The following is a 72,089-nucleotide window of genomic DNA, read 5'->3' on the forward strand; positions in this document are numbered from 1 at the left end:
ATTCTAAGATTCCCATGCTATTTTCATTTTAATCAAAACAAAATTTACCCTGGTACAGCACAGACCTCAGGCACCACTCCATTGTTCCACAGAGCAGATGTTTTGGAATTCACATAATGACAGACAGACTTCCTTTATGAAAGGTTTCTAGAATGAGGGCTTTGGTCAAACTGGTCATGCCTGTATTAAAACCTTTCACTCATCAGAACAATATTTGCATTTCTGCACTTATCTCATGGCAATCTCATCTTGATAGAAAGTCAAGTTTCTTTGAACTTAATTGCATACCCCTCCTCTTTTTTTTTTTTTTTTTCTTTTTTCAAATTACATTCCTAACATTTGGAATGTTGAATCATCAGGACTGCACTTAAAGCTTAGCTTTTTTTTTTTTTTTGAGCTATCATCTCAAATAATAGGCAAATGGGGAAATAATATCAGAAGAAATTCATTACAAAACTAAGACCTTTAAGTAACTGGCACCCCAGCTTCAAACAAGCAAGAGACACAAATGAGTAACCATTCCTAGCTTAAGCTCTAGATGTCCCCCGGAAGGCATCCATGGCATAAAAGGAATACCTATCTATTGGGTGCCCTTAAGAACGTAAGACAGACTATTCCCTCAGTATCTAGGACTGATACACAAGCACTTCCTCAAGAACCAGGCAGACCAGTGAGCCAATCCCTCCGAGAATTCTTAGCCTGGACTATTGATGAGATTGTGGAGAACTGGGTTATTTTTTAAAATCATCTGATATTGCTAATGTTTACTGGGCCTGGCCCATCCAGTCCCTGGGTGTGAGAAATTTTCAGGGGACACTGACTAAACACTAAAGTACCATTTCAAACCATTAAGCGCCACCTAGGTCTGTGCTTTTGAAGTAAACATCCCGTTTCCATCTTTGATTTCATTGACCCTAGGAAGGGGAAACACGTGGTCTTTACAATCAAAAGGTCTGTATTCAGTCTTCTTTGAAAGTTGAAATTCAAATTTTCCAAAGATTTCTACCTAACTTTAATTCCCATTACCCCAGGGGACGCAACAGATATCACCCTGATTTTACTTAATTCCAAAGAACAAATGTATGGGGCTATGTTCTTGGAGCTGAGTGTATGTATAAAAGGAACTAGGTATGCCAAAGGTAATTTGCTACTTTTAACTCTTCTCTGATCAGAATATAGCTACCTTTAAAACTTGCTTGAACAGGATTGGTATCCTCAAAGTTTTGCCATTTATCAGTCCAGAGAATGGGCTTTGGTTTGACTGCTGGGCTCTAGAGTTTTCTCCCAACAAATTTCTACAGATATGCATATTGTCATGTTTGCATATCTGAGTTGCAGATAATCAATGCAAAAAAGACACCCTCCCTGTTTCTTAAGGAGGTGACAATTTAATTGGAAACAATTTAATCCCATGTGACAGCTATTATCAGGGTGTCACTGAAGTCCAAAGGTTGCACTTTATGCAATCTCAGGGGACTTCAAGTGGGAAAGATTTTCAGAGGAATACTTCCCAACTAACTATCTTAAACAATGCTTAAGATAACTTTAACTGTATACAGCATGACCATAAGAAAAAGAGTATTTACATCACCCAGGCTTATTACTCAGATACTAGCCTCAGGCTTTATATGGAATTTCTAGTTCGATAAACTGTCCCTGGCAGCATATTTCCTATCAGAACCAAATTTAACCTTCACAAGAAAAGGGAAATTTTTAAATAATAAAAATTAATCTTGGAAAAAAATTAATCTTGGCTTTCTAATGTATATGCGTAAAGCATAAGGCAATAGAGAATATGGTAATAAGTAAAAGATGGGAATTCTGAGTTCTAGCCTGCCATGAATTATGACCCTGGGCAAGTTACTGGACTTCCTTTTCTTCAGTTTTCAAGGAAAAATTACAAAGGCTTTGAAAGCAGAAAAGCCTAAATTTGAATCTTATCTCTGCCTTAGATTAGCTGGGCAAACTTAAACAAGTTCAAAGTGTATCTGTTTGCTTTCTCATTTTTACCATGGAGATAACAGGGACTATCTCAAAGAGTTGTTTTGTGAATAAATGATATAACATATAATGCCCCCAATACCATTGGCACTCTAAACGTATGTTAATATATTTATACTGCTGAGAAAATCTAGATGAAAACAGTTTGAAGAATTTCTAAGCTCTATTCAAATGTAAGAGATGATTATTATTTACAGCCTCTGCTTAATAACTAAAAATTAATAGCAACAGAAAAGAATGTTCTTAGCTGAGAAGTATTAATAATGTTAAGGCTGGGAATATAGTTTCAATATCTATTGCTAATCTTATTCATTTTTGCTTTTAAATGAAATGTTCTACCTTGATTAGAACAGCCATGAGCAATTCCATATCAGTCTACATTTCAGAAACCATAATTCTACACTTCACAATTCTTTTTTTTAAGATTTTATTTATTTGAGATAGAGAACATGAGGGATGGTGGGTAGAGGGTAAGGGACAATCAGACTCCCCACTGAGCAGGGAGCCCAACGTAGGGCTAATCCCAGGACGCTGGGATCATGACCTAAGCCAAAGATGCTTAACCAACTGAGAACACAGGTGCCCATTTGTACCTATTTCTAATCATTGGTACATGTCTTGCTATAGACCACGATTGGTGTTGATCTTCAAGGATTACTTTCATAAGATCCTTACTATGCTTTTTGGTCTGAATAAATGTAATATGTATACTCTGAACGTATGTTTTATACACACACACACACACACACACACACGACCCTCTTGCTATTCCTGATAAGTGAATCACTTCATACTATAATATATAAGATATATAAAATGCTAGGTTATAGCCAAGCTTGCAGGATCCAGAAAACCTTATATAATTTTGATTCATCCCAGTCCTAATTACTTCTGTTCTTAGTGTTCCAACTCCATTCTTCTTATCTTCAGCCATTCCAGCCGCAAGAACTCTGAAAAGCTTTCTCTCACAAAAACTACAGGTGTGAAAGACAGCAGTATTTAACAAAGGTTTTCCCTCTTAGATGAACTGAAAGGAAACTCTTAAAGAAAGAAAAACCTCCACAATGAACACAGGCAGGATGCCAAAGCAGTTTGTGAAAGCCACTGAAGCATAACTAAGTCTCTAATTGTGGAGATCCCCATTATCAACTCTTCAATATACAGGACAGTATCCTAAGCGTGTCGTCTATTTGTAATCTATTTTATTAAAAAGAAAGTCATTGGTGAGGTTGGATGTGGCTCAATGAGTGGCCAGAGTGGAATAATATTCAAATCTCTATTGAGTTCCTATGAGCAAGTCTCTCTGGTAGGTGCTATGAGACACATATAGCTGAGTAAGTCAAGGAAAGCTAGACTTACCACAATTAACCATTGTACTGGGTACAAAAGGGCACTATCAATAAATGTTCTTTTAATGAATCCATTATTGCCAGTGTTCTGACAGAACTATAAGCAACACACTAAAGTACATAAGAAAAGTGAGATGCATGTCATGTCCTGGAAGATCAGGATGGAGGTAACATTTTGGACTGAGATTGGAGAACTAGTAGCCTGTTAACAAGGAAAGATGGAAGGGAGGGAAGACATGCCTAGGCAGGAAAGTGAGAGAGTGTGCCCACAGCACCCTTTAAATGGTAGCCTAACGCCATTGCTTTATTTCTCATGCTCCATGTGTCACTCAGGGAAAAAAATCTAATCTTGGCTCCTATTGTTAAAACTAAAGATGATTTGTCTTCTGATTCAATCAAACCTGTAAGTTCCAGCCTCCCCATGTATAAACTAGGGATTGTAACCCACCTCATGAGAGGGTGTCTGAAGATGGTACGCTTAAGACAGATAGTGCTAGGTACCTATCAGGCCCCCAGTAAGCGTAACAGTATCAAATCCAGAAGTAGCAGCTGCTGGCTGTCTGAAACGTTAGATTTGCTTCCAAAGAATAATTGTGGGAATGCCTAAACATAATCAAAGCAGCTATTTTTTTTCTTTGAATTCAGTTTAGCTGTACTCTCATGGTAATTTTATTTTATTTTTTTTAGCCTTCTTTTTTTTTAAGTCCTAGATGTCCTCTCAAGTTATAAAGGAAGCATAATGTTCAGCTTGTGCTCTCACAATCTCATGCATGTTTGAACTCAGATCAACTGATGACACATCTTAAAGATTAAAACTTAAAACTTGCCTTCATGATTCATGTAACACAAAGATGGCTTCATCTGATATTAGCCCATATTAGAATATTCATTCATCTGTGGTGTTATATTTCAGAGAACTTCGGAGAAAGGTTTTCTGTTACAAGTATTTGTGGTATATTTCATAGAATGACATAATATCTAAAATATATATATTTATAAATAAATTCATAAAATATCTAGACTCTAGGCTTGGCTAAAATGTTAAGGTATGAAATACATAATCTCAAAGCCATTCTCTGATTCATTGCTTAGGACAAAAGGGCACTTTCATAATTAAATGCTTACAAACATAACAGGCCTTATGTCAATTGTTTCACATGCATTTAAGTATATAAACGAAATGAACTGTTTTGAAAATTCCTACATTTATTTTTCAATCAAGGAGTCTTTAGAATTCAGCCTAGAAATTGGTAAATACAAATCAAATATAATTTCTAAGAGTGGGAAATTTAAATTTAAAACTTTAGTAGATGGGCAGCCCCAGTGGCACAGTGGTTTAGCGCTGCCTGCAGCCCAGGGTGTGATCCTGGAGTCCCGGGATTGAGTCCCACATCAGGCTCCTTGCATGAAGCCTGCTTGTGTCTCTGCCTCTCTTTCTCTCTCTCTCTCTCTCTCTCTCTCTGTCTCTCATGAATAAATAAAGTCTTAAAAAAAAAAAACTTTAATAGGTGACCATAATAAAAAAAAAATTCCTTCTTTTTTAAAAACATGCTTTAGGTTGAATGAAAGAAACAAAATTCACTTAGACATCCTCAAAATACAAAAAATAAAAGGGGACTGGGGTATATCCCCCTACCCTTTGGAATAATTTGCTGTCATTTGCAGATGACTTGACAGACACATTTACACAGTGGCAGAGAAAAAAAAAAAAGGAACAGTTAAGCATTTGAAATTATTACTTCACCCATAAATGAGAACAATAATACTTACTGTGGGTAAGACATCTTGACTAAATGTGGTGATTTTCTCCTTTTCCCCAAATCTTTAACTTCCCTAGATTGGAGATGTCACTTTCCCTGGAACTTTTGGCCAAAGGACAAGAGACTATAAAACAGGATACTGAGTGAGTCATAAGAAACAAAGGAAAAAGCTTATCAGGGTTTTTCTGAGATAACCTTTCATTATGAAAACAGAGGAGGGAAATCTTCAACCTGAAAAGCCTTAGTCAATAAAGAAAGGCATATATATTAAGATTTAGTTTTCAAAACAGGATTACTTTGTATAACTGCAGAGTCTAGCAACACACACAAAATTTCTGCAAATTAATATGAAAGCAAACTCTACCATGCTTAGAAGTTTAATTTCTTTTTTCAGAATTACTTTACAATAAAAAGTGTAGACAGAGTGGTTCCTGCCACTTGTTGCTGATGCTCACACTGAATTACTTTGGAAGAATTACAGATTATATTAATTAAAATCTCAATAGCAACTATCATCTGTATGGTGTCTTATAAATTGTTTGCTTCTACCTTATCTCACTTAGTCCCAGAAACCCTTCGAGATAGTTTCAATAGCATTCCAAAAGTACAGATGAACCAAAAATTTGGAGAGGTTAAGTGACTTTCCCAAGGTCACCGGCTCTGCTGGCACAGGTACTCAGGATCTATCTTCTTCTAAACCTCTAAAGAGCTTCTACATAAGAGTTCCATATAATCTCTCTCTCCTTATATATAGAACACAACCTTTGAAGGTTTCTGAAAAGTATTTGGAATATATGGATTATTCTTGGGAATGCCTTTTCTTTTTTCAGCAATTAAGTCATTGTACCCTCTCATAAAGCTTACCAAGATTTCAGGGGACCCAAGAATTACTGACAAGGTTATTCTCAAATGGAACACTTATGGATATGTGTTCTAATAAAACAAAATTAAGTTTACATCTTCTGTCTGTTATCAGTCAAAAATCAAATAGCCAGAGTAGTACAAGCCCCCATATTAAAATAATGAGAGCAGATGTTCTAAATCTGTTTTGTGCAATCTAGGAGCCACTAACCATGTATGGCTATTAAAATTTAAATTAATTTTAATAAGTTAAATAACATAAAAATGGCAGTTCATCAGTCATACTAACCACATTTCAAGGGCTCTATAGCCACAAGGGCTAGTGACTATTGTATTGGGCACCACGGATAAAGAACATTTCTATCATTGCAGAAAGTACTATTGGATGGTGCTGGTCTAAAGTGTAGCGGTTGTTATCCATGTCAGCCAGCTTCTTTCTAAAGCAACTCTAGCTCTACAAATCTGTCCTCAAGGGTCAGTGGCACAGTGTGTGTGTGTGTGTGTGTGTGTGTGTGTGTGTGTGTGTAAAACAAACCATGATTCTATTCTCCCCCCAAATGATAGGAAAACCAACAAGTCACAAACACAGACTATTTGTGTGGCTTCATTTGATGTGGGAAGAGACCCAAATCTCCATGTTAATATCAGTCAACCCTCAAGACAATTTTAGCAATGAATGATTAATATGAACGGAGCTCTGTAATAGAAAAAAAGGGGGGCTGGACAGAACATTTCTAGTTTGGTTGGGTTTGTGGATAGGGAGAACAAATAAGAGGAATTAGCCCTTGGAGATGGAGTAGTTGAGGCAGCAATGAGGAGATGAGCCTTCCCCAGGAGAGAAGCCATGCAAAAAAGCCAGGAGGGTCTAGAAAACACCCAGGGAAGATGTCCCCTCAGCTCCACCTTGTGATTTTCTTTAAGGAACCAGATGGTTGCCTTGGCTGAGAGAGTGAAAATAAGGAAAAAGATGAAAACCTCAGTAGAAAGGGCTGAATTTTGTTCTTATTGAATTGTCTGCCACAGATGGCCAGGCATTCCTGAACTTTTAAAGTAGGTTAATCTGAAGAGGCAGTGGTTTGGGGAACTGGAAAGCATTCAGGCCAGAATCCTCCATCTGCCGCTTTCTACCTCTCTAGCATTGGTCACATTTAACCTCAATGGGCCTTACTTTTCAATCATATTGTTCTACAGAGGGCTAACCATGCAGAAGGCACGGTGCTTGGGGAGAGTGACAAAGATAAATCAACCAAAAGAACTCACATGAGTAGATAATTATATATTTATATAATTCCATGAATTATGGAATAATAATAATAATTATTATTATATGTCTGTCACTACAGACGTATGCAGAGAGTAAGAATAGGCCTGGAGAGGTTTCCAAAGTCTTGAAAGACTCTGTAGTAAAAGTAGTGGTATCTGAGCTAAACCATTAAGGACAAAGAGTAGTTGGGGAGGGTATAGCTGGGGTTCATGGAGAAAAGGCAGCATAAATCAAAGAACAGAGGAAAAAAAATATATATATATATATTGATATTTATAGCATTTATATTAATATTTTGAAAATCAGAAACTGTCCCAGGGTGAAGGGAAAGAGACATTGATAAAACAAGAAAACACTCTATGCCTGACAGGCTGAGTTAAAGGGAGTAATGAAAAATTACTGATTAAAAAAGAAAAAAAAAATGAGTGGCTGGAGATACCAAATAAATCCTTTCCACCAAGAAGAACCTTTTCTTTCTTTTTCTTCTGCCTCTACCTTTGTGTTTTATTGCATCTGCACAAGACAGGTTAGCAACTGTAATGATAGAAACTTCCCTTTCTGGCCAGACAGGTTGCACCAGTGAATCTCTGATAGCAGACATACTAGGCTGGCTCTTTCAGATCTCACTAGCAACCAGCACTCCTGCATATCCAAGCTTTTCCTTTCACCAGCCCTGGGAATTCCTCTCCCATTACTCCTAAGGTTGAGGCTAGACAAGGACTCTCTCACATGACCTTTTCAAATTACAGAGAGAAAGTTCTTTTGATTTCCCTTAGATTTAAATACGAATCAGAACCTACAGACCCATTACTCACCTCCTTCTAATTCCAGATGTCTCATAAGGCTCCAGTTTATGGCGTCTAGATATCTCTTACTTGGAATCCCAGGGTCCCTGGGTGATGTTCAGAAAAGAACAACTCACTGCCCCAAGAGAGACAAGCATGTGAGGGTCATTGATCCATTCCCCCGAGGGACTGTCTTTTCTGGAAGCAAGGCACCAGATGAGGTCCCGATCTTGTCATCTCCATTTAAAGTTTTTTAACAACAACCAAAATAAAAACTAAAAAATACTCCTTTCTGACACTATCTGCTATTGGTTATTTTTGATACTTAAACAACACTTAAGGTTCCTTGAAACTGTTCACAAGTATGTGATTAAAAAGAAGATATGCATATTCTCCTGGGATTGTTGGTGGGTAGTGAGCTGTGAAGGGACAAGGTCTGTGATCATTATCACAGCTCTACTCTCCCCACCACCATTCACCCAGAAGCGGCAGAGATAGATCAGCCTCATATTCACATGTGGGGAGGGGGACTTGGATCTAAGGCAACAAATGTTAGTGAATGTTGACCCTTAGGCCAAATCAAGCCAATCACCTGTTTTTGTAAATGAAGCTTTATTGCAACACAGTCATACTCATTTGGTTGCATATCATCTGTGGCTGCTACCTTGCTGGGAAAGTTGAACAACTGCAACAGAGATCATGTGGTCCACAAAGTCTAAAATATTCACTATCTGGACTTGTAGAAAAATAAACAGTTGACTTGAACCAAGGTAAAGTAGAGATATGCATGGGAAACAGTGGCCTCAATATTCATCATGTTTTAGTTCATTTGACAAACACTCATGGTTCCAGGGTGCAGGGCTCTGAGATTACAACAGGGAACAGAGTCACTAGTCTTTTGTTTCAAAAGCTTACAATTTTCTCAGGTTTTATTGTAATGGTCCCTGTTCAATTTTTTTTTTTCCCTCTATTTGTTAGAGAGCACAGATAAGGATTATAAAGTAGTAACAGGCATAGAATAGGATATCAGCTAGGGTTACCAAACAAAATACAGGACTTCCAGTTAAACTCAGCAAACATGTAATAAGTTGAAGTAGGAACTATGAATAAAGCCAAATTCTGTAAAATTATTCTCTCCCTAAGTGGTGATCAAGAAAGGGCCAAAGAGACATGTCCAATGGATTTAGAGTGTTTTTTGTTTTTGTTTTTTTTTTAATCTTACTAACAAGGCAACATAAGGTAATGATGGATACAGGAGATGGACTTTAAATATTAGGACAAAACCATCTCTAGTGTGAGATGTATATATCATGCTATTTTAAAATGATGGGGCACCTGAGTGGCTCAGTTTAAGTATCCAACTCTTGATTTCAGCTCAGGCCATGATCTCAGGGTTGTGACACTGAGATCGGGCTCTGGGCCTAGCGTGGAGTCTGCTTAAGATTCTCTCTCACACCCTCTGTGCCCCTGCTCCATCCCCACCCTCACTGATTGTACTCTCTCCCTCCCTTACCCCCCTCTCGCTGCCTCTCTCAAAAAAATGTTAATATTCCACTTTTAAAAAATAATGATAAAAAGGAGTCATATTTTTTAAAAGGAAGAACAAGAAGATTCTTTCCTCCTTTCTGGTAGAAGGGAGAAAGAGAGAATCTGTACCTAGTGCATAGGAGAAAAAAACCAAGTTGAATAATTCATGAGTCTTGAGAAATGTAAGGAGTGCTCATGTGTACATGTATATATCTCCACTAAAAATGCCTGGCTTAACAAATTGGGGCTCTTAGTCTTGTGATAATAAGAAAAGGGAATGGGAGGGAGAAAATCTGGAGGTGGTTGTTGAACTTGTCACATATCTATAAAATCTAGGTCCAGAGTGTTCACATGGGCAGAATGGAAACCTAACAGCATAACAGGGAGTCCTGCACAGCCAGTCCTTAGAGAAAAGACACGTAAGAGGAAGCATGGTATTTGCTGTGTGAATAGATGATAGCATTAATCTTTTCATCAAACTTCACGGCAGTAGCAGATATTTAACACATACACAGAGATAATGTATAAAACTAAATACAGAGAAAGAGTTTGTTGTGGGCGTTTTAAAAATCAAACCTGGACCATATTAGCTAAATCTTATGCAATCCCCAAATTTAAAACATAAGTGAGAAGTGGCTTGTTTTCAGGTCACCCCTGAAGGGCCTTCATCGAGTCTTCAGTTTGTCACAGTAGCTGACTGCAGATTTCTCCTCCCAAGCATTTCCCGAGAAGGATTTTCTGATTTGTCACACATGTTCCCATTCATTGGTCCAATGCCCTGGCAGAACCAGAGATTCTAAACTTGTCCGGAAAAGGGTTTCATAATTCATCATGCATACCACTCTGCTTGGCGCCAAGAACAGTGGCCTGATCCAAGTGCATACTCTTGGACATTCACGGTTGACTAAAGGGACCAGATTTTTGATAAACTAATGTAGGACAAAGGGGAAGAGCCTGCTTAGCATAGTCCCTGTGGCTGGGACAGAGAAGGGAGTGAGGCTTTGGTAAGTGGAGGGCTCCCCAGGATGAGTGTCCCAAGAGACAGAAGTGTGAGTGCTGGCTGAGCAAGGTTGCAAGGGAGCAAGGGAGGGTGTGCGGAAGGGCTGAGGAGAGGCATAGAAGGTTGAGAGAGGGGAGGACAGGAAGAAGGGAAAAGGAGAGCCTGGTGAGAGAGCAAATGTTCCAGGACAGATCATTTTGGAAAACACAGTGCCTGCCAGCCAGCCCAGGAAGTTCATGTTGAGGGCCATCCTCAATCTAGGGCATCCATTAACCTTGGCTTTGACAAGGCTAGGGAAGGGGTAAGGGAAGAGATGGAAATGATAGATACACAGGGCCTACATCATGCTAATGTTCTCTGAAAGTGCCAATTTGTCTACAGAGGTAAAATATTCTGAAAAGTTTCCCATTTCTACTGTGTTCATAATGATTTCAGCAGTGAGCCATCTGAATTCAAAATTAAGATTTACTTTGTTTGAAATGTTTCACCTTAGAAAGATGGAGCAGAATCATAAGAAAGGAATATGTTTAACTATTGTTGTTAAATCTAAGTATTCAGTCAGCCTTCTTCTCCTGCTGAATATTCAAATTGGAGAGCCACAGAGGACAAAGAGAAAAATAAATGCATTTCTGATTAGAAAATGCAAATTAATGCCTGCATTCTGCCTAAATTCCTCCAATATATCCTTTTAGTTGTTTTCTTTCATTACCACCTAGCTAGGAAACTAATGTCATTTTTTTGTCAGTAGGTGAGTGGGAGTCTCTTTGGAAATTACCTTATTTTAAAAAATTGTACTGATAATTAAAGAAATGCAAAGTAAAGCTATAGAATAACAATTCACCTATAAAAATGGTAAAGATTCAAAACACAGATCATTCCCTGGGTTGGTATAGCTGTGAAAAACAAAAGCACCATACAATCTTGAGGGCCTTATTAATTGACATAAAAGTTTGGAAAGAAAAAATTTAGAGGGACACCTGGGTGGCTCAGCAGTTGAGCGTCTGTCTTTGGCTCAGGGTGTGATCCTGGAGCTCCAGGATCAAGTCCCGCATCGGGCTCCTGCAGGGAGCCTGCTTCTCCCTCTGACTCTCTCTCTATGTCTCTCATGAATAAATAAATAAATCTTAAAAAAAAAATTAGTAATTTACCTACACTCTAAATCCTTTTGTCCCAAGAATTTTCTATCATTGGATCTACTCCACAGGGATAGTTGCCCAACCGGTCAAAGATGTTCACTACTGAATATTTCTTAGGTGTAAAGAACTGGAAATGATTAAAATATCTATTGTGAGAGAACTGATTTGTGAGGTTATGGCACATCCTTTCAACAAAATCCTAAATAGTCATTAAAGGAACAAGCTACATTTACATAGTTTGGCATATATCATGGTATCTTACAACCTTTGACTATATTAGATGGGGGAGGGAAGCAGCATAATAATATGATGATACTTAACTTATTTTTAAAAACACACAATGGGTAAGTTTCATGAATATTTTATAGGATTGTTATCCAAAGCCAATATCTGGAAGAATTCATAATAAAATGTAAGCAGTGGCTACTTCTAGAAAGGGGCAGGTTTTGTTTCTCTTCTTACCTCACTATATCATTTTCTCCTTTTTTACAGGGTTGTATTCTTGCATAACTCAAAAAATGTCAATGTATTTTTTCAGATATTTTATTTAGCTTTCTTTTTTCAGGAAAATCCTAGGATTTACAGATTCCCCCAAGGTAGTATCATATCCGAATAGCATAAGGTTTATCATTCAGCTCTGATCTTGCCACTTTCTCTTAGTGATTGTTTTTTTTTTACTCCGGGTTCCCAAGAGTCCCTAGAATCCAAAACATCCTCTCAATTCAGCCCCCCCATCCCTGCTTCTTTCCTTCACTACAGGTCCCTTTACCAGCATCACATACAAGCTTCAGGGACTTATACAGAAACAGGGTGAAATTCCTGTCCTCACTTCCAAATTCTCACCAATGGCAAAACCCTACAAACGTCATCTCCAATGGTAAAGGGTGAAGATCTACCATTCCATGAAAAACACTGTTGGAATCTTAAAATAGTAGAATCAGAAGGTTAAAATCCAGTTAGGTGGTTCTCAACCTCTTCTACACAACAGAATAGCCCAAGGAGGTTAGAAAGCATAAACATGCTTGGGCTGTCCTCAGACCCACAGAAACCAAGTCTATTTTGGATACATAGCAACAACTGAGGCCCTTATCTAACCCTTATCAGAAAGATAAGGACACTGAGTAGCAGAGAGGATGAATGACTTGCCAAAGGTCGTCTGCACGCAGGTTAGATGATGTGTTATTGACAAGATTTTAATTGCTTATGTAGGATGCATGGTAATAAATAACCTAGAGGGTGAAATTAAGCACAAACTTGTTATTAAAATTTTAAAAAGCAAGGTTATTCTTCGATTCTAAGACATATATTGCTTAAAAAATAGCATTATTGATGATACTTGCTCATGTCGGTCCAACATTTAAAAAAATAGATCTCATGCTGCCTTCATAGTAAGTACATAATTTCTCAGAACACTGTGTCTTGAAGAATTTAATTGCCTTAATTGCTTGCATCATAACTCATCAGCCCCATCAAATGGATTGATAGGAAGGCTCAACAGCAGATTTAAATGTCTTAATAAAAGGACATTATAAAAACCTATCTCTGGTTATGGTGCAGCATAAATTAGGTCAGGAAGGAATTTTTAAAATCATCCCCTTGTGTTTAAATCCAGGAAACCACCAAAAATGTATTAAATTCCCACAGGGATTTATACACAAGACTTTAAGTTTTGAATTGTTCTGCAAACAAATTCCAGGACATTCCTAAGTATTATGAATATTTTTAAGAACCTATTTTCCATTCAGAAATGATATCTGTATCTCAACCTTTTAATCAATGAAGAATTTGAATTCACACTGTTAAGGTAAAGACATCCCTCCCCATCACCCATATATACATCATTGTTGCACAGCTAAAAAAAAAATCACAATTGTTCAGCTTTCCCTTTTTTTTTTAAATTTTTATTTATTTATGATAGTCACACTGAGAGAGAGAGAGAGAGGCAGAGACACAGGCAGAGGAAGAAGCAGGCTCCATGCACCGGGAGCCCAATGTGGGACTCGATCCCGGGTCTCCAGGATCACGCCCTGGGCCAAAGGCAGGCACTAAACCACTGTGCCACCCAGGGATCCCTCAGCTTTCCCTTTAAAGGAGTCTGAGAGGGATCCCTGGGTGGCGCAGCACTTTGGCGCCTGCCTTTGGCCCAGGGCGCGATCCTGGAGACCCAGGATCGGGTCCCACGTCAGGCTCCCAGTGCATGGAGCTTGCTTCTCCCTCTGCCTATGTCTCTACCTCTCTCTCTCTCTCTCTCTCTGTGACTATCATAAATAAATAAAAATTTAAAAAAAAAAAAAAAAAAAAAAAAGGAGTCTGAGAGCCAGAAGCTGCTATTGACTGTTTTCAGGCAAAATTCTACAACTTCCCCTGGAGTAGTCCCAGCTTCAAAATCCCAGATATCTGCTCCATGAAGCCTTTGCCATTGGCACACTCCTAGCTAACTAATGGGAAAAGTATAGAATTAAGAGGAAAGACTCTAACCCTAGTTCCTTGGGCTATATCTTCCATCAAATACGTCCTTGGGATGCCTAGGTGGCTCAGTTCTTGGTTTTGGCTCAGGTCATGCCCTCAGTTCCAGTCCTGGGATCAAGCCCTGGGTTGGGCTCCATGCTCAGAGCAGAGTCTACCTGAGATTCTCTCTCCCTCTTCCAGTGCCAAATAAACTAATAAATTCTTTAAAAAAATGTCCTTAATCCAAACATAGCTTGAGCTAGGACTAAGGGCCATAACACACGAAAGAATGAAAACTTCATGACACAAGCAAAGCACAATTAGATGTACATAGAGATCTGAAAGTCAGTCTCTAGTTAGTGCCTTAACGAATATGAATCAGCCATTCTAAAAGTACAGGAAATACCTTCATCTGCTGGTGCCTCTTGTTTTTTCAGAGAAAAGACTGGTCCTAATGAAATTTCCAAAATCCTCCATGAACAATGTAAATAAAGCTATATTCCATCTTTAAGCAGTAGGTACTTATAGTTTCCCCCTCTTTGAATGGAGAGACTTTAATCACCGCCCTGGAGAATCCATAATCTGGCTGTTATGTTATTTTCAAAATTCACTGTTTTTGTTAATCTTTGTCTTTGTTTACTGTTTTCTCACATGAGGAAATAGTTCATTTTAAAATGAGCTTCTATTGGTATATTTGGGGTGACCTCATTAAGTTTCCCGGACTTTAAATTCTCCATCTTTTATTTTTTCTTTCAATAATATGATAAATCCTGTGGGTCTTTGCCTGAGCTAGGCAATATGACATTTATTTATTGAAAAACATTTTGCAAGAATCACTTTAAAAAGTTTTTAAACTCCTTAATAATATTATCCTAATCCATCATGTTGCTTGCTATTTGCATAGTCATTTCATTGGATAGTTTATGATAAATGGAAGTGAAATGGTTTTCTTACACTGCCATTTTTCACAAGACTCGCTTTCTCACCAGAGAAACAGCATCAGTGATGGTTTCCTCCTGAGACTCCTTCAGTTGGCCCCAACTTTCTGAAGAGATGTGGAGCTGCCTCAGCAGACCACTGATTTTATATACTGGTCTCTGTCTTCCTCTGCTCAGCTGCTCTCACACTGACTCCCTGGAGACTTCTGGGGGAAAAAAAGTGGTCATGAGGCCTCACATTCAAGTCTGTGCATCCAAGAGCACAAGTGGGCAAGATTATGTCACACCCAAAGCTTCTAGAGTCACTGGGTTTGTACTTCTGTTACTTTTCCTCAAGTACCTTGTGACTCTAACATGACCTGTCCAAACTTCCCAGAGCATATTCATCAATAGGTCATTATTATTATGGGCTGAATTGTATTCCCTAAAAATTCCTATGTTGAAACCCTAATCCCCAGTATCTCAAAACATGACTGCACTTGGAGATAACATCTTTAAAATTAAGATAAATGAGGTCATGGGGATGGGCCTTAATTCAACATGGCTGGTGTCCTTATGAGAAGATGAGATTAGGACAGACATGGACAGAAGGAAGCCCATTTGAAGGCAGAGATAAGACAGCCATCTACAAGCCAAGGAGATAGGCCTGAGAATAAACCCTGCCAATACCTTGATCTCAGACTTCTAGCTTTCAGAACTGTGAAAAATAAATCCTTATTGTTTAACCTTCTCAGTCTATGATATTTTGTTATGGTAGCTCTAATAAACAATACAACCAATTTTCCCTAATTCAAGTTTGAGCAGCTATAAGAGGCTAATGGGGAAGAGTAGCAAAAAGTAAGACTAGAGAGAAAGGTTAGGCCAAGATCATATTTGGTCTTCAAGTTATGGGACAGAATTAGAATTTTACTCTAAATGAGTTGGTAGGAGGTGGTTATGGAATCCAACAATAAAAAAAGACTTCCACGGTTTTGATAGAGATGTAACAATGCAAGCTAGACATGCAGTGGATTAAAAACAAAATGAGTAGTAAGAACTTGGACTCAGAGAGTATAGGTGATGAAACTATTAATGTTTTCGCTCTAACAACAACCCACATGATGCTAGCTGATGTTTAATATGAGAAACTAAATACAAGTTTAATGTCTTGAACTAATACAACAATTTTGCTTCCTCAGGGGAAGGGGAATAGCAGTAGGCTGACAAATGACTTACATCCATTACCTAAATATGCACGATTCTTTTCTCTAGTAAAGTTGACTACTCATAGAACAAATGATAATTTCTCCACATCTTATATTTAGGATTATCTGAAAATATGTTTTCCCTGAAGACTGATATTTATGGACATGCACTATTTTAATATATAGACATAGAAAGTTAGGAATAAGTAGGTCAGGGTTGGTTTTTGTTTAGTTTTGCCATCAGGTATCAGGTATCCCTAGTCTTATATCCTAGTCAATGATATTTTATAAGTGAAAGCTAAAAATCATATTTGTGCTCTTTTCTCCATATCAAAATTCTCTGTTGATTATTATGTGATTATATGTCATAATAGTGGCCAGAGAGTATCATCTGCTAGCCATGGCAGTCTTGGAAGGTAATACTACATTTTATAGAAAGGAACTTTTATTTCAGCTCACTTAGCTGAGAGTAGTCATTATACAATTGGGATTTCACTTGAAAATTTACAATGATAACCAAAATCAAGTCTCCAAGTTTTCTGAGACATTGTCAGAGTCTACTAAATGCTCACCATTGTTTTTGCTATTTGGTTGGATGGTTGTGGTTTAGACTATAATTTAAAAATTTAGTGAGAGAATATGAAAAATGTTTAGCATAAGGTTGGCTAGACATTCAAAAAATGTATATGAATGACTTGCCAAATAAGTAAATAAATAGAGCAGAAATGTAGCTGGTTATCAAGGAGACTGGAATCATGTATTAGAAAGTTGCCAAGAACTCAAGCTATACCTTTGCTCTGCCTTTATTTCCACTTTATTTTTCTCCTCCATTAACTGGCTTTCTCTGCTGCTCTATTCTCTTGGGTGTCCCAGTGTTCCTGAGTTTAAATCTTCTTAACATATCAGTATGTTATAATTTATAATGTCTTGTTCCCAGTTCCAAATCTCTGGGATGATCTGATTCAGCTTAAATTAAGTGTCCACCTAAGATCCAATTGGCCTTGGCCAGGACAGGTTGACACTGGAAAAGCACGGTTCCTGAGTAAATTTCCTAGATAAATGGAGGGCTAGTTCCCACAGAAAAATGAATTGTGAATTGGGTAGATAACCAAAAGGTATCTTCTGACAACTGGGTCAGAGGGCAAGGGATGAGTAGGGAGTGAAACTTTACTGAACGATGAATAACTGAAAGGACATCAGGATAAGATGCAAAGGAAAGATGAGAAATGTTGACTTTCAATCAAATGGAAGAAAGATTTGAAGCCAATATCACAAAAGAATAATTCATAATTCAGTGGGTCATCTTTCTGCTCATGGTCCCAAATGAACTCTGATTAAGTTCTGCCAAATACACGTTTCAAATTAATTATATTTTGGAAATCCTATTATATTGAACTCATTAAGTTTTATAAGTAATTTGTTTTCAAAATATTTATACATATAGTATATAGTTACATGAGAATTAGGAAATATGTGAATTCAACCTATGAATATTTTCACATTTGTTACTTCTTATACATTTATAAATCAAGAGCAGCATAAAAACTCACTTCATAATACATTTTTTACTTTCTTCTTTCATCATTGAATGAAGAACACCTTTTTTTTTTTCTTTTTTTTTAATTAGCAAAACTTGAGTTTCTGCTGAAGCAGCTGAGGATCCAAGATGCTCTAGGCTACAAGCTGAAGTCTGGAAAAAATTCAACCTGCTGACTTTTATCCTCTCTTTTGGACAAGATGGCTGTGGGTAATTTGGGCCTCTGGCTATGAAACATGAACCTGTCTATCTGCATTATTAATGGATGCTTGATGGGATGAGCTAACGGTCACTCTGGTTTCTTTGCAAAAAGACCAACAGGAAATTTCTTGAGATGGAAAAAGTCAAACAGACAGAAATATGATGATAATAACTAACACTTATAGATTGCTTATGATGTGCTATGCATTACGTTGAGTGCTTTAAATGGTTTATTTGATTTAATACTTATATTGACCCATGGCATGAATACTATCATCAACCATTTTAAAGGTTAGAAAGTCAAGGCTTGAAGAAGTAACTACTCAAGGTCACAGGAGCTAGGAGTAGGGTGGAACTGAAATTTCATCCCATGTACCATGACTCTAATCATTCTTCTATAGATTTTAACTTATACTTTACTGTGTCCTTCATAGTGAGAATTAAGTTCGAGGCAGACCCAACAGATCATAAGAGCAATGGCCCTAAAATTCCTCTCCTTGAACTAACTCATTCCTAGATTCTTTTAAACATGAGATGTGGAAAAGGACATAGGAAAAATGATGCAGGATACAGATAGAATTAAAACCAGTTCACAAAATCCCCAAAACAAAACAGTGAAAAGGTTTTATGTGTGTCTATTTCCTGGTTAATATTATGCACAAACAGCCTTTAGATATTACTTGCATTTCAGCTGTGTCAATTGTTATAAGCTCTAACACTGGAATTTCTCATTCACAGATAGGGAGAAAAGCAGCAGGGAGAACCTGATAGAGAGTTATGCCAAGACTATAATTAATTCTCTGCAGGAAACACCAAGGAACTATTCCATAAGAAAGGAAGACATTTCTTGACCTCTCTTCCTCTCTTATTCCATAACAGGGGAAGAGTGTTCTAGATAGATTATAAACCCAGATGGAAATGTGCTTACAACCTCCAGCCACTTTACGGTAAAATCCAGTTATGACTTCCATCCATGGTGAAATCATATTACAACTTCCTTTTGCTTTATTTTGAATAGAAATGGGCATATTTCTCCTTAGTCTGTGTAATAAATATGGATATATAAACAAAAAAATATATAAAAAAATATCCTAAACAAAAAAGGAATTTAGATATTTTTCATACTTTCATCATTCCTAAATGAGACAGGCAGAGATATCTTACAGGTGAGATCTCAGTGAAATTATCATACTTTGTTTAAAATAATGATTATAATTTATTTTTCATCTATTTCTACAAAAAGAAATTAATAAATGGCTATTCCACGAATTTCAGGCCACTTGTTTACTTTCCCAGTGATACACTTCCTTCACAGAAGTTTCCAGATTTGTTCCTACTGTGTGAATAGGAATGAATGGGAGACAGAAACCTTCTCCCAGGGGCACATAAAATATGGGGAAAGGGAAAAAGGGTCAAGGAGATTTTCATGGGAAAGAGCAGATGGTTCGGGTTTTAGTAGTTAAAACCAAAATCTTGGACCACAAATGCTTTTAACTCTATCATAGAAGTCTTCATCAGGAATATTCTAGTCTTAAAATAAATAGCACTCATCCTCAGCCATGCTCACATGTGTATCTCTTTTTAGGCTGATGTATAGCTTCAGAACTAGAAAGCATAATTAAATTGTACTGCATCAAATATTTTCAAGTATTTGAGAACCCAAATTTGAAAAAAAAAAAAGAAAAAAAACTGAGCGAGTATATTTATTGGCTCTCTAGCTGTGCTTCTTCACAATATATTTTGGTGATTGCTTCTGAATTACAATAGGCAACTTAAACTTTTCAGTCTCTGTAGAGTTAATAAGTATCGTGCTATTCCACATAAAATTCAAGCATTGTCAACCAAATAGGCCCATTTACTGTTTTCCCCTGTCCCTTCTATGACAATTGTTATGTTCCTTACATCTTCATATGGTACAATATTATATATTTTCCTTTGAACAGTCATGTTTTTTCAAGAAATTAAGATTTAAAAAAAGTCTGTTTATGTACATCATTTCTAATGCTCTTAATTCCTGCTTAAGGACCTGAGTTTCTGCTATCATTCTGAAAAATTTCTTTTAGTATTTTTTCTGAAAAATTCAGAAAAATTCTAATTCTGAAAAATTTCTTTTAGTATTTTTTTTTTTTTTTTTTTTTTTGTAGCACAGGCCTGCTGGTAATTAGTTCTCTTCATTTTCTTTCATCTGCAAATGTCTTTATTTTGCTCTATTTCTTGAAGGATATTTGGATTGGGGGGGAGGGGAATATAGAATTCTGGGTTGAAATTTCCCTCTTATAGCACTGTAAGCAAATTGTTATACTGTCTTCTGGATTTTACAGTTTTTGTTGAGAACTTAGTAGAATTTGATCACTGTTCCACTATATATAATGTGGGGGGTTTTGTGGGTTTGTTTCTGTTTTTGTTTTTGTTTTCTGAGAATTTATTTATTTGACAGATAGCAGGGAGCTCTATCATAGGACCTTAGGATCATGACCTGAGCGGAAGGCAGATGCTTAACTGACTGAGCCACCAAGGCGCCCTATAATGTGTTCTTTAGCCACTTTCTTCTCAACTTGGATATTCTAGCAGATTACCTATGATGTGCACAAGTATGGTTTTCTTTACATTTGCCCTTTTTGGAATCACTGAGCTTCTTACATCTGAATTTTTCTGTTTTTCACCAAATTGGTGAAATTTTGGTCTTTAGTTCTTAGGATATGCTTACTGCCTAATTCTTTCTCCCTTCTTCTTCTATATATTCAATTACACATATGCTACACCTTTTGATATTGTTCCACAAGTCCCCGGGATGCTATTTTTTAAAATTATTCATCAGATCACATATATTAAACTTTACTAATTTATTTCTCTATCGTCTCTACTCTGTTAGCCTATCCAGTGTGTTAAATTTCACATTTGAAAAAAAAATTCACATTTGAAGGTTATAGTTATACAATTTACGTTTCTTTGATATTGTTTCAATTTCTCTGCTGAGTTTTCTATTTTCATTTCTTGTGAACGTATTTTCCTTTATTTTATTGTGTTTCGTTGTATTAGTTGTTTTAAACTCCTTAGTCTGCTAATTATTCCTTGGGTTAGTCTTAGTTGATTATCTTTTCTCACAATTTCCCAAATCCTTGTACATCAAGTAATTTTTAATTGTGTACTGAACATAGTGGATGATTTAAGAATAATCTGTTGCTCTTATTTTAGCAAGCAATTAATTTTGTTGCTCTCAAGCTAAAAAAAAAAAAAACCCTGTCTTTTGAGTGACGACTAAAATATAAGTTGTATTATTTTATCCTCAGTTGGATTGCTTTAACTCTGATCCACAAATATACAGTCCAGGAGTTGGGCTAAGACTTGGGCAGAACTTATATACAGAATTTGGAGCCTCTCATCTCTGACTCTCTCCTCTTCTGGATTCCTTCTTCATTTTCCCAGCAATTATGATCTCTCTCATCTCTGTCTTCTCATTTTTCTGGCCAGAAAGAGCAATGCCACCTAAAAAATAAGATATTCACAGATGCCATTTTATCCAGTCAAGTGTCAACTTTGACCCAGAATGGACAGAATTTTCTTCACTCACCAGTGCTGTTTTTTGGGGGTTTTGTTTTGTTTTGTTTACCTGGAGTTATAAGTTATAAGAGGTTACTTGGCCATACTAGAAGTCAATCTCGAGTTTATGAAATGTAGGCACTGATTGATTTTGTTATTTCTCTCTTCCTTTCCTTCTTTCCATTGCTTTGATTATAGAAATAAGCTTTGGGGGTGCCTGGCTGCCTCAGTCAGTTAAATGTCTTCACCTCAGGTCATGATCCTGGGGTCCTGGGATGGAGCCCTGAGTCAGGCTCCCTGCTCAGTGGGGAGTCTGCTTCTCCTTCTCCCTCTGCCCCTCTTGCTGGCTCTCTCTCTCTCACTCTCATAAATAAATAAAATCTTAAAAAAAAAAAAAGAAATAAGCTTTGAAGAACATAGTTTCTTTTTCTAATTTTTATTGTTACTTTAGCTTTCATTGTTTTTATTGTATTTTAGTTGTTTTCATTTATTTTTTATAAAGTGGATAGCTTCTCTTCTCAAACATTGGAGGCAAATTACTAAGAGAATTGAGTGTCTGGAGAGATTTTAATGAAAGAGAAGAAAATTTCACTTCAGTAAAGCAGGAGGTAGTTCTAAATACATTGATGACACACCAGATAACAGAGAGGTGATCAACGTAGGAAAAAAGAACCAAGAAGAATTTGGCCAGAACTCACACCCAGGTGTGAACTACTCTAAGGCTGATGCCCTTGACTCCCCCATGCTATACTGAGGAAGAATATTAAAAGAAAAATGAGAAAACATCATTTAGCATGGAGGGGAGAGAGGGAGCCAGTGCAGAATTTTTTCAAGAACATGAAGAAATCAGCAAAAAAGATTATTTTAGAAAATAGTGCTGTGTCATCTACTAACAGATGCCAACTTAGAAGGGGTTTTCTGAATTCTAAACTTGAAATGACAGTCTCTTTATATAGAATTAGGCAAGGTTCTTGAGTATCATAGAGAAGGAACAATGAGATGTATTAAATATATTTAAAGAAGAATTTTTTCTCTTGAATGTCATCTCTATTGCCCCTTATTATGATCTGCTATTATTGTGAAAAATAAGGTAAAGTACTCTGACCATCTACAAAAGCCTCAGGAATGAGTCCCATAGGTAACTGCAGTAACTTCTTTAGGAATATCTATTAGTTTACCAATAAAAAAAAAAAAAAAATTCTGACCACCTGTTTACACACATACTCTGCTGTTGAGTCACTGACACATTAAAGACCACACTGATGTAGGTTGACAGAAACAACTTACTGATCAACCTGAACAAGTGTTTGCATTAAATAATAATTTATACCATGCATACGCAAAGGTAGGTGCATTCACTGTGGGGTGGCGGATACAGAGACTAGCAATTTCTTGTTTAGACAGAAAGACCTGACAAGGAAGAGCTCATTAGGGTCTCTGGAGAGTGGCTGACAGCTGAGGAGCTGTCGGCTCTGTCAAAAGACCTTTGAAAATAATTCCTGTTTTTGAATCAGAATTTTCTGAATCACCAGCAGGGTGCCAGAAGCACATTGTTTGCTTCCTTGACTATTTCCTCATCCTTCAGTGTTATGAGAATTTGCCCAAAGCCTTCGCTGCCTTCAAAAACTTTTGTGCTTTGGCATGCCTGCCCACAAACTAGAATTTGTTTTCTCAAAAAATCCCTTTAGGTGTCCTTGCTTATATTCTTGCTAATTAATGTCAGGACTTGCTTTGAAATATATAGTTACTGAGAATATGTCATCCTGTGTGTGTGTGTGTGTGCGCGCATGTAAGAAAGACAAATACAGAGATAGACAGAACCAGGGAGAGACTGGTTGACTTTGACTTCATATCTCTAAGAGGTACATGAAGACATAAGTACTAGAGTGCTGGACTTGCAAAAGGAGAACTTATTCAAGTAACCATTGTTCAAAACCAAAAAAATCCCTGCAGATTGATTCAATGTACTTACACACTTTAATATTCTCCCTCTCAGATCTTCTAATTTGCCTAGCAGATTCTAATTTTCTAATCCAAAATCAGAATCTAATTCAAAATACGCACATGGCATCCTCACACCGGCATTCCCAGACTTCATGTATATTTAATACCTTCCCAAGCATCTCACTCCCTCCCTCCAACATACCCACTCTCAATCTTACCCTCACAACAGTGTTACCAGTAGCATCAACCTGTTATTGCAATCTTGTGTTTCCTGACAGATTATACCAGCATTTAGCTGGGGTATGAGTGACTATGTTCATAACTATGTGTACATATCTTTTTGTGGGAGGAAAGGATGCATTAATAACAGTTACCATAAAAGGTATAAGAATGATTCTCCCCATTTTACAGCGGACAGAACTAAGACATTTTAATCTCTAGATCAAGGGCACACAGTCAATAAGCGACAAAGTCTAGATTCATACTTGGAACCGACTCCCAAACCTTTGCCTTGTCTTAACCATTCTTCTATACTGCCACCGTTAAAGCAAGCCTCACTATCCTTAGATTTTTGTAGCCCCCGTGAAATTATAGAATATAGGAGACTATGCCTCCAAGATTCTGAGTAGTTCAAGAAGTCCTCCTAGGAAACCCTACCACTGCTAGGTGAATTCCTTTAATGAAATCACAAAACCTCTATCTCATCTTCAGTGTGTGGTTAGCTTGATTTTCCTTCACTAACTGACTACTTCAGAGGTGTGACAGTGATTGAACTACTAGTCAACCTAAAATAGGTATGATCATTATTTCCATATTATAGATGAAAAGAGAGAGAGAGAGAGAGAAGCTTAGTAGAGTCATGTGCAGCTAGGATCAAAGTCAAGGTCTACCTGTCAACAAAACTACTTGAGGATTGAAAACCACATCTGAAACTAATGATGTACTATATGTTGGCAAAGTGAATTTAAATTTTAAAAGTAAAATAAATTAAATAGTGAAAGGAAAAATTTATCAAAAACCAAAAAAAAAAAAAAAAAAAAAAGCACTTGAGGATAGGAAACTCATATTTATATTGCTCCAAATTCCAGTCCACATCCAGTATATTTGTTGACGTGAATTGCCCTAAACAACTACTTTCAGTCCAATCTCTTGCCTGTGCCAATTCTCTCATGCTGAGCAGAAAACCCTATGTGTTCCAACACACTCTGGTTTCTCTCAAAATGCCCTTTATTTCTTCCTGTATCATTCAAAATCTCTATGACAAAAATAGCATACTCAAAGGTTTTAGATTTCTATAGAATAATTATGTTTTCAGGGATGTGAGTAGGCCTAAAAGCACTATGTTAGATGGGGAAGTGCCCAGGAACTAGTACCAACAGGTATCTGTAATCACTTGCTGAGCCTAAGGAGAGGAAGAAGGATGGTGTTCATGGAACCAGGGCAAGTTAGAGCCTTAGAAGAGGGGCTGTCCAATTCTCTCTCCAACTCCCCTGTCTCCAATCAACTGCTGGGCTGTCCATTGACTGAATCTAACCAGGAACCACAGTATAAGGAAACTGGGAACTAGGATGATTCAGGGCACACAGTAGGACAGAGAACAACGGAAAATAGATCTAGAGAGGCAGAGAATTGCCAGTGCACCTCCCATCAAAACCACCCTCCCAGTAAACAGTTTGGGTATTTTCTACCAAAGCTAAAATATGCATACCCTATGGCACAGCAATTCCACTCCTTAGTATATATCTAAGAGAAATGAGTGTGTATGTCCACCAAGCTACATGTACAGGGGTGGTCACAGCAGCTTTGTTTATCATAATCAAAAACTAGAAGCAATCCAATTGTCTACGAACAGTAGAACAGATAAACTGTGGTATATCCATAGAAGAGTATAAGCAATGAAAAAGAACAAGCTCCTGATAAACACAATAACATGAATGATTTTCATCAATATAATGTGAAGCTGAAAAAGCCAGACACCAAAGGGTACATACTGAATGATTCTATTTATACAAGTTTCTAAAATAGGAAAAACCAAGATGTGGCGATAAAAGTCAGAATAGTGTTTGCCTTTTTGGTGTGTGTGGGAGGGAAGACAGAGCTGGTATTGACTCAGAAGGGACAGGAAGGAGCCCCTGGGTGGTGGTTACTTGGGTATAGACACATGTAAAAATTATTCATCCAAACACTGAACACTGTTTCACTTTACACAGGTTGTATCTCAATTCAAGCAACAATAGCAACCACCCCTGCCACTATGATTACTCTTTCATGTAGCAAAGTCACTCAGAATTACAGTTTGCTACATGTTAACAAGTGATACTTAACCAGAAAACACCCTTCTGCTTTTAACTTTTTTTTTTTTAATTTTTATTTATTTATGATAGTCACACACACACAGAGAGAGAGAGGCAGAGACACAGGCAGAGGGAGAAGCAGGCTCCATGCTCCGGCAGCCCGACGTGGGATTCGATCCTGGGTCTCCAGGATCGCGCCCTGGGCCAAAGGCAGGCACTAAACCGCTGTGCCACCCAGGGATCCCCACCCTTCTGCTTTTAAACTCCACATTCCTCACTGATAACAAGAAAGAATAGATTATTGAAAAGCAAACAACGACAAAAAAAAAAAAAAGGCTTCAATTCCATAAGATATTTGGGTCATGAATCCAACTTTCAGACAAAATAGGAAGACAGTAGGTAGAGTTTAGTATTTTGAGGTGGGCAGCCCTAGGGGCCCCTCACATCATGCCCGACTGGCTACTGCCTCACAGCACTGTACTAAAACGTTACTATGTCACATGGGGTTAAAGCTTCACAGAACTGTGACAGATAATCCATTTTTATGAAAAGTGGCCAGAAACCTTGCATGACTGATTTTCAAACATAATTTACTTTTTTGCCTGGTCAATTGGGTAGAACACAGAATTGAGTGAAATTATACAAACCCTCCTGGCTTGCTGTTTTCTCATTTACTACTAGGTTGGTTTTCAGTGCAATACTTACTAATATCTCTAAACAGGAGCTCCAATTACATGGCATTTTTTTTAATTTTTATTTATTTATGATAGTCAGAGAGAGAGAGAGGGAGAGGCAGAGACACAGGCAGAGGGAGAAGCAGGCTCCATGCACCGGGAGCCCGACGTCGGATTCGATCCCGGGTCTCCAGGATCGCGCCCTGGGCCAAAGGCAGGCGCCAACCCGCTGCGCCACCCAGGGTTCCCAATTACATGGCATTTTAATATCCTGACCCATAGGTAAGAATTTAACAGATATCTTTGCTATGTTGCTATCTCAATGGGTCTGATCCTATGATGAAAAAAAAAAAAAAAAAAAAAAAAACACACACCCTGGGAATAAATTGTTCCTCATAAGAGTGGAATTAAGGTTTCTAAGTACCATGGCTCCATTTTTCAAATTGCTTCTCCATGGTATGTTACTGGGCAACCAAAGAGAAGTATGTAAAATCGAAACACAAGGGAAAAGACAATTGGAGTCGACACTACATGAAAGCTAAGATTTTAAAGTTGCTCTCAAGACTAGAGGGGAATTGGAGCTCTTATTTACATGCAATTTGCATAACCCATGAACCCAGGGACACAGGAGACTGTAGACTCACAATATACAGTCTTTCTCTGACCTCTTCCCACTATATCTGTGAGAACTTCACCCCAAATTCTTCTCAAATTCATCTGGGAGTCCACAGGAGTCATAGAGAAGTACTCTATGAACAAACCCACAAGGCTACCATATGTCAATTTACCATTTCCCTCCCGTCTACCCAGCTCAATCTGGGCATGTCTTCTGTTGGGCCAGCGCTATTCTCTCAGCACTCGTGTCTGTGCTGAAGGGCACTGTTTTCAGTTGGTATAGACTTGTGCACAATTTTGCTGTTGGTATGTTAGTTCTCTCACAATGTCACAGAGATGTTTTAGTGAAAATTGCTATTGATTTGGGTTGTTTTTTTTTTTTTTAGCTTCTCATAAAATACATGATACATACAAAAATACATATTCTTAAATAATACTAATAAATTGAATAAATAAAGCAAGCCTCCTGTACCCACCACTCAGCTTAAAAAATAAAACTTAACCACAGGTTTGAGTCTCTTCTCCATCCCTAAGCCCGTTTTCTCTGGCCCCAGTGTTCACAACTAAACTTTATCCAGGAAATATTATTTCAGGTATTATTGATTTTCAATATGAAGGGAGATCTTTGTGACTTGCTTCAAAAAAGGTTAACTAGGACAGAATTAGATGGAAGCTCAGACTGGCACATCTGGGAGGCAAGTGAGGCAGCTTGCCCTAGGCATGGATCCTATAACACCACAAGTGGGACACTGAGCCTGAGGCCAGCACTGGTGGGGAAGCCAAGTATGAGCCTCTAATGCTGAGCCTAAAACCGTAAGTCAGAAATGGTCCCAAGTCAGTGGTGTTTCCTAGATACTTGTAAAAACAGAACTAGAAATAAAAGCAAATCCTCTATGGAGAAAGATGCCTTAATTTAAGTGCGTGGGCATCACACCTACTGAAATCAAACAGTTCAAAACCAAAGGACACCAAGTACCCAATAAACGAGAGTCAAGGACACCTGCCCCTTTAAGGGCTGTTAATACTAGAATTATTAGATAAAGAATATAAAACAGGTATGTATGAAATGTTTACAGATATAAAACACAAAAAAACAAAACAAGCAAACAAAGATTATTCTCTTTTCTTTAAGGGTCCAAACCGAGAGCTTGCTTTGAAGTCTTTTGTGTCTGAGAATATTTGTAACTACTATTTCAATTTCATTGATCTCTTAGGAGAACTCTTGTTTCTATATTGCTATGTGTCAGCTTAAATAATTATATTTTTCCATTATATACCTGTTAAAATTCTCTAAACTTATTGACATAGAGTTGATCATATTTTTATTAGTTATTTTTGCTACATCTTTAGTCACATGGTTTTCATTTATAGCAGTCTCTCCTTCCTCTTTTCTTAGTCAAACTTTAGCTAAAATTTTATTTTAGTTTTCTCAAAGAATCAAAATTTTGTTTTGTTGGTCCTCTCCATCAAATGTTCTGTCCTATTTAACATGTTTCTGCTCTTCCCTTTATTATCTTTGTCCTATACTTTCTTTTAGCTTATACTGTCTCCATTTTCCAAAATGTTCTCATTGTACAATGTGCAAGGTATTAAAAAAACTGATTGACATCTGTTTCACTTTGTTTCTACTCATTGACTTATTAACAGTGAAGGGATTTCTAAACGGCTATTGATCAGAATTGAAAGTCTACTGAATATCATAACTGTTTTGAGCACTTAGGATTCACACTAAATTATGAGTTGATTCTCCAAGATTAGACATACAAATTAAAATATGTAAGTAGACTCTTTACATATTAGCTTATGAACACTTTTAAGTAGTGGCTATAAACTGAGGCTGATCATCAGAATGACCACAGGATATTTTTAACACACACATTTCGGAGTCTTATTCCTAGATACACTCCCTGAAGGTGCATTCAGGTATCTATATAAAGTTCTTCAGGCGAATTTGGATAATCAGCCTTGTTTTGGAACCCCTGCTTTTTTAAGTAATCTTGTGATATTGTGCTCTTAAAATAAATCCCAAGTTTTTCTCCCTTAGTTCTTTTTCTCATTGGCCTCAATGTTGAAGCATATTTCACAAAGTCACTTGTAAGCTAGTGCTTTATGAGATAGCAGTTAAACAAAAACTCCTCCTACCTGACTTCATCCTCCATCCCTTATTTTGTACATGATGTCCCTGACTATGCTTATTTCAGAAAGAATGATAATGATAAGCTTGTGAAATCAACATGTTGGACCATGCATTTTTATTTTATAAATGCAGAGTAAGTCAGGAATGCCAAATGGCAATGTCATAATCCTTCTGTTCTCTGCCAACCTATTTGCTTATGGACTCAAATATGTTGCTCTAGAAACAGATGGCTCTCTCTACTCTGCAGGTTATTACATAAGAAGGTGAGATGCAGTGGATTTGGTATGATTTCCAGGAAGACCAGAAGAATGCCTCTGATAAGGTCCTAAGTGTAAGTGAAAGAACCGAACTTCTGGATTGAAACCCTGGCTCTGCCTGTATCTGATTATGAGAACTTCGGCAACTCTGCTCATTTGGTCTCAATTTTCTCTTCTTTAAAAATGGAGATAATAATACCTCCTTCGTGTGCTTGTGGGAGATTTGAGTAGTATGTATTTAAGGTAACTGGCAAATGGAAGGTGCACAATGAAAGATTTGCTTTTTAGAATTTCACTTTCATCCCTAAGGAAGAACTAGTAAAACTATGACAATAATGATTTTAAAAAATGCTGTCATTAGGGGCACCTGGGTGGCTCAGTTGGGTAAGTGTCTGCCTTCAGCTCAGGAGGGAGCCTTCAGCTTCAGCAGGGAGTCTGCTTCTCTCTCCCCTCTGCCTGCCACTCCCCCTGCTCCTGCGCTCATGCTCTGTCAAATAAATGAAAAAAAATCTTTAATAAATAAATAATGCTTCTATTATTAAAATGTCTCTTTGCATATTCTGCTTGTTATTTTGTATGCCCTGCATCCCTGTCCTATACAAGCAGGATGGTGTTTTCTTGACCTAAAGCTTCGGTATTGTTTTTCAATTTTTCCATGTTTGTTTAAGCAAATTTGTAAGATGCTATTTGTATCAAGTGCCTTTTGAACTGCACCTCAAATATTTTACTCTACCCATGGCTGCTACAACTTGCCCCTGCCTCAGCTCTACCCACTTCTCTTATTTCCTTCCGTGAGACTTCCCCAACACTTGACATCGGATGTCTCTGGAAACCTGATTGGTATCAACGCACATGTAAATTTGGAAGACTGGCATCCTGTGGGATGCTCTTTAGGTCAACGCAGAGTTGAAGACACTGGCTAAATGTCCGCTTTTCAGCCCCACTGACAAGTCAGCCATGTATCCTACATGCCCTCAGAGTGCCCCACTGGGACCAAGCCTCAGTTTCCCACAGCTATAACCAGCTCAAAGATGCATCCTTACTTTGGCAATCCTTCCCCATTTCTCTTTTCCCATTCAGTCATGGCCCCTGAGATGACATCTTTAGTAAACTCCCTTCATAAAAGACGAGTCTCAGACTCTGCTTTTTCGGGTTCAGGTAGACTCGCTGAGGCCAAACAATGCGTTAAGCAAAGCTGCTGAGTGCTTGGGCTTACACATTACAGCAAGAACAGCTAGGCTTTGCTAGAGTGTGCACTGCATCTCTCGAAGAAGCATGCTCTGGTTTTTCTCTCTAAGCTTTCTGCTCTTCTCAAGTAAGAGAAGCTGACATGCCCTGGGGGGGGGGGGGGTGGCAAATAGGGCTATTCCACTCCTACTGGAGCCTGAGACAGATTAGCCTCTGGGCCACATGTGGAGTCCCAATCCTCCCTACGTAAGACTCCACCGCTCTTCTAGCAGAGTTAGCTCTGCGGCTCTGGCTTTACCACTTCACCCATGCTATCACATAGCTTAAACATTTACTTGGAAAACTAAGGTCCCCAAATCTACTTCCCACCACATCCTCATTTGCTGCCCTCTGCAAAACGAGAATACTTCCTCCCCCCAAAGCTGTACTCAGTGTGGCTTTTATGTCAGGGGGACAATGGTACCAAGCAGTACATTCTTGGCAAAATGCTCCTTTATCCTTAAAGTTAGAGGACTTTCCAAAACACTTGCTCCCCTCTCTCTCTGCTCCAGTCCAGGGCGTGTGGCCTCCACTGGGTTCATCTGTTTACGTGTCATTCATTACAGGTGTTGTGCTTTTCCACTGGTGTATCCCTTAGGGGTGGGTGGGGAGCAGCACTCTGCAAAAGGGTAGAGCCACCCATATTCTGCATATTTAGATCTGGCCTTGAAGAGAGGACCACAGATGGGGCTTCCTTCGCTCTAAGCTCTATTATACCCCAAATATCTTCTGTTCTCTACCAAGGCCAGCTTTCTCCTTCAGGCAGCCGTATGCTTTGGCCGCATTTTGTTTTCATCACACTACAGGCAGTTTCTAACCCCCTCTCCCCTCTTCCAGAAGACTGAAGCATTAACCCCTGACAGTTTTTTTTTTTCTTTTCTTTCTTTTTGTAATCTTATTTCATCTCCCAAGACGAGCCTCCCTTATTCAATAGTCCTTTTCTTTATTCCAGCACACAGAGCCACAGAAAGAGAACCTCGGAAACAGAACCGGCTTGGGTCCTAGTGCAAGCTCTATCATCTATCTGCGCGATTTTTTTTTTTAATTTTTTTTTATCCATTCATGAGAGCTACGAAGAGAGGCAGAGGCAGAGGCACAGGCAGAGGGCGAGGCCCGATGTGGGACTCGATCCCGAGGCCCCGGGATCACGCCCTGCGCCAAAGGCAGATGCTCCACCGCTGAGCCACCCGGGCGCCCCCTGTCTGTGCGGTTCCGAGCAGGTGCTTCTCCTTTTGACCCTGACGGACTTCTGCTATAAAACAAAGCTGGCAGTCGACATCCCAGGACCACCGACTTTCTGCAAAGGATAAATAACACAGAGGCAATGTCCGGGAAGTGACATGTGACATTCCCCTCCCCCATCCTCCCATCCCCCGCACCCCCAGCCCCTGCTCTCTCGCTCTGGGGACCTGCATTTCACCTGGACGTACGCTCAGGCAGGCCTGACTCCGGCCGTCCGCGTCAGCTAAGGCTTCACTGTCCGGCCACCTCTGCTTCCTTCCCTCAGGTGCATGCTCACTCTGTTTTAAGATCCCCCCTCGGTCGCTCGTCGATGACTGGCCCTGGCCTTCCACATAAGTGTCTTTTGTCACAGGACCTGTTCATTACTGCGTGACCACAGACATTATCACCGCACGGAGCTTAGAGCTTCGGAGGCACAGGCCGCGGGGCACCAAGCTCGGCAGCTCCGACGCGAGCACCGCCACCACGCCACGACACCCGGGGCCCTGGAGCTCCGCCGGGCGCAAAGCGGCGCAGGCGTGTCGCGCTCTCCCAAAGCAGAGCGTTGCTAGGAAACCTTCCGGAAGCGGCCCTGTCGTAAAGCGCAGCGCGTCCTCCGGAAGCTCCCCGAGAGCGTGTCTCCCGCCTCTGCGCGTCCGTGAAGGGTCGCGCTGGTGCGTGCGTTCACCAACGGAAGGAAATCCGGAAATAAGCGGTTCCGGTGCCACCACCGCAGGTCGCTGGTGCCGGCGAGCTGTGCGGACCCCCAAGGTGACCGGTTGCTTATTTCCGGCCTAAACAGGAAATGCCTGGCGTCGGAGCGCCTCGCCCTTCGGTGGGGCCCTTGGCGGCGTGAGGCTCGCGGGGCCCGGCGGTGTTGGCGCCGGGGGGGAGCCCGCGGTGGCTCTGCGCGGACACGCCGAGCGGCAGAGCCGGGACTGCCCTCGAGGAGCCGCCGGAAATGCCCGGGAGGCCGTCGGGTTGACCAGGGCCGCGGGCTGGGCTTGCGGCGTTCCCACGGGGCCCTCCTGGGCTGTGGGCGGACTCGGGGCCCGGGGTGCTGGCCGCTGTCTGCTGGCTTTTCCAAATCCGCCCAAGTGCTCCTGTGGAGGGCAAGAAAAATCAAGGCCGTCCCACCTCAAGTTCAGCATTAGCGCAAGTACAGCCATCTAAGGCCCCTGTGAATAAGCTGAACTTTATGGGAAAAACTGCAGGGAATCCCATATCAGAAAGACAACAGAGCCCAGCGCCGTGGTAGAAAGTCCCATATTAGAATGAGAACGGAGCTCAATGCCCTTGAAAGCCCCACATCAGAATGTAGATATGTTTTTGTTTTTTTTAATTTTTATTTATGATAGTCACACAGAAAGAGAAGCAGAGACACAGGCAGAGGGAGAAGCAGGCTCCATGCACCGGGAGCCCGACGTGGGATTCGATCCCGGGTCTCCAGGATCGCGCCCTGGGCCAAAGGCAGGCGCCAAACCGCTGCGCCACCCAGGGATCCCCCCACGTCAGGATGTAAACAGAACTTGAGAAATTCCTCCACTCCTTCTGAAAATCCCCTAGATCAACCTATAAAAAACCCAGCTGTAACCCACTTTGAGGTCCAAGTCCCTGCTCCGCTGTGTCGGGTACACTTGGACCCAAGCTCGAGCTTGTAAATAAACCCTCGTGTGTTTGCATCGTGTCGGTTCCTTGGTGGTTTCTCGGATTGGCAATCTTGGGTACAACATTCCGTGCTCCACAAGACTGACCTGCATGTACTTGAGCGGCAGGCTCCCCTGACCTCGGCCTTCTCATAGGAGGTCTGGCCGAGTGGAGGCCCCAGGAAGGGGCCGAAGAGTGAAGCCAAGGTGCTGATCCAGATCCTGGCATCAGCTACGTCTAATGCCAGAGGGCCTCCCTTGCAGCTACCCACCCCAGGATCCCGGCCGTGCCCTCCCCTCCGCCCACAAGAGGTAGCTGCTCTCCCACATTTATCAACTCCATGCACTTGATTGTCATTTTTAACTTTTTTTTTTTTTTTAAAGATTTTATTCATTTATGCATGAGAGACACAGGCAGAGGGAGAAGCAGGCTCCATGCGAGAGCCCGACTTGGGACTCAATCCCGAGTCTCCAGGATCACGCCTTGAGCCAAAGGCAAGCACTCAACTGCTGGGCCACCTGGGGCTGCCCCGAGTGTCTGGTTTTAAACAGCTTAGGCTTCCTGCAGCTGTACATTAACCATATAGTCCTGAGCAATTAAAAATAATTGACTAATTGAATTACCTAGTTGTTATCAGAATGAAATTTAGTGACCAGCCACAGTTTTCATTTCTAGAAGATCTATTTGAATAATCATTCGTTGCCAAAAGCTACAAGACCTGAATATTAACGAATTGAGGGCCATTATTAAGCCCAGTAAAATGCTTGTGGTTTAATGTTTTTTTTTTTTTTTTAATTTATGATAGTCACACAGAGAGAGAGAGGCAGAGACACAGGCAGAGGGAGAAGCAGGCTCCATGCACCGGGAGCCCGACGTGGGACTCGATCCCAGGTCTCCAGGATCACGCCCTGGGCCAAAGGCAGGCACCAAACCGCTGCGCCACCCAGGGATCCCCTTGTGGTTTAAAAGAATAAGTGACTTGTATGAAGTGCTGTGTAACAAGCATTGCATCAGAAGATTTACATTTTTTAATTCCTACAAATCTACTTTTACAAAATTTAAATTATTTGAGTCCTCACAGTTATTGTGTGAGATCTATTTACTGTTTTGACAGGTGTGGAGACTGAGGCTTGAGGAGAAATGCTGTGCCCAGTTCCATGCAGGCAGCCACTGAGGGAGCTGGGATTCAAACCCAAGCTGTCACAGTCCAGAATCTACATGCTACTCAATTTCCTCCTTAGATGATGAGAAGATAATGAAGAAGAAATGACAAAGGTGTGTCTTTATTTAAATGAAAACTATTTGCTAATTTCTGTATGGCACAAATGGGCTCTTTGAATTATAAATTGTATATTAATTATAATTATAATTAATTATAAATTATAGCTTATAAGACTTCTATTTATTCCAAACCTGTTAGTTGGTTTTGTGCTATAAAGGGATCCAGAGCTATTGTGAATTTCAAGTGTGGGTCATAAGTACTAATAATTCTGAGTTTTCCAAATACGCGCAAACACACACACGAGTCTAACTACTAACTCTAGTACTCAGCAGTTCTTCAGCTGGGAAGCAGTTAGTCTTTTTATAAATCTCCTTATAAATAATGGTTGTGTTTACACAACCTGGAAATACTGGATTTTACCCTGAATGAGTCATTGCCTTGGAATAGTGTAAACAGAACCAGTGTTAAGGAAGATTTCTTTGTTAGTGAAGCTCTGAGCATTTAAACAGCTGTTTGATTTCACTCCAGAGGTGTTTGCATTTCATTGACAGATGGAGTAATTTTCAAATGGTTTTCAATCAATATATACTAGACAAGTGGTTGAGAATTATCTCTTTAGGGAAGAAAAAAAAATAACAAAAAAATGCAATTTAACCATGGTGTCTTATTTATTTTTTTAGCATCTGGTATTAAATAACTACCACAAAACCACATGTTGGGATGTGAAATTCTATGCAGTCGTCCATATTTAAAGATGTTTATTTTCATGTCATTTGGCAGTTTTTGTTTGTATATCCTTGGTTTTTTTATTTTTGTTTTCTTAAAGAGGAAGCACTATATGTGTCTAAAGCATGGTTTTTGCCTAAATTTATGCCCATGTTACTCTTGGTATCTAAGAAGTCAAATTATATTTCCAAGTGTTATATATACTTCATATATTAGCAATAATTCTAGAGGTTTTTAAATAAAACCCACAAGACATTATTATTTATATTTTATATAGCCAGTGTTCACTTGGATTTACCCACATATTAATCATATTCTTTGTTCTTCATTTCTTCTTACATGCATCTCAGACCATTTCCTTTTGCCAGAATACATTCTTTAGAATTAATTATCTCAATTGCTGGGGGAAATTCTCTTTTTTCTTTCTTTTTCTGCTTTTGCCTGAAAATGTTTTCATTTCACATTCGTTCATGAAACATAATGGATGGATACAGAATCATTTGCAATTATGTTTTCAGCACTTTTGTGCTATTATCCCACTGCTTCTGACTTCCATTGTGGCTATTGATAAATCAGCTGTTAGCCTCACTGATCTGAACAGTAGTGGACTCTGTTCTTTGCTGCCAAAATCCCTTTGGGGCTATAAGGGATTTTAGTCTCAGATGCTACCAGCTGACAGCTTGTGGCTCTCAACCTTACTGGAAATTGCTCTCATTGAGCAGACCCACTTCAATTAAGTTCACGTCCCACTTTTAGAAGCTGTCTATATCTGAATACTCCCCCGGCCTCTAAACAAGGTGACATGAAAGACTGCCAGAGTTGAATGAGGGCCACATCAGGAAGTGGCTGTGGGATAAGTGGTCCTGCCATTTGGGCCATTTGACTCAGCAGACCTCAAGTTAGTAGATGCATCAAAGGTTAGAAAAAAAAAAAGTACATTGTGAAGTTTAAGGTAAACCAAAATAGAAGAATCACCATAAGAGTTCTGAAACAAGGTAGAAAATTATACACCTTTCCAAACCTGCTTAAATGTTCTACTGGGCCCTGGCAAAGACTAAGTGCATGACAACAAAGTGACCACAAACCCAAAAGTTCCCAGAAGCCAGGTTCTGCCCAATACACCAAACTGGGCAGGCTAAGAAGTGATCAATCGCAACTAGAAGTGAAATACTGGGATCAAAGCCAAAGCACGGCCAGAAGTGCAAATGTGAGGCACAAAGAGGTGGACACATGTCACCCATCATGATCTTAGTGACAAGCTGATGGAAGAGAAAGGAAGTTAAGTTTGGTTCACAGGGCCATCTCATGACTTTGAATATGAGCCAGTACACGAGCAGAGACAAAAATGGACTTTGGCCACAATGCATTCCTATTCAGTGATAGTTCTGAAGGTGAGGTCTGTTAGGTGAAATTCGTCCAGTGGGACGATCTTTGAGAAACATACCGGATCCTCTTTATGAGGACTAAATGTGTATGGACTCAACAAATAGTTTAGCTGTTTAGTCAGAGGCATAGAAGAAAAAATATTAGAAGATCAGGGACAAAGGTCTAGAATTGAACTATGTGGATAGACTTTCAGGCTTGGATGAGAGATCTTTGTACCTGTATCATACATTACCACTACCATTTAGTATTTTCCAAGGAAGAGACACTAAGCAACAAACAGAATGATTTGGCCTGCTGACATTGGTCAGCCTCTGTCATCAGTGCTGGCACAATGGGTTTATATGTGTAGAGCATGGTGAGAGGGAAAGAGGTTATCTATGGGCCCACAGTCATGTGTTTCTACTCATCAGGGTTGCTGCTAAATATCCAACCTGCCACATTGATTAATGCTTATAAAAAAAAAAAAAAAAAAGGAAAATACTTCAAGGACACCAACAATTCATTAGTGTGTAAGTTGCCTCCATTGCACCCCTTCTTTCCTGGAAGGAACCAAGATTTATTTTGACTTCACAATGCATTTTAGGTGTGAGTCTGACTTATGAACTGGGCCTCAATCAGCACCATTATTTGAGGTCTTACAGAGTTTAGGCCACCCAAATGGATTTCTCACATGATATTGCATCAGAACAAGGAACCCACCCTATGAAAAATACTATGGTATGATGGACAAATATGGGACCCACTGGATTTATAACATATCACCCATAGGCTACCAGCCTAAGAGGGTGATATAAATGCTGAGTAAGTAATCCAGGGTGCTGGAGGAGGCCTAGGGTCTGAGAAAAGAATGTTCACTGGGTCCATATTATGTATCACAGGGTACAGGTAAGGCTGTGGATATCAGTAGAAAATTCTGGTACATCCCCAAGGCCTTGCCAGTGTAGTTCAGACATGTTATAAGGACAAAGTTCGTGCCAAAAGACCAAGCGGAGGTAGTAGGAAACTCAAAAGGATGTGTGGACCAACCACATCCCCCCCAGAGTCATGATGTTTGTAATTTCCTGAGATGGAGAGACACAGTGGGGAGAGCCAGGCCCAGAACAGTCCTAGCAGGCAGTGTGACCTTTGAATTAATGAGTTTAAATCCTGAGTGGAATTAGTAAGTTTTAATTACTTGTCACTTATATTTAAACCAGAAGAGACCATATTGCTTTTCAGTGGCAAGATTAGAAGGCTTTTAACATCAGCAGAAATGGGGACAGCAGAGCTAAGTTGAGCTCAGTAACAGAATAGGTGAGGTTGCACTTCTGCATGGCTAAATTGTGATGATTTCAAAGCACTATATGTGTAATCTTACATGTAGGTGCCCTGACAAGCAGCTTTCAGAACTTCCTGAGAACCAACTCTGGATTAGCCATCATGATCCATTCTCATCCCTAGGGGAGGGAGATTTTAAACAAGAAGAAAGAAATGCATCTCATTTTAAAAATATGAATCTGTTTTTTTGATTTTTGCCACCACCCAAATGTCATTTAACGATTCACTTATAGTCAGGCACCTTTACAAAACACTCCTAAAATTCATCAGAACTCATTCTCATATGTTTCCAGTGGGAATGCAAAACTGTTGAGCCACTGTAGAAGATAGTTTCACAGTTTCTCAGTAAGGTAAACATAGGATTGCCATATAATGCTGCATTTCCACTCTTAGGTATACCCAGAAGAATTAAAAACATGTATTCAAACAAATACTTTGTATGCAAATGTCATAGTAGCACCACTCACAATAGCCTAAAGCTGGGAACAAGCCACATGTCCATCAACAGAAGAATGGGTACATAAAATGAGGTATAACTGTACAATGGGATATTATTCAGCCACAAAAAATAAGTGCTAAAATACACACCACAACATTGTGAAAACACGCTAAGTGAAAAAAAAAAAAAAAAACAGGCACAAAAGGTCACATATTATATGATTTCCTTTATTTGAAATATCTACAATAGACAAATCCATAGAGACAGAAACAGAATTGTGGTTTCCAGGGGCTACAGGAGGGGAAAAATTAGGGTTGACTCCTGATGGGTATGGGATTTCTTCTAGGGAAATGAGAATATTCTGGAATTAGATAGTGGTGATGGTCACACAACATCATGGATACACTTAATACCCTTGAATTGTCCACTTTAAAATGATTTAAATGGTAAAATTTGTTATGTATACTTTACCACATTAAAAAAAAAAAAAACAACAAAAACAATCTCCAAAACTCAATCAATAGGCAATAGGTACTTTTCTTGTTTTCCCCAAACCATTTTAGGTCTCAAGGAAAGCTTTCTGCAGTACTGACTGAAATGGGTCACCAGTTTTTCCTTGTGGGAGGCAACCCAAGACTCTGACTGCACTAAGTGAAGTCGGTCAGCTGTTTTACAAGGAAAACACCTGGCACCAAATCCTGGGCTTTCTAAAGAACTGCTAGCTAAGCCTCTTCCCCAGGGTAAATTCAGGGAGAAGCACTAGGAGTCTGAGCTTGCCAGGTTCGTGTGGGCCACACCCAGCAGTTAATAAGTTGTTCAGAACTCTACATGCCCCATCTTAATAACTAGTTCTTTTCCCAGTTTGTAGGTTCCCATAATCATGTGGCCACTCAAATGAGAACAGAGAAAACCACTAACAATTTGGAGACGAGACAGAGTCCAGAAAAGGAAGAAAAGTCATGAAAATATAAATTTAGCTTGAGGTGTTCCACGAACACAAGGCAGAGACCTAGAATTAGGGCTTGTTCCGAATTTCAAAATTGACAAAATAGTGGCTTCTCTGAAAGCAGAGTCATTTGGGTAAGGAAATCTCTCAAGTAGCCATCTGTACAAGTGCCAGGGAATTGATTAAAGAATCCAAAACTTCTGGAATTCCAGACAAAAGATGCTGGTCCATCTGGTGACAACTGGCCAGGACAGTTTGCCATACATAAGCCTACAAAAACCGACCTGTGGGTAGCAAAGGAAACTGTAGCTTCCTCTACCCCAAAATGATGGTTAAGAGCACTAGTTTTTAAGTTAGAACCAGGCCAGCAGTCAGAAGGAAAAAAAACAAAACCAAACATATAAGTATTGGAGAGGTAGCCAGGAGCCAGATAATGTAAACTTTGAAGTCTGGGATTTCTTCTAAGCCCAATTAAAAAGATATTGCAGAGTTTTAAGCAGAATAATCGACATCATATAATTTATATTAATAAAAGTTCACTCTGTCTGGTTGTTGTGTGGAGGATGGGTGGATTGCAGGAATCTGAGAGCAGAGGCAAGAATAGTTGCCAGGACGGAAGATCAGATGTTGATGGCTTGGACCAAGGGAGTAACAGTGGAGGTCTAGACTGGTGAGTGGATTCAGAACGTCTTTGGGGGTAGCATCTATAAAACATGCTGGTAGAATAGAATGTATGGAAAGGGAACAGAAAGAGGGGAGTCAAGGGTGACTTCTACATCAAGAGAAAGGCTATAGCACATGGACATTTTGTTGCCCTAAGCAAAGACAGTGTCCACCCAATGAGAAATCTAGTGTGTATTTGCCTCTTCATTCCTACAAGGTTGGACAGCCCAATGGAGTCAATGTGATACATTTTTTTCTAAAACTTTGTAGTATGAGAAATGAAAATGAAAATGTATTTTCTAAATTAATAATGAGGTAAAACATTTGTTCTTGTAATTGTTCGTCATTTGTGTCTCATATTTATTAATCATCTGTTCTTTCTTTTCTTACTGGTTTGTGAGCTCTGACTACCAATCCTTTGGATGCCCTTTGTCTCCCTAACATTGCCCTCCTCTTACTTCCCTGACAATTCTGTTGCCTCTGTTTCTCCAATATTCTGCCCCGGCCTTACGCCCACTTTTCCAAACTTCTGTTCTCAGCCCTCTTCTCTTCTTTCTGTGGTGTTCCTGGATGATCTCTTTTATGTATATAATTCAGCAATTTCCTCTACATTAATCATTAAAATCTCTATAGCCAACCATGACCTCTTTCCAGATGTTCAAGCCAATGGTTCCCATTGTCTACTCTGCATTTTCATCTCTATGTCCAGCAGACACCTTCATTAAAACATGCCTAACATTAAATCACAGCCACTAATTTCCTCCAGCCAACTTTTCTTTATTTCCTATTTTTATTCGTAGTACCAAACTCAACTGAATTTCTCAGAAATTCCGTTTCTGTTGCTTTCCTCATTCATTTCTTCATTTTTTTCAACAAATATTTATAGAGCATCTACTATTTGCCAGGCACTGTCCTGGGCCCTAAAGTTTTTTACTCCCTGAATTCTTTCCCTGTAATTATTTCTGTTATTGAATCTTGTGAATTGTCTCTTTGTGATAACCTCTCAAAGTTATTACCTCCTTTCTTGTTTTTGTTCATTATGTTGCCCTCATAATGCCTACTCTCCCCAGCAGATATTTTACATCTCATCCATAGCATCACAACATTTCTTATTCTTCTCACCTGTGCAAGATGAATCACCCAAAAACACAGCTCTGATCATCTCATTTCCTCCCTTAAAAACCATCTTTGGTAGCACAATGGGAAGTAAAGAAAAATCCCAACACTTCATCCAACATTGATGACCCTCAGACCATACCTCTCATTAGTCACTGCTCTCCATCCAACTCTCTATGAAAGCCAACTTGCATATTTGGCTTTCCTCCAGCTTTTTGTGTCTTATCACTTTACTGAATATATCTTTTTTTATTAAGATATAATTTAGTTACATTAAGTTGGAAAAAAGCTTATGCATACAGTTTGATCAGTTTTGACAAATGTACACACTCATGAAACCAATACTACACAATTAAAATATAGAATATTTTCAGGACCCAAAATTTCCCTTGTGCTCCTTTCCAATCAACTCTAATCCCAGCCACAGGCAAATGCTGTTCTGATGTCTATCAACATAGATTAGTTTTGCCTTTTCTTGAATTCTCTATAAATAGAATCATATATAATATAATTTTTCTGGTCTGGTTTCTTTAGCTAAACATAATATCTATAGAATTCATCCCTGTTTTTTCATGTGCCAGTGGTCTGTTCCTTTTTTATTGCTGAGTAGAATACCATGATGTGAATATACCACAATTTGTTTATTCAGTTTCCTATTGATAAACATTTGGATGGTTTCCAGTTTGAAACTATTATGAATAAAGTTGCTATGAATATTCACATACAAGTCTCTCTGTGGAAACATGTTTTCATTTCTTTTGTATAAAAACTCAGGAATGGAATTTTGAGGTTCTATCATATTTATATGCTTAACTTTACAAGAGATTGTTACATAGTGTTCCCAAATGGTTTTGTCACTTTACACTCCTACCATTAATGTATGAGAGTTCTATTTTCTCCACATTCTCTCATATTTGCTTTTGTAAGTCTTTTGAATTTTAGGCATTCTAATTGTGTGAGGTTGTAACTCGGAGTGATTTAATATTCATTTCCCTGATGACTAATGATGTTTATGACATATGCTTATTACCAATTTGTAGATCTTAATTTGTGAATGTTCTTCAAATTTTTTTCTAGTTTTTATTGAGTTTATGTCTTTTTATTATTGATTTGTAGTGGCTCTTTATGTATTCTAGATACAAATCTTTTATAGGATGTATGTATTACAAATATTTTCTCTCAGTCTGAATTTTACCTTTTCATTTTCTAAGCACACCTTATGATTAGCAGAAATTTTTCACGAGACAAAGTCCAGTTTATCATATTTTTTCTTTTAATGGTAGTGCTTTGTGGAATATAAGAAATCTTTACCTACTTATATAAATTCTGATGTTTTTTATAGAAATTAATAAGCTGATTCTAAAAGTTACATGAAAATAGAAAGGATTTAGAATATCAAAAAATTATCTAAAAAATGAAAAGTAAAACTGTAGGACAAAAAGTACCTAATTTCAGGATTTTCCTACCAAACAATAGTAATCAACATGGTATTATGTAGGGAATGACTAATAGATCAGTGGAAGAGCATGAGGTTATGAAGTATACCCACATGTATCTGGTCAGTTGATTTTTGATAAGGAGCCAAGACAATTTAAAGGATAGGAGAAAGTCTATTCAGCAACTTGTTCTAAATGACTTGATAAATATATGGAAAAAATACACATCACACCACACGCAAAAATTTATTTGCAATGGACCATACAACTCTAGATGAAAACTGAAACTATAGAGCTAGAAAAAAAAAATCTCATTATTTTCACCTAAAGTTTTCTCTTCCCTATCATTTCCTTTTGACAGATTACCCATACTTCAAGGCTGAGCTCAAATATAACCTTCTTCATGAAACCTTTCCTTACCACCCCATAGAAATAAATGCTACCGTATCTAACTCTTAGAGCACTTTCCTTATATCATGTTAAACATTGTATTATGATCAAGTATGTACATGTATGTACATATATACACATCATAACCAGCCTTCATAACCATCCATCTATAACCATCCTTTGTAACCAACCTCCCATGATGTGCTTGTTCCTTGACCACATCTTTTTCTTCACTGAATCTCCTAAGCCATGCAGCAGAGTATTCATCCATAGTAAAACATCAATAAATAATTGATCTCAAAAATGTAATTCCATACCAAAGTATTGAAGAAAAAAAGAAGGAAAGGAAGAAGAAAAAGCATCTGCTGCTTGTTTGTAGGATAGGGAGAAGGGTAGTAGAATAGAGGTAGAGATAGATCAAATGCAAATAAATTTTAATAAATGTATCAATATACATTTATACAATCAAATACATTTATACAATATACATTTATACAATACCAGTAAGGATGTATCTGCAAAATTGGACAGGATCTTTGCATTAGCAACTACAAAGCCCTTCTCAAAAAATAATGTAAGCTTTACAAGTTTTTCTTTTGGTACAAACTAAGAACATTCATAAGTAACTCTCTGGAGAAATCAGTTGTAACAATATAATCTTCCCCTAAAAGATATCCAATATACTTCTATTTATAGAAAAATCTATGAGCTCAGTATTGTAAATAATTTCACTCTCATTGCCATTGTTGAATATTTTGCTCTAAAAATTATTTATGTATTTATGTAACTTAAAATGTTACATTAAATATATATTTATTATTTATTAGTATTATTTGTTAAATGCAGTTATTATTTTATATATGTATATTTCTTTAATAACTCTTCTTGCATTTTCTCAATCAAAATTCAATCAAGAATGTATTCAGCTTCATGTATCAGCCTCAGAAGGGAGTACGGCATAGCAAAAGAGCAGCTCTGAAAAGCATGACAAAACAGGGAGAAATGATAAAGGATTTAAAGAACTGCTCAGATTTTTAATTTCAGTTGAACAATAAGGAAGCCCATTAAAATCTCAACTTATTTGTGAGACTCAATTAATACCTGTCTCAATATATTCTCTGGAATCATACCTCTGTTTCAAAGACTGTGGGTCATTCCGGTTATGTCACCACTTTTTTAATATATATATAAAAATATATTTGTGTTTGTAGGTAAAATATTTTTGAATGGCTAAGAAAAATAATCTAAGAATGGCTGCAGGCTTACTGCCTCAGTACATTTATTTTAAAATACACATGGACTATAAAGAACTTAGAAGAATGAAATGATTACATCCTGTTATTACCATCACTGCTGTTAATAAGATTCCGTAGAAACACTGGAGTAGAGGGCAAAGCCATCATTCATACTCCTGATGTGATTTCACAGTCCTCAGCCACCTTCCTGATCACTCCCTCGTCCTCCCCCAGGCTTGGTTTCTCCTGGATTTACAGTACATCCCCAAGTCAGCAGGGATAATGGGGAGCCAGTCTGAGTAATCCCAAATAGCCCTCTTTGTCCTTTCCCTGAGAAGCCTTTAAATATTTGAAGCTTTTCTTTCTCTCTTTAAACTTCATTTTCTCGGAACAAAATTCCCAGTTCCTTTAAGTGGTCTTTATCTGACAGGGTTTCTAGAAATTTCCATTTGCACACAATGTAACTTAACCATTAAAGCAAAAAAATTTCCTTGCCTTCTACTTTCCATGTTATACATTAATGTATATTTTTTCCATAAAAGATACTTGAATTTACATAACTATTGTTTCAGAAACCAGAGATGGAAAAATTTAATTGCATTTACATAAGCGAAAATTCTGAAAAATTGGGATAGAAAACACCCCTAAGAGCATCACTTTATGAATTAAGAATGCCTGTGTAATGGATTACCACTTAATTCCTTTTTTACATATAAATACATCCTGATTGTGATATCTGAAATACTTTTTATACTTTTTTTTATTGATATATATGGGCATGTAACATTCTGTTCATTTCAGATATATGACATGATTTGATATTTGTATTCATTGTGAAATGAAAGCCACAGTAAATCTAGCCCATACAGTTACAAATTATTTTTTTCTTGTGATGAGAACTTTTAAAATCTAGTGTCTTAGCAATTTTCAAAAAGCCAATACAATATTGTTAACTGTAGTCACCATGCTGTGCTGTGTACATAACGTCCTCAGGACTTATTTATTTTATAACTAGAAGTTTGTACCTTTTAACCTCTTTCACTCAGTTTGCCCCACTCATCCCCCTGCCTTTGGCAACCACCAATTTGTTCTCTGTATCTATGAGTTTCGGGTTCTTACGGATTTTTTTTTTTGTTTTCAATGGTTAGATTCCCCATATAAGTGAGATCATACTGTATTTGTGTTTCTCTCACAATTTATACTTTTATTGTAAAAAGTAAACTATGCTTTGTGCTACTGTTTCAGGTTTTTTCTGAAAAAAGTAAATTTGAATTTTGAATAAAGCATCTATGCAAATATACTTCTGTGCCTTTAAGTATTTATTTGTTCAAAGTTAACTTTTAACAATTGAAGCTGTGTACTGAATATGTATGCATATTCCTTCCAGGGATTAAATATATCTTCTATATTTTTTAATGTCTTCTGTGAGGCATGTGACTGATGAAGTCTCAGGGATGGAATTGGGACAAGGGATGAAGGTATACATGAAAACTGTATAAGAATTTCTTGATAACATGAATGTGGAAAAAGATTTAGAATTTTTATCTGTTAAGGTACAAACCAGGATCTGATGTCAGTTTCAATGCTCATTAAATATTTTACGCATTTCACATCATGAGTTACAACAGAGTGTGTTTTTAAAAAGTCATTCACAGCATGAAGTCATATGACTGAAATAGCTAATGATTTTATTATTAGTCTCATTGCTCATATATATAATGCTCAATTATTGTTTTCTCTTAAGAGTAAAGAGGAAAAAAATCTCCTAGGAGCTGACTGAATCACGCTGAAACTGGGGACATGATGATTTACTCACCTATTTCTAATTCAACATTCAGTTCATTATTTCAGTTAAGCTATAATGAGAATCTTAGTCTAGGCTGAACACTTCATAGGACCAGATACTAATATGCACTCAATCATAAGACATTACATTTAGTCTATTTCATATATCCCCATCCCAATGTGATGTTACGGTTCCCAAGACCTCAGTGTGTCCTATTTCTGCATACTGAAAATATCTTTAGCCTAATCTCATATTTTTGCCTGAGTCAGATAATTTATTCTTAGGTATGGCATGCTTCCCTCAAGTTACAAAGGAAAACATTTTCAAAAATAGGTGTAGTAAAAAGGAGGAAAAAAAAATTCCACATGTCTACAAGTAAGTCAAGGCTATGAATCTCCTAAATGATAAACTGGTTTACCTGCTGGGGCATGTTAGGATCTCATTTTTATAACTCATCATATAATTAGCCATGTTCAGTGCCTTTCAGCACCATGTCAGACTATACGTCATGACAAGGATAGTTTAAAATTTATTAAAGTTTGCTTTAGAAAACAGTGTACCTTATAAGTAAAAGAGAATGACTTTATGCAATATTAATGAGAGCCAGAAATAGAAAGGGCACTCTGCTAGGCCAACAGTAACCAAAAACATGGCCTTTTTTTCCGAGGAAGTTACAGTCCAGTGGAGGAATGGGGATGAATATAAATCATTACGATACAAAGCCTGGTCTACGTGGCAAAAGCAATGTCTAAAGAGTGATTAATTTTGACAGGAGTAGGGGTTGAGGAAAGCTTCCCAGAAGGAAGTAACATTGAATTTGGCCTCAAAGGATCAATTAAGCAGAGAGAAGGGAAAAAACCCTGAAGACTGGTATTGGTAATTTCAACAGTGATACAGAGTCAGGAAAAAAGTAAGTTATAGTTAGGGAGCAAAATTGTGTATTGTGGGTAAAACACATGGAGACTCAGAGCATGAGGGTATTTAAGAGAAGAGGTTGAAGAGCCTTGAGGATTGGAGGACGAGCATAAACTCCAGTCTGTAATCAGTACTCTTAAGCAGGGAAATGGCACAATCAGTTTGGGGTCTGGCAAAAGATAGTTCTAGTGGCAGTGTTTAGGAGCAGTTAGAATGAAGACTGAGAGCAGACAAACCAATGAGAAGTCAGTGGCAATTGCTTGGTAAAAGAGGTAACATGGGCTTGAACTGAGGAAGTAGCAATGGGAACTGAAGAGGGTATTTGTTTAAGAGACTGTAAAAGTCTTATCAATAGGATTCAGTGACAGATATCATAGGAGCAAGGGGGATGTGAGGAGTTATTAAAAGATAATCCCCAAGGGTTCTCACCCCATTGATTGGATGGACAAAGGTCAGACACCATCATACCTTTGTGAGTTTGTAAAGTGCTTCTTTCAGCCTGAACTATCCATTCCTCATGTACCTCCTGTAGATAGCACAGTCCTCTTTTTTTTTAAGATTGTACTTATTTATTTATTTATTCAAGAGAGAGTATGTGCATGAGTGTGCACTCATGTAGAGGGGGAGGGGGAGAGGGAAAGGGACAGAGAAAATCTTAAGTAGTCTCCATGCCCAATGATGAGCCCATCGTGGGGATCACTCACAACTCTGAGATCATGACCTTAGCCAAAATCAAGATTTCCACTTTCAACTGACTGAACCACTCAGGCACCCCAGTCCAGCCCTCTTTCAAAGCTTAGATCACATCCCACTACCTGTTCCCAGATTTCCTGCCCTATATTCCACCCACAGCCAGAATTCATCACTTCTGTGCCTGCACAAAATACTAGATTTACTTCTGCTTTTTGTCATTACGCACAAGTGATTACTGACATATTTGTTTCTTCACAGTACCTAAGTGTGAAATCATATTCCACTTATCTCTGTATTTTTCATACCCAATATGGCGACACTCAACAAATAATTTCTATGGCTATTTCCATATGTGACATTTCTGGATATTGTCCAGCATTAAGGTGGTCCAATGAGAGGCAATACTGAGCAATGATTCTCAAAAGTATGGCACATGTCTTATTGAAGAAACATGGAAAATAATGTTGAGTATGGAAAGATTTTTAATAGTTTCTCTTTTTTTTTTAACGTTTTTTAAAATTTAAATTCAATTTGCCAACAATAGTTTCTATTTTATATTCATAAAATGGGTTAATACCAGAAATAAAAATAAGATTAACTAGTGATACATATAAACTATGTTAATTAATCTCAAAAATATTACATTGAAGAAAGAAGCCAAACATGAAGGAATATATATCATATAATTTCATTTCTATGAAATTCACAAGCAGTAAAAGTTAATCTATATTGATAGAAATCAGAACAGTGGTTGCTTGTAGAAACAGGATTTAACTAGAAGGGTATGCAATTTTTAGAGTTGTGAAAGTATTTTATATTTTAATTAGGTTATTGATTTTACAGGTTTATATTATTTTTTTAAAAGTCATTGTATAGTACCCTTAAGATTGATGTGTTTCACTCCAAGTAAACTTTATTTCATTAAGGAAAAGAAAATTCAGGAAAATTTAAATATCGTCTTTGTTTAGTTGATACCAAGAAATTTTTCCTATTAATTTTATTAGAGTATAATGATAGCATTATGTAAGAACATGTTCATAATATTTAGAGATATATACCAAACTATACATGGGTGACATGATATGATATAGATATCATAGATTGCTTTGAAATAATTCATCAAATATGAAAATGATTCAAAAGGGGATAATTGAAGCAAATGTGTCAAATAATAAATAATAATATAATAATAATTGATAAATGTGGAATCTGGGTAAGGGTTATGTAGGAGCTCAATTTACTATGCTTTCAAATTAGGTGTATATTTAAATTTTCAAAATAAAAATAGATTTTATAAGAAAATTTGTGAAATGTGGGGCACCATCCCATGATCCATGAGATCGTGACCTGAGCTGAACCAAGCAAGAGTCAGATGCTTAAATGACTAAGCTACCCAGGATCCCCAGAACTATCTTTTTAAAGTACACAGTTAGGTCATGGTATTCCACTGTTCAAAACCCTCTGATTTCCCATCTCTTACAAAGTAAACTTCAAATTCTTTACGTTGGCTTTTGAGGATGGAAATGACCTTGTTTCTAGCTGCCTTCCTGGACTTAGCTCCTCCATTCTACCCTTTCACTCTGTGCTCCAGCCAACTGGCTTCCAGGTATCTCAAAGAAAAAAAAAAAAAAAAAAGAGGAGGAGAGGGGAAGGGAGGAAAATAAAGAAAAAAGAAAAGAAAAGCTTCATCCTACCTCAAGGTCTTTGAATTTGTTTTTCCCTCTGCATAGAAACTCTTACCCCACGCAACCACTTGTCTCACTTTCTCACTCTCTGCTCAAATGTCACAGGATCAGAGAGGCTTTTTTTTGACCACTCCATATGAATTATCACCATCCTACCTATGCTGTGCACTCTCTATTCCCCTTTATTTGTACTATTTTTCTTTCAATCCTTTATCACTACCTGTCATGCTATACTTTTTTGTCCATCCTCTCTGACTAGAATGCAAGCTCCTTGGAGGCAGTTTTATTCACTAGGGAATCCCTAGCATCTAGACTAGTGTATGACTCATAGCAGGTACACAGTAGTCATTGTTGAAAGAAGAAGGAAATGGGACATAGTGCCACTTTTGACTTTGAATTTCTAAATTCAGCTTAGAATTCTGAACAAAAGGAAATCTATATTCTTCTCATCCTAAAACAACTTTACCTGTTCAGGAGCAGGATGGAGACTCCCTGGCTAATTAATTCACCTATTACATGGCAACAAGATTAGGAGAATAGACAAGATCTCAAACTAAAGAACAGCAGGTCTCATAGAATTCTCCATTGGGTCCACCCATCCTCCAGGCATGATTCATTCCTCTCTGGCAAGGGGTGGGTGGTAGTGGAGGGAAACACCCATGTTATCTTCCTAATACCCAAGAAGGCCAAATTCCCATTTGGGTCCAAGGGAGAAATACTGGGAAAAGAATAGAACATTTCCTACATTTCCTACTACAATAAAGATGATGATGACTACAATAAAGAAGATAATAATAGGCCTTTTTCCAACCCCAATTCCCTTCTAGACCTATCAGAAATAAATTAGATTCCAGGAAGATGGGCAGAGAGCACTAGTTCTTGCTTCTCCACCCTGGTTTACTCTCTATCATGTTTATTCTAAGCCCAGGGACTCTACCCACCCACTCACAGATAGTACACACAAAGACAACTTGGGTGTATTGTGTTGAAAGAGATGATGATCCTTTCCAAGCATGATATGACTAAATGTTAGGACAGTGATGATTAGAATTTGTGGCAACAAGTATATACGTCAGAATTTTCTAGAACCAAGCTAAATTAGTCTTATAATTTACTAACTGTATAACCCTACACTTTACCTACCTCTCTGATTTTGCATTTTTCTGTAGAATATATAAATAAATAATACCTCCTGGATAGAGTTGTTCTGAGGAATAAATTAGTATATATAAATCATCTAATAGAAAAGTATCTGACATCTGTAAGAACTAAATAATATTACCAATTTTTAGTTTTCTATAATCAACATTAAAATCATGTTTTGTGAGATTCCAAATGTTTCAGGATTCCTTTTCCTTTAGTGCCTGCAGTTCTTGGTCAAACCACTTCAAAGAAGGAAGAGGTAGACCAGACAAAGAATGGTGGGCAGCAAGGCACGGTTTAAGCAATAGTACAAAGCTCCTTAAGAGGGAGGGGTCCTGAGAGGGTTGCCACTGGAGTTTCTGAGTCTAAGGGTTTTTATGATAATGTTGGTGGGCTGTTTTTCTTTTTTTAATTTTTTTAATTGGAGTTCAATTTGCCAACATATAGCATAACACCCAGTGCTCATCCTGCCAAGTGCCCCTCTCAGTGCCCATCACCCAGTCACCCCAACCCCCCGCCCACCTCCCCTTCCACTACCCCTTGTTCATTTCCCAGAGTTAGGTGTCTCTCATGTTTTGTCACCCTCACTGATATTTTCACTCATTTTCTCTCCTTTCTCTTTATTCCCTTTCACTAACTTTTATATTCCCCAAGTGAATGAGACCATATAATGTTTGTCCTTTTCCGATTGACTTATTTCACTCAGCATAATACTCTCCAGGTCCATCCACGTCGAAGCAAATGGTGGGTATTTGTCGTTTCTAATGGCTGAGTAATATTCCATTGTATATATAGACCACAGCTTCTTCATCCACTCATCTTTTGATGGACACCAAGGCTCCTTCCACAGTTTGGCTATCGTGGACATTGCTGCTATAAACATCGGGGTGCAGGTGTCCCGGCGTTTCACTGCATCCGTATCTTTGGGGTACATCCCCAGCAGTACAATTGCTGGATCGTAAGGCAGATCTATTTTTAACTCTTTGAGGAACCTTCACACAGTTTTCCAGAGTGGCTGTACCAGTTCACATTCCCACCAACAGTGCAAGAGGGTTCCCCTTTCTCCACATCTTCTTCAACATTTGTTGTTTCCTGTCTTGTTAATTTTCACCATTCTCACTGGTGTGAGGTGGGATCTCATTGTGGTTTTGATTTGTATTTCCCTGATGGCCAGTGATGTGGAGCATTTTCTCATGTGCTTGTTGGCCATGTCTATGTCTTCCTCTGTGAGATTTCTGTTCATGTCTTTTGCCCATTTCATGATTGGATTGTTTGTTTCTTTGGTGTTGAGTTTAAGAACTTCTTGGTGGGCTGTTTCAATCTGATTATCCCTCCATGCACCTGTCACCCAATCAGGTTTTTGTCTACACACTCCTTTACCTGTCAGGTAGTTGTTCACATGGGAAAGGGTAGAGGGCTCCAGGGTGGTGTAAAATCTTTTTAAGGGTGTTTTTCTCTTAGGACTCGGGATGGGGTTGGGGATGCTTATCTCAGCCTGCCTTTCTTCTGACTACCCTTCATTACAAATAATGTGATTTTTCCTCACTACCCACCATGAAATAGTTTCCTTATAGTAATGATAATCAGAAATTTTGCTTCATAATTATTAATACAGAGGCTCTGGTGTGTAACCAATAGAAAGTAGCAATGTTCTTCACTTCCTCATTAAAATATAAACTGTATTTAATGGTTTAACCCCTTCTCTTGATAGTTTTTGACTGAATGTTCAATAAGGAAAGAATGAAAGTGGTGCTGTAACCTTAGAGATTTACTTCACATTATCTTTCATAAATACATCACGAAAAGCATTTGTGAGGGAGGAGCTATAAGACAGTACCTGGAATCCAATGTCTAAGTTCCATCTGCAACTGAGCTATTTGGCAAAGATAACTTTATTTTGGCAATTCGTGAGGAAAAAAGAAGAAGAAGAAAGAAGAAGAAAAGAAGAAGAAGAAGGAGAAGGAGAAGAAGAAGAAGAGGAAGAAGAAGAAGAAGAAGAATGAGGCATTAGGTGCTAGGATACCGCTCAGCAGCTCTAAATTCTAGCATAGGATCTATTTACCATCTCCTGTTGATGATTTGGGTAGAGACGAAGGTGGCATGCATGTCTAATCTGCCAGGACCACAAAGAATGGCAAGGTAATGAATAGCACTGACGATTAACTGGAGAATTAAAAAGAGCAGGACAGGCTGGAATGCTGGACTAAACTTGCTATAATAAAAGATAAATGTTGAATGATATTTATAAAAGTGTAGAATGATGTAAATAGCAAAAGTGCCACACAATAGTTAATCATTCATCCAGGTCCTTTGATAGGGGATACAGATACGATCCTCACAATATGTATTCAGTCTAATTGAGGAGACAGAACCATAAAAAGAAAAGTGCAGTGATGGGCATATTCATGCAAGTACAAAAAAGGAACATCAAACTCATCCAGTGACGAGAGAAGGGATAAAGGCCAGTGAAATAAGCTCTTGAGCTGAGAAGGGTTTTATTCCAGCCAGAGACCCAATGTAAAGAAGACACAGATGAAAGCTAGTATAGCGCATGCAGAAAATTTTAAGCACTAAAATGGAGAGCAGGAAACTGTGAGAGGTGTTACCAGAGAAGCAGAGAAAGCCATGAAAACACTAAGTCATGCAGAGAAGCAGGACTCTGTCGCATTGGAACAAAGAGCTAAAGCAGATATAACCCAGGATTCACATGTTCAGACTGTATTTCGTGTGGATTATGCAGAAAGTATTATGGAGGATGACTGTGGTGGGAAGGAAAGAGGGACAGAGGAAAGAGAGAAGACTAAAGGCACAGACCCAGGTCAGAGGAGTCAAAGACTTTAATTAGTTCAGTTCTGTTACTGTGGGTAGGCTCTAAGGTCCAGAAAGACAATCTGAAATTCATAGAAGAACAGGAAAAGATGATCCAAGAGATACAAAGAAAGCTTCAAGAGTCCTGGGTCATGGAAGCCATAGGAATAGAAAGTTTTAAAAAGGAAAAAAAAAAAAAATGACTGACAGTATTAAATGCCACCCATAAAAGAAGGACTGTAAAATGACCTTCAAATTTCACAGTCAAACCAATTGTTAGACTTAATGGGAACAATTTCAGTAGAAAAGTTGACATGGAAGACATATTAAAGTATATTTAAAAAAGAATAATAAATGAAAGATGAGTAAGTGTAGCATGTACTTTCTTTAAGAAGCCTGGTAATAAAAGAAAGGAAACAGGTAAGGTAGTTACAAGAGAGATTCTGTTTCATTTGCAATGGAAGAGATTTGAAACAGTTTCAAAGCAAATGTAAAGCCAATGAAAGAGAAAAGGAGGGGAAGAAAAGAGAGAGAGAGGGGGCAAAGTCCCAGGGAAAAGAAAAGAATGAATTACATGGGTGGAAAGGTTAGTTTTGATTAAAAGAGGGTTTTCGTATCCTGTAAAAGATGGGGATTGAAGGGGAGATGAAGGCAAGTTGTGATCAAGCCAATGTCTAGGGCTCCATGGAAAGTCAAAGTTGGCCAATTTTCTCAATGATATATTACTGTTGTGGTGGTAGTTCTTAAGTCCTACATTTCTTTGGGAAGTCTTTGTTATCTAAACCATATTAATACAGGATTCAGGAGTCCTGACTTGACAATATGACATGTGAAAAAGATCCTAGGAGCCAACGAGATGACAGTAGTGCTACCAAAATAACCAGGGTGCCAGCATACGTCCATAGAAACAAACATTGAGGTCATATTCCAATTATGTTGAATTTTGGAGGATCATATTAAAGAAAAACATTATGAATAAGGTCATGTTTAGAAGGAAATTAAATGGCTGTAGCTCTATAAACCTACTTAACAAAAATCAGGTAAAGGAGGTTGACATTTACCCTAAGAAAGGAAAATTTAGAGATGAAACTATCATAGAGCACAGGAAGTATATTTGCTCCAAAGTGCTCCATGGAGCAGAAGCTGGATATGACAAAGAGGTAGATTTGATTTTAAGAGAAGGAAATACTCATTAATTAATAAAGCCACCCAATTCATCACTGAAAATGTGAAGAGTTAGGTGAACAAAAGCAGGAAGTTTGTAGCAGGAACCCTGCATTTGGAAAACTGTGGATATCTTCCAACATTAAGTTTCTATAACACTGTTTTTAAGCATCATTTACCCATTGGTGAGAAGTTATGAAATGAGGTTTAGAGCATATCATTCTTAGTGTCCAATAGGATGTTGAATGCTTCGGAACAGGAAAGCAGATAAAACTGGAATGTTTAATGTTTATACTATATGGATTTGGCATTGAATTTTACATTTGGTTTAAATGCTTGACCCACTAAAAAGGTAATATACTGCTTCAGAGCAATGAATGCCAGCTCATAGCAAAGGTGATAGAGGAGGGAAGGCTGGAAGTTTGTCAGGATCCAGAACTTTGCAAAATGTAAAAAACAAACAAAAACAAAACAAAACAAAACAAACAAAAAAACCCAAACGAAAACAACCTCTTAATAAGACCTGCACAGTGTGCATGGATGGAGTGGGGAAGAGTGGAGGTGTATAGAGAAGGAGAGAGAGGGGTGACTAAGCAAATACCTAATTGAGCATCCAAACAAGTTTACTTGCAGAGGAAAGGATGAGGACATGAAGTTGACAGGATACAAAAGGATCCTCCTGAGCCAGAGAAAGACTGTCTTCTGTGAGACTTGCTGAGTTGCCTGCAGATGTTTTCTATCAACCAAAGAAATGATTGATTGCAACCCACTGAAAACCATTGAACCCAGCTTGAGTGGGAGAGAGGGAATTTATTACACGGATGTAAGTATGTCCTAAGAAGTAGGGCTTCAAGAAGGAAGTGGAAACAGGAACTGGAGTAGGTCAACAATTTGCATTTCTAACAAGTCCCCAGGTGATGCGCCTGCTGCCGATCGGGGGCTTCATTTTGTGATCCGCTGCTTTAGAGTTGGGGAAGTATCTTCCCAGGTATTGTCTCATTGAATCTTACCTTCACTCTGTGGGGGAGGCCCTATTATCTCCATTTTTCAGGAGAAGAAGTAAAGGAGTAAAGACCTTTAACACCCAAACGCTTACAGCTTCTAACCTTTGCAAATGAGACAGGAATTTGGTTCTGATATAGCCGAGTTCCATATTTCCCCCTCACCCCTTGGCTGTTTGGTATAGGATTGACGATCTGTACCTACCAGAACCCGATGAAAATAAATAGTTAATGACACGTTGCTAATTCCATTTATTTAATAATGACACAGCTAATCAAAATTTCATTACACTCTTTAAGAACAAGGGCTGTTATATTTTTATACTTCCAAGAGTAGAATTCAAAACTATTTGCTTATTTGGTTAGTGTGCTTTTATATCAGAATGTAAATGCTGCAAGCTTAAAGAGAGCATTGAGACAGCTGCACTTATTACACTAATTAAATTTTCTGTAGTTATACTGGCTTTTTTCTTTTCCACTTTTTACTTATCCCTTGTACAGCAGTCATAATTATGTTGAAACATAAAGGTGGCCCTCAGTGAAAATAAGGTTCTGTGTGTATTTTTTCTCTGCAAAACCAACTTCTTTATTCTGTCCATAATTTTCAGCAAATGATTATTAAAAATTGGTCAAGATATTCAGGCTATTTTTCTAGACTAATTTACTTTATTTATAATATAGGATCAGTCCTGATTTTCAGTGATTTGGTATAAAACAATGCTACATATTTGAATTGTATAGCCATGTATTTTAAAAACAGCAAACATCATGGTTCTGAAAATTTGTAAATTGTTTTCAAAGGAGCGGGGATGGGGGAGAAAAAGAACTGCCAGAGGGGTCTTTGGACTTTAATTTCTAGAGTGTTATGTTTCAGCTTCAATTTTTTTTATTTAAAAATAACTTCACGAAGGATATAATCGCATTACCAAGAAGCTTTCCTATAAACAAAAACAGTATTTTTAAGGATGCATAGAATATAAATAATCATAAGATACAACTAAAGCTAGTAAGTTCAAGGGTTCTGGCCTGTAAAAGTTGTGTTTATGAAGCCTAATTCTGCAAACTTTCATTCAACAAGCATTTATTTGGCACCTAATTTGTGTAAAGTACTATACTAATGTTGATTCAAGATGCCATGTTCAGCAAGCTTCCCCATAGCAAGCAGGGCCAAGGCCCATTTAAGACCATGGGAAAAAAACATAATATACCACCAGACTCTGCAGCCTTGAGCCTGTATCACTTCTGAGACCTGAATTCCTACATGACCTAAAAGGTATAGAAATCTCCAGAAAGGCAACTGTGACATTGCCACTATAGAAACTGTACAACTTAGGGCACCTATAGGATGCCCATATAGCATTACCCTTGACAAAATGTACTCACAGACAAAACTGTGCCAAAAGGAAATGAAATGGAACAAAACCAGAAGAAGCAGCAATTATATTCATATATAGAGAAATTATACTCAAGGAACTTTTGAATAGAGCAAACAATGCAGCTTTTAAAGTGAGTGCTTAAAAATTCAAGGAGATAGAGGTGCCTGGGTGTGTCAGTTAAGTGTCTGACTTTTGATTTTGGCTCAGGTCATGATCCCAGGGTTGTGGGATCAAGCCCTGCATCAAGCTCCATGCTCAGTGGGGAGTCTACTTGAGATTCTCCCTCTCCCTCTCCCACTGCCCCACACCCAGCTCTGAAGCATGCTCTCTCTTTCTCTCCCAAATAAAGAAATAACTCTTTATATAAATAAATAAATAAATAAATAAATAAATAAATAAATAAATTTGAAAAATGTCTTAAAAATGATAGTTTTTTAAAAGAACTAAACAGAAATTCTAGAAATAAAAATCAGAGTATGCACACCTAAAAAGAGAATACATAAAAATAGATTTGAGAAAATTATCCAGAATGCAGGTGAAATATTTCACTGAAAAATGAACTGATGAAGAAATATTATTGAAAAGTCAAGAGACAGCAAGTATAGAAAAAGAGTTTTTTTAAACACAAACTGGATAGTTCCAGAAGAAGGTAATGGAGCAAATGGTGGGAGACAATATTTTGAGCACTATTAACTTCAATATATATGTGTATCCAATTCAAAGTGGTTGCCTAACATCAAACAATAAATATATGTAAGCCCCTATAAGAATGCATGATAGTGAAAATATAGAACAGCATAGATAAAGAGAGAATCCTTTCTGTGTCCCTGAAAGCCACCCTAGAGAGAAGACAGATGGCCAACAATCAGGTGGACATCAGTTTTCTCACTGGCAACAACCAAAGTCTCCCCCCATCTAAACAATCATTTAGGAATACAGGCAAAAATAGAGTTTCTCAGATGCATAAAAGATCAACAGCTTGACTATTCACAGGCCATCATGAAAGAGCAACTGAAGAATACACGTTATCAAGAAAGAAAATGAATTCCATGAGCAAATGGAACAAGAAGCAATTATAAGTCAATAATTCATTCTAAAGCAAATATGTTGACATTTAACATCATGCAAGTGTTCGTGTTATTTAGTTTATAGCACTTCCAATACGTTTCTATAATGCAATTACTAGGTTTTTTTTTTTTCAAAAGCAATACAAATAACAACAATTAATATTTATAGATGCTTGCCATGTTCCAGGTACTGTACTGATTTTTAATGAATTATCTCATTTATTTCTTACAACAGTCTTGCAAGGTATATCTACTTGTTATACTCATTTTACAGATGTTGAAACTAAGGCATAAAATAGTAATTTTTCCAACATGATATAGATAGCAAACAATGAAAAAAGAGTTTGTGTGACCTAGGGAAAGTCATTTAGTGTTATAGAGTCAAAAAGTGTTTAAAAGTCAATTTTTTCATCTATGCAATGAAGATACAGATGTTTGCTCTGACCACATTATAAGATTATGTGAGGATGAAATAAGACCGATACATGTTAAAGTGCTTAGAAATTGGCAAGCATCCTGAATTTTTTTTTAAACTAATGAATTTTTTTTTAATTTTTATTTATTTATGATAGTCACAGAGAGAGAGAGGCAGAGACACAGGCAGAGGGAGAAGCAGGCTCCATGCACCGGAAGCCTGATGTGGGATTCGATCCCGGGTCTCCAGGATCGCGCCCTGGGCCAAAGGCAGGCGCCAAACCGCTGCGCCACCCAGGGATCCCTGAATTTTTTTTTAAATTTTATTTATTTGACAGAAAGAGAGAGAGAGCACAAGCAGGCAGAGGGGCAGGCAGAGGGAGAGGGAGAAGCAGGCTCTACACTGAGCAGGGAGCCTGATGTGGGCCTGAAATCATGACCTGAGATGAAGACAGAGGCTTAATTGACTGAACCACCCAGGTGCCCCTGCATTCTGCAATTTGAAATGATAATAAAAATAAAACAATATGTGTGCCAGATTTTAAAAAGGGAATTTAGCCACATAGCTAATAGACAATAGCCATTCATCTATTCAAAATATATTTTAATATGGCTTCAGTAAGTAATTATAACTTGGAGATTTGTATAAAGTAGCAGTCTTTCATTTATTTATTCATTTGTTTGCTTGATTATTTATTTTTATTTTATTATTTTTATTTGAGACAAAGAGAGAGAGTTTAAGCACAAGTGGGAGGGAAGGGCAAAGGGAAAGGGAGAAGCAGGCTCCCCGCTGAGCAGGGAGCCCAAGGCAGGGCTTGATCCCAGGACCCTGAGATCATGACCCGAGCTGAAGGCAGACACTTAACCAGCTGAGCCATCCAGGTGCCCCTGTTTGCTTATTTCTAACCCATCTTGTTCCATAAAAGATTTTCAGGCAGCTAACAAGGGTATACAAAAAAATAAACAAGCAAACAAACAAAAACAATATAAAAGGATTTATCTTATTTTTTTTATTTTAAAAAATATACGTTAGCTTTAATTTCTAATTATACACAGCCTTTTGCAAAAGCAACTTGTTATTAATTTAAAATACAACTTCACTCTACATATCCTCTATTACCACCCCCACTGCAGCATACCACATAAAACAAATTTAAGGAGCAGGAAAAGTTCATATTGTCTATTCTAAAAAATGAGAATTGCTCATTTTCATACTGCTTTGGCATGGTTCAAGTTAATGATGTGCTAATGCAATATTAAAGTAGTAACTCCTGCAGTTACAACAGCCTAATCGGGCAGCTGACATCACAACAGTATTACTAAAGTGTTGGATTTTACTCGATTTCCATAAGTAAATGGAATCTGAACCTCATTGCCTGTTAATCACTGCAGTTTAGTAGGTCCCTTATTTATTTTGGATAAGCATTTCATTCTCAAGTAAAGAATTAAGTGAGAAAATGAGCTAGAATTCAATAGAGACTCCAGTGAGTAGCCGTTTCTTTTGGCTCCCATAATAAATAGAGAATTTTTAAGCCTATAGAAAATGAGAACAGATGTGGATAAAAACACGATTTGTTACTTAAGAATGCAAGCTTTTCCTGAAGATTTAGGAATTATCATGAAAATTATGCAGTGAACCTCAAAAAAAATCAATAAATATTAAAATCAGAAAACAATATTCACACTATAATTTGAAACATGAAGAATATTTACCCATCATGCCTTTGAAAAATCCACGATGTCCTGAATACTTATGAACTGTGTGTTATCAGATGATTCAGAGAGCTTCTCTGAACTACTGAGAATTCTCAAGCAGAACAGTAAGAACACATTTTCAACAACAACAAAAAAAGCTTGTGCATTATTCTGTCCAAATTTTCACTGAGTCTATGGCTTAGTAAAAAGAGGACTGAATATGGAATCAAGAAACTGGGCCCACATATTGGCCTTGCCATTTAATGGCCAATGTGACATCACACAAGTTCCTTAAAGATGAGTTACATGTTCTGCAGATATAAAATGACAATAATGATACCTTCTCCAATGGGCTATTTGAAGAAAAAATGAGAGTAGAGCCTAGTATACAGTTAACTAAATCTTATCTAGAATTGAGAATATTACACAAATGTTTAGCTTTCATTAACCTTATTCACTTTGGGGACTCTGTATTGACCTGTATGGAAGCTGATGACAGCTTTTAGATGGAAATTAAATGACAGGTTAAAAAAAAATCCTTATTGTTTCCACATTACTAGTTATGACAACCATGGCTCTTTAAGACCTGACTAGAAGGGGTATATATGATATATACATATATATATATATATAGAGAGAGAGAGAGATGTAATGGTATATTGATTCAATCTTTAGTATGGTCATTTCTGAGCAATGGTCTGGGTCAACACATTTCTTTAATCATTAAGGCAATGGTGTTAGTCTATTGCTTTTATTATAAAGATTAAATTTGGACCCATCCTGAGAAAGACCCAATAAACAATTGGTTTCATAAAAATCATCTGGCTGATTCATTGTACGAACATCAGTAGAACGGAAAGTCTTAGTCCAAGGCATCTTAGTAGTCATCTATTCTTATGTTCTGCTGAATCTGGGACATCCCAGGAGGTGCCAAGTAACCCTGGAAGATGGTGAGAGGGAGCTTGAGGGGTTGGCTCCTGTTCTTCTCCCTTAGTTCAACCCCACAAGCTCCACATTTATCACCTGCAAACATTGACCTTATGTCTAAGATCATTTTTTTAAGTTTTTATTTACACAAAGGGTTTGGTTGCTATAAAAATGTGTAAGTGGCTGATCTATTCCAATTCCTTCATTTTAGAGTTGGGGAAATTGAAGGCCAGAAAGGTAGCAGAAATCACTTAAAATCTCTCAGAAGTCAGAACCGGAAATAATGTGTCCAGCCATGTTATTTTCATCACATTATTCTCTTGATGATAAAATTAATCCCTATCATGTGCTAATGTCAAATATGATCCTAATTATTCTACCTGTATTTACTGATGACTCAGGCAAAATCTCTAAATTGTTTCCCCAATTGAAAGTGAGGTTCAACGGGACTAATTTAAAATAAAAAGCTTCTACACAGCAAATAATCGACAACACAAAAAAAAAAAACAACCTACTGAATGGGAGGAGATATTTGCAAATGACATATTCGATAAAGGGTTAGAATCCAAAATATATGAACAACTTATTCAACTCAACAACAAAAGTAGTCCAATTAAAAAATGACAGAAGACATGAGCAGACATTCCTCCACAGAAGACATCCAGATGCCCAACAGACTCGTGAAAAGATGCTCAACAATTATGAGGGAAATGCAAATCAAAAGGAAAAGAGATATCACCTCACACACCTGTCAGAACAGCTAAAATCAAAAACACAAGAAACAATAAGTGTTGGTGAGGATGTGGAGAAAAAGGGACCCTCATGCTCTATTGCTGGGAATGCAAACTGATGCAGCCATTGTGGAAAACAGTATGCAGGTTCCTTGAAAAACCAAAAATAGAATTACCATATAATCCATAATCCCACAGCTGGACATTTACCCAAAGAATATAAAAACACTAATTCAAAAAGATAAATGCACCTCTAGGTTCATTGCAGCATTATTTTACAATAGCCAAATTATAGAAGCAGCCCAAGTGTTCATTGGTAGATGAATAAAAAATAAAATATATATACACAATGGAATATCATTCGGCCATAAAAAAGAATTAAATCTTGCCATTTGCAACAACATGGGTGGATCTAGAAAGTACACTACTAAGTAAAATAAGTCAGAGAAAGACAAATACTTATGATTTCACTCACATGTGGAATTTAAGAAACAAAACAAATGAAAAAAAGAGAAAAAGAGACTAACCAAAAACCAGACTCTTAACTATAGAGAACAAACTGATGGTTGGTTACCAGAGGAGAGGTAGGTGAGGGGATGGGTGAAATAAGTGAAGGGAATTAAGAATAAATTTTTCTTGATGAGCACAATGTAATGTATGGAATTGTTGAATCACTGTATTGTACACCAGAAACTAACATAACACCATATGTTAACTATATTGGAATTTAAAAAAAAAATCTGTGCAAGAGACTGATATGGAGAAGGTAGTCCTTTACAAAAGTCTGTCTGGTGGCTTATTTGAGACAGGCTGAATGTAAGAGAGATCAGAAACAAGGAAATGAAATATTAAATCATTAGAATAGTGTAGGAGTAAGGGGGCCAAGGGGCTAAATGAGGATGCTAGCAATGCAAATGGAAAAAAACCAGGAACAATGTAGGGGGCACGGTGGAGAAAAGATTTCTAAGACTAGATGGCTGATTTGATAAAAGTGTTGGAGGGAAAGAAGAAATCAGATATGCGAGGCTTCATGCTGGGATAATAGAGGTGCAATTTTCTCACCAGTATCTTCATTCCCCACCCCCATCCTTTCCAAGAGCTTTCTCCTCTCAGCTTTTAAACTTGCCTGTGCTTGAATTAGCATAAATGTTTGGAAAAGGTAAAAAACATTTATCCTCAAAATGTTCTTGAGGTAAACCATTTCTGAAATATGAACCTGTTCTCCAGCCAAAACTCAATTTGTATTCAAACTGCGGTTTAAACACTCTGTCCAAACATGACAGATGTTGGAATCAATTGGTTTGCAAGTCTTATTTTTTTTTTTTGTCAGCTTCAATAAACAAAATCTTCTTAAATTATCTTCTGTCAAATACATTTACCAAATCCTTGCAATGCGTATAGACCTCTGTAAAGTTAATTGAAAAACAAACTCTTGGCCTTTAGGAACTAAAAAGAAAGGTAATTTTTTGAAAAGGGAGTGAGGAAGACTTTAAAAACTGCAGGGAAGGATACCGAGAAAAAAAAAAAAAAAGGAAGAAAGAAAAGAAAAAACAACACACACATACACACACATAAGTAAGAAAAGAATTTTCTCTTGTTTCAACCTCTCTAAAATTATTTTCTAACATTTTTGCCTAAAGTTTAAGATTTGGGTCCTAAGATCTTATAGGATTTTTTTTTTAAGATTTTATTTATGTATCCATGATGGGGGGCAGGTAGAAGGAGAAGCAGGCTCCATGTGGGACTTGATCCAGGGACTCCAGGATCACACCCCAGGCCCAAGGCAGGTGCTAAACCACTGAGCCACCCAGGGATCCCCTACTTTTTATCAGATCCTGTAAGTTACAGAGAAAAGCTTGATATTTTTATAATATTATATTCTAATTCAGTGATTTTAAATATCTTTTTACTTGTTCATATTATCTCTGCTATGCTAGAGTCTGCTAAGGGTAATAATACTGTGTAAGTGAAATGAGTCTGAAGCTGTTCTTATATATTATCATGAACAATAAATATTTATTGACTCTTGCCTTGATAACGAGATATAACAACAAGCCTAAGTTCAATGAATACAAAAGACATTAAGAAAGTTCAGACCCAAGGCCACCTGGTCTCTCTCTGCCTATTTATTCATCTATAAACTAGAGTTCTTAATAGAGCCTAGTTTATGGATTGTGGGGACTAAGTAAAATAATATGTGCACAGTACATAGATGGTGACTAGCATGTAGTAGATGTTTAGTAAGTATTGTATTATTATATTATCACATCCCTTTACTTTATTATCTAGTTATGTTCATTTTTATAAATATTTTTTCCATATTTAATCCCTATTGGAATCTTAGCATTTTAATTCAGATTTAATATGTTCTTTGTGTATTAAAATATTAACTTTGTGTATTAAAATATAAACTTACATTAATTAATATAACTTGGTTATATTTGCTGCAAATACATTCCCAATATTTTCTTTTTTTTGCTTCAACATAAGAAATTTTTGTTTGCCTTCTGATAGAATTATTTCTTTTAATCTTTTCTTCTTGATATTTACCATAGTTTTTATGTGGAGAAAATCTTCCGTGTTCCAGAAATACATGGCACTGTATGCTTATTTGAAGTTTTTTCTTCTTCTTTTCTCTTTTTTATTTGTGGTAATAGTTGAACATTCCACATTTAACTCTTTAGTACAGCTGAAGTTGAAGGAGGGGGATGAAGTGGGGACAAAATTTTTAATTTTTCATCAAATATTGCTTACAAGTTCTGCATATTGAATAATCTTTCCCTTCATCATTGATTCATATTATATGTTCAGCCTGGCCCATTGGACTTAAATGATTCAGTTGCCCAAACCCCAAACTCTAAATATCTAGGTTCTGCCTCCCACTCTCCATTCTGACCCTGCTTCCTCTGGTCTGAGCACCTGGTCTAATCCTACTGCTTTAGGGGATCCCGGGGTGGCTCAGCGGTTTAGCGCCTGCCTTGGCCCAGGGCGCGATCCTGCATTCCTGGGATCGAGTCCCGCGTCAGGTTCCGGCATGGAGCCTGCTTCTCCCTCTGCCTGTGTCTCTGCCTCTCTCTCTCTCTCTCTATGCCTATCATGAATAAATAAATCTTAAAAAAAAAAAAAAATCCTACTGCTTTACCCTCAGATTTCCTTCTCTCCCTGAAACAAGCACGTTGATGTTCAATTTAGGCTGCATTCTAGGTCTCTGACCTCACCTCACTTGGCTTCTATTGACCCACCTGCCCAGCATTGTGTGTGCTGGTGACCAGAACCAGTGCCCTAGGAGAGGGAACAGAAAGTACCATGTTTACTGTGGATTTGGCAAGTTTGGGCAAGCTCCGAACTTCCACTTTGTTCCCCTTTGTACCAAGCTCTTCAAGCCCCCAGCTGTGTTGATAGCTTAATTTAAACTCGATTGGTAAATGTCCTCAGGGCTGAGTGGTGATTTGCTCACCTCTCTAAATCCTAGCTCTTAAATAATTTCTTACACATTCCATGTTAGAATGTGTAAGATTTCAATGCTTCTATGAAAAGATTTTGTATTTTATCTAGTAATTTTAGTTGTTTTTAGCCTTCTCTCTCTCAGTAGAAATAGACTTGCCGTACATTACAATTAAACTTTTCAATTAAATGTATATGCCAATTCTGAATCTAAATTATATTTCTTCAGTGCAAAATCATTCTAGGTATCTAAAGCAGTGCTTAACCCATGGTAGACTCAAGTATTGTTTGATAATGATTATAAAGACAGTCATGACAACATCAGGCACTCAACTTCAGATCACAACAATGGCCAAGTAAATGTAAAAACTCTGAAACAGTGACACTTAAAAATGTTATTTCTTACCATAGAATACTTTGAAACAATTATGATTGTAACATGATTGGGGGAAAAAAAAGGGAAAATCCAGATTCTGTCTGTAATATGCCTCTATTTATTCAATTCCAAAATATTTATGAAGCAAATGCAAAAGAAATAAAATTATGAAGGTCGGTGAGCATGAGGAGGCATCACTGTAAATATTTTTTTTTTCTATTCCCTAAAAAGAACTTAGGAATGAATTGCTTTGAATCCTTGATTTTTTTTTTTATAGTATGGAGGTCTCCTTAATGTTCCAAATGTCTGTGAAAACATGTAATTGTGTTTTTATTTTACAATACGTTTACGTTCTTTGCTAGACCATAAGCCCACAAGGAAAGGATAGTTTGTTTGACTCTACTCACAGTACTGAGTACATTGCTTAGTACATAGTAAGGTGCTAAATTAATTTTTATTAAATGAGTGGATGCAGTATATTTAGAAGCATAAGACATGGCTCAGCCTCAGGGAATCTAAAGTCTGTAGAGTGAAGACGGATGAGGGACTACCATTTGTTTAGCATTTAGCACATGCTCATTTTCACACATTATATCATTTATTGTTTGCAAGGACCTCGTGAGACAGCTATTATTACCGTAATTTGTGAACACTACTATTTCCTTTTTAAGATGAGGAAATGGAGTCCTACAGAAGATATAAAACTTCCCCAGTTACATCGTTTTTAATTATCCAAGATGGTATTTGTCTGAATTCAGTCTTCATACTCTTTTATTATATGCTACAATGTCTCTCTATAAGTGAAACACAAGTGTTAATATATAACATATAATTAAATTTTAAAATGTCCAGGGGAAAAAATAAAATAAAAATAAAATGTCCAGGAGTGGCTATAAATGATCTAGAGATTCAAAGAATGAGAGGAGTAGAAATACTGTAGTCAGAATAGGCTCATGAGGGTATTGGGATTTGATTTAACTCCTCAAGTCTCTAGATGTAGAGTAGAGCAGAGGTCATTTCAGGAAAAAAAAATTCAAAACTCCCATCAGGATTCTTTAAAGTCAATCCTTCTTTAATGGTATTGTTTGATTAGCACCATAAATAATGTGGGGGCAAGAAATGGTTTACTCACAAGCCACGTAACGTGGTATAGATGTTACATGGGTACATGAAGTATGATATTGTCACAGTCTTGGCTTTTGCTCCATGAGACAATACTGAGATATAATGGAATGGAAAATGCTTAGATATTCACACAATACTTTACTAATCTAAATGATAATACTCAATATCTGAGTCCGTGTTATGCCTAATGATGACTGCATAGAAAAGCATGAAGAGCCAATAATATGTTCTGATTCCTGCAAAGAGCTAACATGGTAATTTCACCACTTGATGAGAAAGGAGATGCTAATTGTCCAGTGCAAAATTGGCAATGACCTCTAAGATGCTTTGAAATGCCTGGGCCCTCTCGATTCAGATAAAATGTAGACAAGACATCTTATTAGTTAAGCATTTCTTTTTTCAAAGCAACGCTTACTGGCATTATGCTGATTCAAGAAGTCCCATTCTGACTGTTAATGAAAACTTAATGGAGCTGACATAAGTAAGATGATCTTAAGCCTGCCTCACTCTCTAAATTGCTTTTTTTGTTTGTTGCCTTCTGGAAAGTTGCTGGGTCATTGAACACTGATGTCATGCCAGAGTGTGCAAGAAAAAACTAGTAAACAACACTGAGAAGGTGAAGGAGGTCCAGAATACAGCCAGGCATATCGGAGGGTCAAATAAAAGATGGAGAAAGGGCTAAGAAATTAGTAATTTGGAAGTGATCAGGCCTGATTTTACTTCCCAGCTCTACCACTTAATAGCTTCCTTAACTTGAGGGAAGTTATTTAAGTTTCCTGAGCTTCAGGTTCTTCATCACAAAATAATTATAAAAATACTATCCATTGCAAATGTTTGTTGTGAGGATTAAGTGAGAAAATTTGAGTTAAACACTGATGATTGTGCCTGACACATATAATTTATCAAAAATAATTATAGTTTTTACCCATTACCATCATCATCAACACTTACAGGAACAAGATAAATGTATAGAAATTAAGATATGAAAAGAAAGGGGGAATAAGAAAGCCTAGTACCTCAAGCCAGTCAAGGGTCAGAAATCTTGTAGAGTAAGTTCCTAGGGTCAAAACAACATTGGAAAGGACTTTAGAGATCATCTAGTCAAACACCTTTGTTTTACAGATGAGCAACCCAATACTAAGAAATGTCTCAGTTGGTGTAATTACTTTTGAAAACATTTTGACAGTTTTTTTTTTTTTTTTAAATAAAGTTCAGCATGGACTTAACGTGGGCTGCCTAGCAATTCCATTCCTAAGTGTTTACCCACGAGAAATAAAGACTCATGTCTACACAAAGGCTTGTACATAAGTGTTCACAGCAGCTTTATTCATAACAGCCCAAACCAGAAACAATCAAATGTCCATCAACAGGAGAATGATAAATAAATTTCATATAATAGAATATATTCAGCAATAAAAAAGAAATGAACTCCTACTACACACAATGTGGATGAATCTAAAATTATCATACTGAGCAGAAAAAGCAACACTAAAGAGTACATATTGCCTGATTCTATTTATCTGAAGTTCTAGAAAACACAACTAATCTCTAGAGATGCAAGGCATGTAGTTGCCTGGGGCATACAAGGGGGCTAGATGTGCAAGGGTTTGACCATGAAGATGCACAAGGGAATTGCGGGGGGGGGGGGGGGGGTGTGTCATGGATGTATTTTGTATTTTGTATAGAATATTTTATGTTTTAATTGTGCTGGTAGTTACATAGCATATACATTTATCAAAAGTCATTAAAACAGTACACTTAAAATGGGTATATTTTATTGTATATTAATTATACCTAAGTAAAATTGATTTTAAAAAGGAAGAGCTGACTTAATGCCTTACTCTTTTCAGGGTAGGAACTAGAATTCAAAACCAGGTCTGTGCAACTAATTAACTAGGTAGCTAAACTAGCATTTAGCTAGTGCTCATCTAGCTGAGCTTTGCTCAGTAATTAATGCAACATCTAGCCCTGCTTGCTCTCATTCTGTGAGCTAGCCTGGTGAAATGGCATATGTCTTGGCTTTGGAATCATAGGATGTGATTTGGTGTCATGGCTTCCCCTCCTACTAGCTGTGTGGCCTTGGCCAGGTTTCTGAGCTACCTCTTACCCATCTCTCAAATGGGGACAAAATTCCTATCATAGGATTCTTATAAAGATAAAATGACATATTTTTTAAATGACCAGAAAATGGAAGGCCCTCAATAAATTATAACTATTGCTACTATTAATTTCTTCAAAATAACATGGCAAACCTGGAACTGTGCCATAGATAAGTCTTGTTTTGTGAGGTTGTGAGATAATGCCTCCAGACTGCATTTGTTCATTCATCCAAAAAATATTACTCAGTGCCTCGATGTGCCAGGCACTGTCCTAGACTCTTAGAATTCAGCAAAGAAGAAGAGTTGCACTCTAAGAGTGGGGGACAACAAAATCAACATGCCAATACATGTGTAATATGTTAGATGGCAAACTGTATCAAGAAGAAAAATAAACAGAGTAAGAAGCAAAGAGAATGGTTAGGGACGTTAGGATGCCATTGCATACAGGATCCTGAGTAGCAGCTGATCCACAAACATAGCATGTGAACTGAAACCTTAAAAAAAGAGAAAGAAGGAGTTAGTACAAAAATAGCTGGATGCAAAGTACCGCAGGTCAAGGGAAGGGTTGGAAAGAGGCCCCAGTGCAGAAGTCTGATTGGTCTATTTTAGGATTAGCGAGGCCTCTGGGGTTGTGACCAGTGTCATGGCAGTTTCTGCATTCAGCATAGACACCCTCTGGATCACAGCTGCAAGCACGGGAACCACCCCATCATCATAGTCAGGTGAGAAGAGAGGCTGGCTCTGACATGCTGGCTCATGTACAGTGACATCAATGGACCTGCCTGACCCCAGTGGTGGGGATAGGGCAACGTTGAGAATTGTACTGACCTAAGTTGTTGGGGTGAGGTGTTTGTTGTAGGAGTTTGGATAAATATAATCTAAATTAAAATTGGATTTCAAACTAAAAAAATATGTATATATTGTATTGTTTTCAAGATTTATAGCATTGCCAGTTATTTGTATGACATGTGATGACATATGCAATTTACCAACTGTTCAGAATGTTGAACTCTACTTCTCCATTATTTGTACTCAGATTTTCCACATGAACACAAATCTTTTTGTCAAATTCCTATTGCTATTGCCATGTTTAGCTGATGACTTTGGTGTCAGGATGAAGTGACTTATCTATGTATACTTTGTAAGTAAATAGTAAACACTTACTACAATAAAATAAAAATAAGTAGATACTGGTCTAAATCAGTTGCCTTTTTGACTAAGAAAGATATAATTAATAGTGTGAAGAGAAACTGCTGAACTTGAAGGTGCCATTTTTGGTCAACATGGGAAATAATGTCTTCTATATTCCTGCCATGACCTTGGGAGGAGAGAAGAAGCTGAACGTGAGGATGGAAGAAGGAAGTGCACAGTTCCATCACATTTCCTCATTCTGATTTTCTCCTGTCTTAAGGATAGAAAACACAAATCCAAAAGCACACTGTATCATAGCACTTATATTATCTTGGGCATTCTCTGTTAATTTAGGTCCACAGAGTAGGGTGCAATGAAATGAGCCCAGGGCCAGCACTGGAAGAGCAGAAGGCAATCATCATAGGTCAGCTATGGACAGTGGCCCTCTCTAACTAGTGACCCTAAGCCTTGAATATAATTCTGATTGCAATCAGTGACATCTCTCACACCAGCTATTTCTAGTCATCCTAGGTTCCCTTCCAGGAGAAATCTTCAGAGGAAAACAAAGACTCAAAGTGTTTCCTTTACTTCTGGTATGAGCACAATCCCCATGAATGCTGTTATACTCTCTGGCCACATTCTAGGACTTGGTAGACTGTGACCCCCAGAAGCCTCAGGGGTCATTCCTGGGAAGCACAGTAGAAAGCCAGTCAGAAAATGGCCCAGTGTGTTTAAAAAGTGCAGGCAGGGTGTTAACAGGCAAACTACAAAAATCACTAGAAATATATGTTGGTATCAGTGATACATGTGAATCCATCAGCAAAAAGAAAATTGAAGACAGAGGTGGAGATTTAAGAGAGAGTCCTGCTCAGTTCTTGGGGAAAGAGTATTTTCGTGAAGATCCTTGTAAAGGGTTGAGAAAGCTCAATTCCAATGCTTTGTACCGTAAAGTCACTTTTCACAGCTGATCTCATTCACTTTGGTAATCTGCACCTAATCCCTGCTTTCATTAGTATGGAAAGTGAAAACTAGTTGTGTTAACAAATCTTTTAAAGGAAAAAGTAATTGAGAAAGAGCACAGTGAGGGACTCAAGTTTTTCTGTAGGAGGATCTTGAATGTTTAGTCAATTCAGCTCACCACCATAGACTGAGCCTTAGATAAACTGATGGCAGTTTATTTGGCTATTGCTAAACCACAAAGGCACTGAATTGAAATCCAAATTTAATTTGAGACAAATGTGAAGACATAACACTGCTTAATTTCCTGAAATTCACTGAGTGTCGCCTCTAACTATTGCACACACAAGCGAACCAATGGTGACCCTAGGGCTTCTCATACCTGTGGGTAAAAGTCTAATAGAAGCTGCTGTGGATCTACACTGATTCATATATAAAGTCATCAAATCCCAGGAAATTAAAAGGAAATAGAAATATTATAAAGCATTACCTAAGTTCAATGATACTGCTTCTATTAGAAACATATTACATAGAAAACTCTCTATTTTAAAACTTTAATTCAAAATTAAAAATGGTCATATGCTGATGTATAGCAATAGATATTGTGTGTTTTATGTTTTAAAAAGTACTCCCATATTAGCACCTTAATTTCAAAGTGTTGCCAGAAAAGTGTGTCTCATTTAATCCTCATAAAAAAAAAAAAAAAAACCCTGAAAGGTAAATATTATTACCCTGCCAGACGTTTTCCAAAAGAAACTGAGACTTTGATATGGTAAATAATTTCCCCAAATTTCTACAGGCAAGCATCAAATGGCACACCAAGATTCACACAAAAGACCTTTGATTCCTACAGCCTTTCAACTTTCCCATTTTGACTTTTTCAGTAAAACTTCAAAACAATTTAACACAAATAAAACTGATGAATGAAGACTCTCCCCATGTGCAAGGCATATCTTATGGCCATAAATACTAAATAGGATTATGTGTGTGTGTGTGTGTCTGTGTTGGGGAGAGAAAGAAAGAAAGAAAGAAAGAAGGAGACTTTCTCTACACTTTCCAAATACACACACACTTCATACTTTTCTTTCTTTTTTTACAGTTATGTGTAAGTTTAACACTTGTATCTTAG

At 37.7% G+C, this 72,089-nt stretch overlaps 3 long non-coding RNA genes across 4 annotated transcripts in view; 1 reads left to right on the forward strand and 2 right to left on the reverse strand.

The window, feature by feature from the left end:
* LOC144281630 (uncharacterized) overlaps nt 1–8,367 on the reverse strand; it is a 23,074-nt gene extending 14,707 nt beyond the window's left edge. Inside the window, exons 1-2 of the long non-coding RNA XR_013350061.1 lie at nt 8,051–8,367; nt 5,121–5,234 (exon numbers count right to left, since the gene is read on the reverse strand). This is a non-coding gene — a long non-coding RNA (uncharacterized LOC144281630). The remainder of the gene's footprint in view (nt 1–5,120; nt 5,235–8,050) is intronic.
* Nucleotides 8,368–18,143: 9,776 nt separating this feature from the next.
* Nucleotides 18,144–32,730, reverse strand: LOC144282300 (uncharacterized). The gene is made up of 3 exons (XR_013350693.1): nt 32,100–32,730; nt 29,820–31,976; nt 18,144–21,477 (listed from the first exon to the last, which is right to left on the reverse strand). It is a non-coding gene; the product is annotated as an uncharacterized LOC144282300 (long non-coding RNA).
* LOC144282301 (uncharacterized) lies at nt 29,306–45,971 on the forward strand. Of its 2 annotated transcripts, XR_013350695.1 has the most exons (5): nt 29,306–29,526; nt 31,632–32,735; nt 34,662–34,822; nt 40,146–40,253; nt 44,104–45,971. It is a non-coding gene; the product is annotated as an uncharacterized LOC144282301 (long non-coding RNA). The 2 variants fall into 2 exon arrangements; XR_013350694.1 differs by lacking the exons at nt 29,306–29,526; nt 31,632–32,735 and adding an exon at nt 32,754–33,059 and having other exon boundaries at nt 44,104–45,959.
* The last annotated feature ends 26,118 nt before the right edge of the window (nt 45,972–72,089 follow it).

This window comes from Canis aureus, chromosome 13 (assembly GCF_053574225.1).
Source record: "Canis aureus isolate CA01 chromosome 13, VMU_Caureus_v.1.0, whole genome shotgun sequence".
Classification (NCBI taxonomy): Eukaryota; Metazoa; Chordata; class Mammalia; order Carnivora; family Canidae; genus Canis; species Canis aureus.